This window comes from Phoenix dactylifera, chromosome 11, assembly GCF_051530095.1.
Source record: "Phoenix dactylifera cultivar Ajwa chromosome 11, Ajwa_hap1_PhDact_Kaust_v1.1, whole genome shotgun sequence".
Taxonomy (NCBI): Eukaryota; Viridiplantae; Streptophyta; class Magnoliopsida; order Arecales; family Arecaceae; genus Phoenix; species Phoenix dactylifera.
The window spans coordinates 9,319,591-9,391,679 of NC_143200.1; the positions used below are offsets into that span (position 1 = coordinate 9,319,591).

Here is a 72,089-nt window from a genome sequence, read left to right on the forward strand (position 1 = left end):
TGCCTACCAGGTCAAGCATGTGTTTAGAGAAGCTAATAGAGCTGCTGATCGAATGGCCTCATATGTGGCTAACCACTTAAAGGAGCTCTGTGAGTTGGAGAGAGGGAGTTACTTAGAGCATTTCGAGATTTGCTGTATTTTGATTTCTTTGGATATATTTATACTAAAAGTATATGAATCATCCGTTGTAGCCAAAAGGAAAAAAAAATGAGGTAAAAACACGGGATCTCCCCCCACAAGAATTTACTTGACATATAGACGAGTTCCTTACATATAGCTAGCGAGCAGCTATGGAGCTCACCTTCATATAGTTTCCATTTCCGTCGCTTCTAGCTAGTATAGAACAAAAAAGAGATCGAGTCCTCCACTCAGAGAAGCATAAGCCAAGTATTTCGTCTTGTGTTTACTCCCCATGCCACATAGCCGATTCCTTGTGTCACTTGTTTTCTCTGCCCCGGAATGGTTAATAAAGCTGCCCGGCCATCTAATGGATTAGAGAACTTAATACCTGTTTTTGAGGTTTTATCCTCATATAATTAATATTTTACGTTTAATCCCTGAGCAAAGCTAGATCCGTACTTTATACATAATTAATACCTTTTTTGTTATTTTAATGCTCAACAATGATAATATTATTTTATATCAAAAAATAATATTCTATTTATTTTTAATTATAATAAATATTAAATAATAAATATCTAAAGTAACATATTATAAATGAATGAGTGGATGTCAAAGATATTGCTGTTACGTTCTTTGCGCAACAACCATACTACATTATTTTATGTAAGAATATTTATAATATTTTTAATTATAATAAATATTGAATTAATAAATATTAAGTTAATAACTATACAAAAATAATAGATTCATAATTATATCTGTTTCGAGGCGCAGTTATTCGTCGTCTGAATATAAACTTTGCAATTAATGGCAGTAAAACTTAGAACTGTGCAAACGATCACGTGTCCACACGTGTCGTCAATTAACAAGCTAGACTTGTGAGCTGCTGAAGTCTACATATGGAGCTGCTTGCACCATCATGGTCCCAAGCTGCAGCCTCTACCTTTCTCCCCCCAACCATCCATACTCCCTATTTTTCACGTAAACAAACAAGCAGAAATGTCCACCAGCGTAGGCTTCTTGAGCACCATCGCCCCCTCCGCATGTCCCCTCCACGACCGCCGCTCCGGCGCTGCCCCGTGCCGCCGCGTCATCCGGCCCCGTGTTTCCTGCCACAGCAACGGCAACGCCCCGCAGCCGCCACCGTCATCGCTGCTGATGGACCGGCGCGACGTGCTTTTCGCATTAGGCGGGCTGACCGGCGGCGCCGCAGCAGCAGGCAAGTTGGCTCTGGCGGCGCCGGTCATGCCCCCAGATCTCACCAAGTGTCACGACGCCAATTCCGCGGGGCTGGGCGACCACCTCAAATGCTGCCCTCCTTATACCAGCGCCGAAATCACCGACTACACCTTCCCGGATACGCCGCTCCGGGTGCGGCGTGCCGCCCAGGAGGTGATTAAAGACAGCGAGTACATGGAGAAGTACACGACGGCCGTGAGGCTAATGAAGGGGAAGCCGCCCGACCATCCCTGGAACTTCTACCAGCAGGCTCTAATCCACTGCGCATACTGCAACGAGGCCTACGACCAGGTGGGCTTCCTTAACCCTAGCGTCCCCATCCAGGTCCACTTCAGCTGGTTATTCCTCCCCTGGCACCGCTACTACCTCCACTTCTACGAGCGCATCCTTGGCAAGCTCATCGACGACGACACCTTCACTCTCCCCTTCTGGAACTTCGACTCCGACGACGGCATGACGATGCCGGAGATCTTCACCGCCGACACGTCGTCACCTCTCTACAACGAAAATCGGGACACCTCCCACTATTCGCCGGCCATCCTCGACTACAAGTACAGCTACGGCAACACGGCGGGCAGCGGGGAGACGGGGGACGCTCTGGTGCTGTCCAACCTGTGCACCATGAAGAAGACGTTCAAGCAGTCACTGCCGCTGGCGGATCTCTTCATGGGGGACCCGCTGCGGGCCGGGCAGGAGGCCGACGGTTCCAACGGGCCCGGGCAGCTGGAGAGCATCCACAACGCCGTCCACATGTGGGTGGGCACGCCAGAATCTCCCCACATTGACATGGGCGACTTCTCCACTGCCGGCAAGGACTGCATTTTCTTCAGCCTCCACGCCAACGTCGACCGCCTCTGGCACATCTACCGAAACCTCCGTGGCAACAAGCTTGAGTTCAACGACCCGGACTGGCTCGACTCCACCTTCATCTTCTACGATGAGAACGAGCAGGTTGTCCGAGTCAAGGTAATTACTTAATTAACGACTTATACCACCATCTTTTCGTTTCAATTTGATATATTCTATAAAAAAAAATGTTTCTAGAAATCAGTTGCATAGATCGTGGAACCATTTTGCTAATCCTTTTATTTTTAACTCCTGCAAAGATAATGAACTTTTCTTCTTCCATTGCTGTATCCATTATAACGACGAATTATTAACCTAAAAAGATAATGCAGGGTAATTTACTACCGATGGTTAAAGTTTGATGCTGCCTTTGTTCGTAGTTCTTTACTTGTCAGATAAGTGCGCACATCTAGATTTCAGATCAAAGAATTGATTGACATGAATATCTTTTTTTGCAAAAAAAAAAAAAAACGTGGGAATCCAGGTGAGGGACTGCCTGAAGCCGAACAAGCTTAGGTACACGTACGAAGAAGTGCCGATACCATGGATGAACAAACTCAACTGCGTGAAGACCACGGAGACCAAGGAGAAGACGAAGGCGGAGCTGTCTCTGGTGAGGGTGGGACCGTTCGGGTCGGAGCCAAGGGAGCTGTCCAAGACGGCGCTGCGAGTGATGGTGTCGAGGCCGAAGAAGAGCCGCAAGAAGGCAGAGAAGGAGGATAAGGTGGAGGTGCTGCAGATCAAGGACATTGCGGTCGACACCGATGGGCCGGCACGATTCGACGTGTACATCGCGGCGCCCTACGGCGACCTGGCCGGGCCCGACTACGGGGACTTTGCAGGGACGTTTGTGAGGCTGCCGCACAAGGGGAAGGGCAAGAAGAGGAAGGGCGCCCTCAAGCTGGGGATTACCTCCCTGCTGGAAGACCTCGACGCCGAGGACGCCGAGAAGCTGGTGGTCACGCTGGTCCCTCGAATCGGTGAGTTCACGATTGGGGGCGTTGCGATCAAGCTGCTGCAGACCGACAACCCCAGACTTGTCTAAATCATGAAATAATCTGTCGACCGATATCGCTGGATTTCTGTTCCTTCCCTTGCACCGCGTGGCATTTGATCTAGGAGTGGTTTGTCTTTTGTCTCAACAGTTCGCATTTGTTTGGCCCTCTGGTGCCGTAGCTAGTTGGTCACGAGCTGTCGTCGTCCTTGTATGAATAATCCATACATTCAATGTATGCGTTGCTTGAGCTTCGTGTCTTGTCTTTGCTTTGCTTCTCTCCAGCGTATGTAGTAAGCTACTTTATGGCTACAAGAATTCAGGAAATGGATGCCGTTATGGGAACTAGGACTGTTCCTGGTTCTTGATGATGCGATACTGATCTCTGGAAGATTGAAAACCCATAATTGATAGGGTTTTGGATTTTTTTTTTCTTTTAAAGAAAAAAATCATCTCAGCCGAGAAATCGGCCGACATGTCTGTACAACGAATCCACTAACGTAAAATAAATAAAACTCCCACGGACAAACCCACGCCATGTTTTTAAATTTTAAAAAACATACAGACAGCTGCCATGTCTGGTATCTATTAGCATCTGCCATGGTAAATAGCACATGACAGATAGCTGCATACTTATAAAGTATGACCCTAAAAATATAGAAGACTTTAAAAAAGTTACATATAGTATCAAAATAGATAAAATAAAATACTAAGCGTTCATAGAATAACAATTATCATAATTTAAGGCTCAATATTATTTCTCAAATAAGTTCTATATGGATTTTATGGACATTTATTACCAAAGAAAAGATATTGCTTCTAGCCCTAGTCCTCTTGATCACGGCCCAAGATCCCATCAACACTAAATGTTGGCATTGGAAAAAGAAAGGCAAAAAAAATAAAAGTGAACTAAAAAATTCAGTAATTAAGTCACCTCTATTTCTAGTTCAAATAAGCATAATATAAACGGAGTATCAATTTCATAATATAGGAGTTTCAATTATAATTAAAAATATATCGAAAAGGATTGACATATAGTTTTCGCTTTTTAGGAAGATGCGGAAAGCGGTTGATGAATATACGATCAAAGTAATCTAAATAGAAATTGAATAACACGCTGGCGAGAAGGCCTAACATATTTTAAAAAATATATGTAATGCATTCGATCAAAGATAAGATTCCAAATCAATGTATTTAACCACTTGCATTGTCTCATAGCCTTTACGACTATAGCCACGATCGACCTATGGCAGGCTTGGAAAGAGACTAGCTTCTGACTACAACATACAGCAAATTGACATGGGCCAGTGATCGCCCCACAAGAGGCTTGGTTCGAGACTAACTCTGAAATCACACGAAAAACATACTTGCAGCTGCATATGCCAGTGATCGTCCCATTAGTCACTACAGGAAATATGGGTTTTAACGACGCTTGTAAAAAGCGTCGGCCAATTACGATGCTTATTAGCGTCGTCGTAGAGTTGGGATAAGACGACGCTTATGCGCGTCGTTGAAAACCAAATCTCATCAAAACCCGTGGCCGCCCCCCTTCTCCCTCTATCCTCGATCGATCAAGGCCAAATAGAGCTAGCCGACCCTTGTCCCCTCCTCCTCCCTCGTCTCCGGCGCCGACCCTTGTCCCGTCCTTCACCCTCCTCTCCGGCGCCGAGCGACCTCCTCTCCTCCTCCCTTCTTTTCCTCCCCCCAAAAACTTGGGTCCGAGTCTTGGCCATGGCCGGCGACCGAAGAGCTTTTCCAGTTCGTTGTCTCTTCTTCTTCTGGATCTCGTCTCTACTCTCGATCTCGCTCGCTTACAGGCCGGGAGACATCGTGCCAATAAGCAAGGCGGGCCAGTACCACGGGGTAAAAACTCGAACTGAAACCCTCGTTTTATCTGGATCCGTTCTTGATCCACTTCGCTTCCGAAACCCCGACGGAGAGGGAGAGAAGCGGCGGGCAGCGAAGCCAAAAGAAAAAAAGACAAGAGAGGAGCCGTAAAAGGAAGCTCGTCTTCTCTCCTTCCTTCCTTGGATTTTCCTTACCCCTCTCTTTTTGTGACAGGAGAGCAAGGATTAGGGTTTGGGGCTTTTCTGGAGAAGTGCGGAGATGGGGAATATATTTGTGAAGAAACCCAAAATCACGGACGTGGATCGCGCCATCCTCTCCCTCAAGACCCAACGCCGCAAGCTCACTCGACACCAGCAACAGGTCCCCTTGTACCCTTCTTTCTCCTGCTTTCCTTCAATCTATCTGGATATTCACATGTTTCTGCATGATTGAAAAACAATAAGATGTCTTTTTCTGAATACTCGATTTCTTATTTGTTCGTCGATGTTCCAATAATGGCTGCAAGAAGAAGGGGAGAGGGCCTTTAATTTATCTCGGTTTTCTCGATAATTGTGTCTCCTAGGACGTATCCTCTGCTAAATCGGGAGGTAAGATCTTTGGTTTTGTTCTAGGGTTTTCCGCCCTCATGATTTGTTCTTTATTTGTTTGTTTTTCTTTTGATTTTGTGTACAGGTGTTGATTTCGATACCAAAACCTACTGGTTTCACTAGTGCCGATCCTTACAAGATGTAAGTCTAATTGAATTTTCGTGTTTTTCTTAATTTGTCTAACATGTCATTTGAATATGCTTCTATTTAATCAATTTACGGTATCTGTGCAAGAATTGATGGCTGTATAATTTTTTTTTATATGATTTGTTGAACTTAACGTAGCGCATATTAAGCATGAAAGAGATAACAGCTTCTGAGTAGGATTGAATTGGAAACTAGCATGTGAATGTGTTATCAGTATTGGAGACCAGCATCACTGTTATTGTTGTGATAATGATACTCTGGCAACTTGAGATGTTTTACAAGGATCTAGGTTGGCATGGCATACTTTAGGTTGTCATTTGTGCTCACTTAGCGGTCTGGCTTCTTGGTCAGGTAGAATCTGCTTGTAATTAGCACAGGTTACCCTCTCAAATTATGTCAAGATTCACTAGGATTCAGCGAATAAAGAATTAATTTGCAACAGGAAGAGCTACTCCTGTTTGGTTTGTGGGAAAGGTAAGAAACATAGGGCTTTTTATATTCTCTCTCATGTTGGTGGGCTATTAGGTACAGGAGGGGGGTCAGATCTTCAGTGGATAAGGATGTAGGGATATTCACATTCATTAAAATTCTAGTTGTTCAGCTTAAAGCAAGTTATCAACTTGATGCTAGGATACCAGGGTAGGTGGAAACTCCTGGATGCCCCATGAACACCTTATGGATGTATCATGTTTAAATGTAATTGTTTGTGATTAGGTAGGTCAGATTTGAATAATTGGCAACTTTTGTTTCCCTGCTATACATATCAATGCAAACACCAAGAGTATAATGTTTATAAACACATTGGGCTACCACATTGCTTAGGTAGGGAAAAACACTTAACAGTCTTCTAGTTTAAGAAGGGCCAAATGAATATGGGCAACAAACGAATATGTTCTCAAGAAATATATCAAATTTGAATTACCACATGAATTTCTAGACAATATTTTATTTATTAAAACTAGACATGAATTTCAGTTGTCTAATTACCGAGTCTCCTATCTTGGTTTCCCAGCTCCTCTGCAGCCTGTAGAAGATAATTTCTTACATCTACCCTGAAACTATGTTGAAGCATCTACGAAGAGCCAATTCAGATCATTGTCCATTGTCAATTTTCGCAGATTCGTAAGACAAAAAGGTCAAACACCATTTCATTTTGAGAAGATTTGGACGGAACATGAAGCTTCATGGATGTAGGATTTGATGCACGGAGGGGAAATAGTTCTGGTTCTCCAGCTGTTAGGATCACCTAGAAGTTGCAAGCTACGAAACTAGCACTGAGACGCCAAAACAGGAATGAGGTAAAAAAAAATTTTTTGATAAGGTAGCTGTTTAGATAAAACAGTGAACGACCTGAAGCTTAAAGAAGGTGTTTCTTCATTCCAAATTGACTGGATATCAGAGTCTGTTAGAGCAACAATACTTGTGAATTACTCTTAAAGAAAAACTGTTCCAAATTGACTAGTGAATTACTAGTCACATATAGTTAGCAGATGATTACTTTTTTAATATCCAAAGCCAGAGTGCAGGATGCTAAAGCCTTCAAAGCCATCCAGTCTTATTGCATGTAATCTGGTTAGCGAGTGATTCGGCCAAGTCTACTGTTACTTTCAATCTTCAAGCTTCTCTACAAACAAAGGCAGCAAGCTCAAGTCAGTGCAGTTCTTGGCGTTCGTTGCAGTGGCGGCCCAGGCAAGCATCTTGGTATTCCTCTGCAGGGAGTTCATCTAAAATGGCATTGTAATTCCCATCCCTGATACTTTGTAGATTGTTTTTTATGGAGTTTGATATGTAAAAGTACATTGTAATTCATAACTTTTTATGTAAATTTAATCAGATATGACAATATAAATATTTCGAATGATCTGAATGTTTGTGTCAATATCAATGTAATTTGAATGTTTGGTTCATATTGTATAATGCGTGTTTTATGATATATATAAATTTATAAAGTTTGATATTTTTATTTTTTTAAAATAATTACATTTTCCGACGTTTTAAAGCGTCGGTAAAAATCGTCGACCTGGGCGTTACCCGCGTGCCACGACGGTTTTTTCCGACGCTTTATAGCGTCGGCAAATCACCATTTTTGCCGACGCTTTCATATAGCGTCGGCAAAAAGTTTTTCCACTCCGGCGATAAGTTTTTCCACTCCGGTATCGCCGACGCTTCTGCAACGCTTTGATTAGCATTGCCGGATCTTTAGCCGACGCCTATAAGTGTCGCTACAGGCCCTAAAAAGCGTCGGAAAAGGTAAGTTCTCCTGTAGTGAGTGTAGCCTGGAAGGAGACTAGATCTTGACCCGTGGGATCATAGTTAGGCTAGAGAGAAAATCATCGCAATAAAAGAAAATCAACAATGTCCTGATGCAACAATGATACAAATTTTTAATGCAATAAATCATTTCATGCTTAATCATATATTTTTAGAATTGAATATTTATATATGTAGAGCGTACACAACATGTAGAATATAACATATAATATACAGATGAAGGAATAATATTTATGATCAAATCTCAATACATATTGTTGCCCAGAGGTGCAGCCCAAGAGGGAGAGGTGAATTGGGTCTTTTTAAAAATAGTTAAAGTTAAAACGTAAAGAGAGTATGAGTTACTTTTATCTTAAAGATTCAGCAGCGGAAATAAGAATGCATAAATATGACAGTGAATAAGGTTATGAAAACTGTCAGGAATATGCAGAGGAAAAGAAGAGAAGAAGCACAATCACAAACATCAAGATTTATAGTAGTTCGGTGCACTCTCAACACCTACATCCACTCTTCAAGCCTAGCTTGAGATTTCACTATAACCCAGCAGATTACAACCTGATTGTTTTCTGGGCTCACAATCAAAACCCAGTTGGTTTTTTCAGGCAACCAACCGAAAACCTTTTGTTTTCCGGGATCACAAACAACCCAGTTGGTTTTCAGACAAACCAACAAAAAATTTTACACTGTTTGTTTTTCCGGGATCACAAACAACCCAGTTAGTTTTTAGATAAACCAACCAAAAACTTTTCCCTTGCTGAATATTTCCTATTCAGCAACTTCCAATCTATGCTTGAAAGAGCCTTTACATGTTTCAGATTAATGAAACTGTTACAGCAGCAATTAATCCAACTAAAAGAATGCTGTAACTAGAAAACTTAAAGCTTCAGAACATGTAAAGAATAAATCAATGAAAGTTAAAGCTGAAGCCGATGAAGAAGTTGGCTGTGGAAGGATGTTCCAATGTCCAAACAATAGCTCTTCAGAATGCAGTGAGAAACTTCGACTGATTTCCTCACAGGAGAAAGTTTTGGATTCGGTGCTGGTGAGGATGATGAACTGTTAAGCTTTTCTTCTCTTTTTCTCAGTGAAAACCTTTTGTTTTCTTTAGAATCTTTTTCCTTTTTCCTGTTCTTTCCATTCTGAGGTTCCCTCATATTTATGGACAAATTCTTCGGCGGGATTTGAATTCCTTTCTTCCCGTTCTGATGAGAATCTTTTTCTGTTACAGAAGAAGACAAAAATCATTCATAGCTTCCCGTTGTGGTCCCAGCAGTACAAGGGTCGACACATGTAACTCAGGGGTCGACTCATGTTCACCTTCCATCTCGGCCTTCTCATCGACGAGCTATCATCCATCTGAGAGGCAAAAGAGGTGCAAGGTGCGCATCCTGCTCGGGTAGCACTCATAGTGCAGCGAGTGTTAGTTGCTTGGGATCCCTTAGTAAGGTCATCCACTTTCTGAGTATCGGTTGGGGCCATCTCAACCTCTACCCACAAGAAGAAATTATCTTTAAAGTTGTGAATTAATAAAACTAATTTAAGTACTAAGGTTTTATTTTGCCCCCAAAAAAATATTATTCTAACATGTCACTTCATATCCTAACATTCTACCTACTTTCATTACCTAATTTACATCCTAAGGATTTAAAGCCTAGGCTTTGAGCGGCACATGACAGACAGCCGCACACCTACAAGGTGTAACCCATAGGATATGCAGGACCTAAGAAAAAGTTATATATAGTATCAATGCAGGTAAACTAAAATACTAAGCTTTCATAGAATAATAATTATTCATAATTCAAGATCCAACATTATTTTTTAAACAAGTTTTATGTGGATTTCATAGATAGTTATTATGAAAGAAAAGATGTTGCTTCTAGTCCTAGTCTTCTCACTCACGGTCTAAGATCCTATCCACACCACATGTTGTCATCTAAAAAAAGGCAAAAAAAAAAAGAAAGCTAACAAGCTCAAGAAGTCACCTCAATCTCTAGCTCAATCAAGCATAACATAAAGAGAATATCAATTTCAAAATATAATAGTTTCGATTATAATTAAAAATATGCTGAAGAATTAAACTGTAAATTTAAAAAATATATATATATAATACAAACGGTCATTGTATAGGATTTTTAGTTAAATTTATTGCAATTGTGTTGTCACATCTTATGAAAATTTTATTAAGTTTTATGCTATAATCTTCAAGTTGTTGCTTAATCTACAAAATTTGGGCACAACAACTTTCGGCTATTATATATTTGGCTTTAATCCTAGACAAAGCCACTGAATTTTATTTCTTATTGAACCAAGTGATTAAGTTAACTCTAAAAAATTGGCTAGTTTTACTAGTACTTTTTCTATCAATTCTATAACTAGCAAAATCTACATCTGAATATCTAATTAAACTAATTAAAGATTATTTTGAGTACCATAAGTCTAAGTTTTGTGTTCCATTTAGATATTTTAAAATTCTTTTAATAGCTATTAAGTTTGATTCTTTAGGATTAGCTTGATATGGAACATACATACAAACACTACATATTACATCTAGTCTATTAGCAGTAAGATATAATAGGGAATCTATCATGCCTCTGTAAAGTTTTAAATCTATATTCTTACCATGCTCATCTTTGTCTAATTTACATAAAGGACTTATAGGGGTACCAATGTGCTTGGCTTTTTTTATGCCAAATTTCTTCTAGATCTTTCTTGTATACTTGCTTTGGCTGATGAAGTTCCCTTCTTTAGTTTGTTTGATTTGGAGTCTGAGAAAAAATGTGAGTTCACCCATCATGCTCATCTCGAATTCTCTCTGCATGAGTTTAGCAAAATTTTGACATAAAGTTTCATTAGAGGCCCCAAAAATAATGTCATCGACATATATTTAAATAATTAAAACTTTAGCATCTTTTTCTTTCATGAAAAGAGTTTTATCTATACTTTTTTCTTTAAAATTTATTTTCTATCAAAAATTTGCTCAATCTTTCATAACAAGCTCTAGGAGCTTGCTTTACACTATATAAAGCTTTAATTGGTCTGAAAACATAATTTAAAAATTTATGATCTTCAAAATCAGTGGTTGTTCTACATAAACTTCTTCTGCTTTACACCACTTTTAGCATCTATTTGAAATATTTTAAAGTTCATATAGAAAGCAAAAGAAAGTAAAAATCTAATAGCTTCTACTCTACCAATAGGAAACAATTGTTTCATCAAAATTAATACTTTTTTCTCGATTGTAGCCTTGAGCGACTAATCTTGCTTTATATCTAATAATATTTCTATTTGCATCCAATTTATTTCTGTAAACCCATTTTGTTCCGATTACCGGATAATCTTTGGGTCTACTTATAAGTATCCAAACATTATTTTTTTCAAATTGATTTAATTCTTCCTGTATAGTATTTATTGTTGGAAATTGTATCCTAAATGTCAATCGTCAGCATATTGATGATTGAATTTTGTAAATGAATTGACAAATTAATAAAGTATTATTTGGCATTATTCATCATTTCATCTTCAAATGAACTCTTATATGATGAAGTCCTTAGGACTTATATTATGATAAAGGAGGATTTATCTTTGAGTCCTTAAACTTGTTCGCGACCAAATGATATGTTGTTACTAGGACGACAACATTATCGAGATTAGGTCGTTGTGTGACATATACGTTGGTTTTTCTCTTAACCAAGGAGTGTGGAGACACTGGTATGCCATACAGGTGAAGTGTAGGAGTACATTCACTGAACGTGACCAATTCCGGAATGCTCTACTGTCGAGAGATGTTTCGAGTGGATATGGGTATAAGTTTGGCCCTCTGACCTGAGACCGCAACCTGTGACTAGCAAGCAACTCACTGTACTTTGGTACCAGACTACCTGAATTTCTAATTCAGTGACGGAAGGTCACTGGGTGCAGTCAAGCACTTGCATAGTCAGTTGTGAGTTAAGATGGAATTGACCCCTCCTGGAAATAGAAGATAATGTCTTGTGATTTAGCAAAACCTTGGCCAGGGTAATCCCAGTGAGGAGTCACGGGATATCTAAAGTTAATCACATAATGGATGTACTAACTATAGGGTTGACAGTGAGCTCTAAGTCATCCTGGCATTAGGAGTCAAAGGGATTGAATTATACAGTAACCATAGTCCAGGGTTCCAGAATATTTGCTTCGCATATATTCGGCCTATCCAAACGTCGGGTACCATTGCTAGATGGTCACATCGATTAGTATAGGAAGACGTTCCTATACTACCGGCTTAGGTTCGAACCTATGAGGTCACATGCATAGAAGTTTCTAGGTTGATCAAATGGCTGATTGATGATTAAGAATCATTCAGGGGTAATTTGGTCAATTCGATTGACAAATTATCCTAAGCAAAAGTTGCATTAAAATAATTATTAAATTATTGGAGGACTAATTAGCAATTAGATTGCTAATGAACTCAATTTGATTGAGTAAATTGGGCTTAGGTTGAGCCAAATTGAATAGGATTCAATTTGGGCTGCATCAGGGTTTGACCTAATTGGATTGGGTTCAACCCAAGTAGATTGAGCTTGACCCAATTGATGGGACTTGACCCAATTGGATTGGGCTTGATCCAAATCAATTAGAAGACCTTATTTGATGAGGATTATGAGTCCAAATAATCAGAATTGGATAAGGAGAAGAATCCCTAAATTTTAGGAACCCATCCTTATCTTCTTGGAGAAGAATGACACCTTAATTTATTCCCAATATTTTCTATGCCTATCCTCTTTATTTTTGGCCAAAAATTGGCGTGAGAAGAGAGGAGGCGTGGGGCTATAATTCCTATAAAAATGGCGCCTTAAATCTTTCTAGAAAGATTTAGATGAATTTCCTAATTTGTAGGGATTGCATGGTGCATGAAATAGGGTGGTCTGCGGCTGAACTTTGGACGCATGAATTCCTATCTTTTAGGGATCCAAAATGCACGAAATTTGGATATGTTTATCTCCTCTTAGCTGTCAAACCACCAGAATTTTTTGGGAATTTTATCAGCCAAATTAGTTGGCTAAATTAGGTGTGAGGCATGGGGTGGTCTTTTGGCTATAAAAGACCCCCATGCCTTGGGTTCAAGATATACCATATTTAGAGGTTTCAAAAAATTCTGAAAAATTTTTTTGAGGGCCTCCATCCCTTCTTCTCCTTCTTCCTCACGTCCATCCTCCATATCCTTGAAGAACAATCAAAGGTTGAGTGTTTAGAAGGAGACAGCTTCAGCCATTGCAACGTTCCTACGCGAGCTAGCACTCCCGCGGAAGACGATCTACCTAGGGCTTCGCGTGTACTTCTCGTAGAGGCCATTCGTGTGCGTGGCTACGAAGTCAAAGATCAGATCCATAAGTTTCTTCCATCATAAAAGGTATTAATTCTATATTAATCTTTTTATTCTGGAGTCAGGGTCTAGGTCTGATTCCCCGAGGTTTTACCCTCCTTTAGAGCTCCTCACGGAGTTATCTCCAGAATCCATTTGATGGATATTCGGAGATTAATCGGAATAGAGTGTTTAACTTTCAGATCTGATAGTTAATCATGCATGAATGTTTTAGCATAATTGTTTAAACGATTCCGGCATAATCCTATGTGTTCTTAAGGTGCTGATTTCTAGATTTGATCTTGTAAGCATGCATGAATTAAATTGTTTGATTCGGTTTTTCCGCTGCATTTTAAAACTTAAAAAGAACTACGTATGGCTTGATCCCCCTTATGAAGGGGTACGTAGGCAACCCGATCAGGTTCAGCCATGGTTTTAAAAAAAAAAAAAAAAATCAACATGCTTAACACCGAAGAACCTAGGATTCACTTTCATTTATCCTATTAAGATCTTGTTTAGCTTCTTCTATAGTTTTAGTTTCAATTTGAGATACAAAGGCTAAGTAATTGCATGCATCTCTAATAAAGAATCTTCTTATCCTATATGAAGGATCATCAATGATAAGTTTCTTTGGGTGGTTATGAACATGCATCCATTCTCTAGGTAAATTATGTCTACCTTGAGGTTGTTGTTGTTGCTGATTTTGCTCTTCTTGATTATTTTTCACGAAACACTATTTTTCTGTGAATACCTTTGACTAGTGATTCAGCTGATATGATTAGCAAAAATCACATTTATTTAAATTAAAATTAATTAAAACTATAAAATTGTCTTTTGACCTCTAAAGTGGGTAACAGGTTAATAGGTTTCGCTGAAAACTAATATCTTTATCTCCTTTGAGAAATTTTTCGATCTCTCTTGATTCCTCTCTTTTCCTTCTTCGTTCGGAATCAAAACCATCCCCTCAACTCCATTCTCCATCATAGGCAGCTCTTCTCCCTCTTTTCCATTCGTCGGAGTTCTCTCCATTCGAATCTGAGTCCCTCTCACTTCTATTAAAATTCTCTCTTCATTATATCCTTTTCTACATGAAGATGGTCAGGTCTTGCCTTTAGCTTTATGGATTATTTAAAGAAAAGCGTTGTAAGAGTTTTGTAATATTTATCTTTTTTTAATGTATGAGATTTGCAATATTTATCTTTTAGAGGTGAAAAATTTTTTGTATGTAGGTTGGTGGCTGATTTAAAATTGTTATGACAAGATGGGCCCAAGATACTAGATCTTTTCTTTTTTCGGAAAAACAAAGCTCTAAAAAAAGTTATTTAAGGTACACAACATAAAGAGTGGCCTTTTATCACATGTCCGCAATAGTGAGTCTGAAGGATTCTGAAGTCCTTCAATGATTTTCCTTGAGGATGATTGATATTGTTCATCCACCTATGAGGATAGCAATAGAAAGAAAACTTAAATCATTGCAATCTATTGTGTACTTTTAAGAGATTTTAATCTCTTTCTATGTTCTAATATGTGCTCTAGTTTTTGATGAAATAAGATATAATAGTTATTATAAATGAAGAATAATAAAGTAGCATAATCCCATGATTCGTGAAAGCTTCTATAACTCTTTTTGTTATCTATATATGTATATCCATATAAATATTTTTTTTACCCTGTATATATATTATTAATTGATTTGATTGTGGTTCACTGCATTTATATAGTTTCAATATAAGTCCTTCTGTTTCGTCTGTGATTGTGAATTGAATGAAACGCAAAACAGAGATAAACTCAAGGATAGTACCTAGAAGAAAAAGGTAGAGAACGAATCTATCCTTGATAACCTTCTTCCAAGAGCCTTCATGGATTTCTTTATATTATCGGAACCACCGAACACACCCTCAACCTTACATCAAACCTACACAAAACTTAATTGCGTGGAGTAGAGTTAGGAGAGGCCTCTCTATATCTATAGGAGGGTTTAGTTAGAGAGATGCAGAAATAGTGCTTCAAGATTCCTCACGTATCCAAAGCTTTTTGTTCTTCTTGGTATCTGTTATTTTGATGCTGAACCAGGACTTTACATCCCACTGTCGCATAAATAGGATTTTTTCCTAGTGGGGGACTACCACAAAATGAAAAATATGACAAGCGAAATCAAAATATAGAAGAAAGCCTTAGATTGTGGAGGCATATATCTACAAACATGTAAAACAAGTGTTTTATTAGAATATATCTATAAATATTGATTTTGAAAATTTATTCATTATGTACACAAAAACGCCCTTTATTTTTTAAAGCATGAAAATGCATGTACAGCCACACCTTCACAAAAGATGAATAGTTTTCAACTTAAATAATTATTCAAAATACACTTTTTGGTTCCCAACACTATCCCCACCAATCCGAACAGCCACACTCAACCAACCCCTGATGCCCCACGGTTTTTGACGTGCTCGAACCCAATCCAAAAGACTTCATATATCACATGATATTTTTATTACCTGAGACCCGCCTGGACCCTATCAATTAATAAACCACCCAAAACCTCAATAGGTCTAGCGGGTTTAAAACCCAGACCCGACGGGAACAGCCCCCATACCGGTAGGTAAAAAATTTTCCAGATTATATTAGACAATTTATTACATAACAAATTACTGAAAGCACATCGCAGCATGATGACTTCCAACCTCTGGGAAATGCACCTCCCCAGGCTTCCTTTGTCCCGTAACACGCCAACCCCCGGACACGTCAAATGCACGAGACAAATGCCAAATGAGCAGTTCCAAAGGAGAGAAATTTAGGTCTATTTACCTAAATTATTTACCAAATGCAAACGACTCGATTATTTGAGACGATTTGAACTCCACATACATCGTTCTTCCACACTCATTTACATAAAATTAAATGCTTACCAAAATAACCTAAGAAACTTGAAATGACACATTATTAAGCACGGCTCGCTTCTCCAGGAAATGAATATTATTCAGTACGATCCCCTGATCCATCCAAAGAGTAGACAATTTATTCCCAGAAACTACACATGGTTCAACTGGAGAAAACAGACCCCAACTGAGCACCCACAAAGAAGAGAGCAACAAACCTAGAGCAGCAGAACTGGGGGATGCCCAAACAGGCCACCTGCAGCACATTCTCACCCCCTTGCCCACAAGAACTGAAGTACAACTCTTCATAGAAACGCATCCTTCTCGAGCAACTTCAGCACCTCCTCCTGCTTGTTCAGCTTGGCAACATCAATGGGTGTCTTCCCGTCCAAATTTTGAAGGGTGCTGCACCGGAAGAACTTGATGGTAAACCATAATGATCAGGGACATGGCAGTAAGTACAAGTCTGTTTTACTTACACAGCTGCGCCATGGTCCAATAGAAGAGCCACACACTCCTTCCGCCCATAACCAGCAGCATAATGAAGTGCAGTATTTTTATTTTTGTCCAATGCATCCACCGTAGCTCCTGCCTCAAGCAACACTTGAGCACATTTGACCTGAAACGTGAAAACCATATTTACAGGCTTAAGATTGTCTAAACCAACAAAAGGGACATGACAATCTTTTTAAACAAACAAACAAACAAAAAAAATCGTCCAGCAGATGTGGTTCTGCATTCTAACTTTTCGCTCTTTTAGGACTGGCCAATCCTCCGCAATAGTTAGAAAAAAAAGTTGTTTATCTTTTTGTTTGGCAGAAGTTGGCTTCCCTCTCAGCCTGTTTTTCCATTATTGATATAAGCTGCTTTCTTCTCCTTTTTTTTTCATAGATTGTGTGGGTTTCCCTATCCTTACTCTTAATAGAAACAAGAAGAAAAAAATGTGCATTGGATGCAAACTACTATGGCCCTGGTAAATTGCCTTTAAAAGAATCAAATATGGGCACCAGTAGTTATATAATTTAAGATTTTAGAACTAGCAAGGTGAAAAAGAGATTAGAACTCAGAGCATTACATTGCTTTCTGATGACAGCATCATTTAGGGGCTGAGCAATGAATTCAATCACATGGATCTTTTCACCCAAGAGAAACCTTTCAGAGTACTTACCAAAAAACAACAGCCTCAGCTAGCTTGCATCACACAAATAAGCTGAGGAACAAAGACAAAATTATGAAGCCAAGTACAAAACAATCTAAAATCCGATATTGCAATTCTTTCTTGCTGGATGAAAATTTAGCTCGTTCTACAGGACTTGGAGGAAAAATCCCCCACCTACTCCAGTACCATTATCCTTTACTAATTCGGTATCAAATTTTGACTGCTTATATAATCCAGGATAAAGTCTTCCTTATACCTCCAACGGATCACTTAGATTGAAAATGTCCATGAGCTCAACTGGCATTGGAAATGGAGACCCATCATTTATTATTGTTTACAACCTCCTGAACTCGTTTTTATAATCCTCTTCCTATGCAAAATTGAACACCAAAACCCAAAGCATGGGAAAAACAAATGTCCTCCATCCATGAGGGCAGAGAAAATAATAAAAATTAAAAGCTTCAACCAACTGTCAACATGACTGATCTTCAAAAGTGATGAATATCCTCTATTTTACAATTCCTTGGTTCCTAGTTCATTTATTCTGAGTTGTACACTCCTCAGAGCTCCATCAGTGATGGCAGTCTTTCAACCTTGAACACCATTACACTGTTTTGTTTTTCCATTACTAGATTGTGGGATGTGCAAAGCACATGTTTTTTTTAAAAAGAATAAACAACAAACATTAAAGGAGGGGTTTGAACCCTTGACCTTGTGGTTAACATAAACCCTATGCTACCACTGCATCTGAGATGCAGTGCTGGAAATATGCAGGTGGGGGAACAAAAGAATATTCAAATAGGTACTGAAAATTGGATGTGCATGAAGTAGAGCCTCATGAACAGAGATACTGGAGAAGTTTCCTTTTAATATTAGAAGTCATTAATATCATCCTGCTAACCCTTCCTTCTATATCCTTTCTAAATAATCCAATCGTTCACATAGATGCTTGTATGCCCCACTTGTAATCAAAAAAGCATATCTAGTTGAATGAACTAGGGGATAGCCATAGCTGGATAAGCTCTAAATCATCCCCAAAACAAGAAATGATATCCTAACATTTGATGCATCATTACTTATGTCGGGTACAAATCAGCCTCTCCAACCTATTTGAATATTGACATCAATACATGGTGAATAAATAGGATCATAGATGCATAAACATAGTTCAAATTTATTGATCAAAGCAAAAAATCAATATAAACAAATTTCATCTGTCACTCATACTAACCAACGGACAGATCTCATAGAAACTAACAGTGTATTATCATTTATATGACAGATTAAATCACAAAAAAGAAGCCTCGTCCTGTGCTCTCATGCTAACACACGCACCCACCCACCCACATATACACCCACAAGCATACTCTAAGCAAGGGACAGATCTCGTAGAAATACACAGTGCATTATCATTTAGTTGCTAGATTTTTTTTTTTTTTGATACAAAGTTGCTAGATTATTAAGTCATATAAAAAGCCTTGTCTCATGCACTCGCACAAGCACACATGCACTTCCACCCACACGTGCCTGCATGGACACACATACGCATGCACATTAACGGATGGACTGGTCTCTGAGGAATCCATAAAGCATATTACCATTTATATGCCAGATTATTATTAAGTAATAGAACTTTGACCTTATGCATGCAGCTGATGCATCAAATATATATATATCCATATGGATACCAAGGGCATATGTAAATTATCAATAAAATTCCTCTCTTTACCTAAATGCCAAATATCTTGTAATGTTTCTGTAATATAGTGGTCACAAGCAGCAATAAAGGAGTCTTCAAGAATTGGTTTTAGTGTTCCAGGAATTCTTTCCTCTAATGTTCTTCATTAGGAAGAATTAGAAGAATCCAAAGTTTAAGTGCAAGCCTATTAAATGTGCCTGAAAATGATAACTCGGCAAGGATAATGAATCTAGGTTATATGAGAACTCAAACATGCTCGAGCATGAAACATAAAAAACAAAATGCACTGTACACCAAAATTTAGGAGCATTAATAACAAAGAGAATTTACTCCATGAACAAATACAAGAACTTAATCTAGGAAGAGTTTTGCTACAGGGCCCAACCAGATATCATACTGGTTCCCAAACTGCTGTGGCGAGAGGGTATTGAAACTCATAGCGGTTAGGTGTAATTGACAGAAGGTTGGGCTATTCGTAAAGCACCCGTGGATTGGCAAGCCGTCTGGTAACTGGTTTGGACCTCATAGCTTTTCCCTTCTAGGAAGTACTAGTCTGATAAATAAGGTAAAATATCAAAAATATACATCATACCTCACCGTAACCACAAGCAAAATGCAGAGCCCTTCTTCCCTCGGAATCTTCTTCATCCTTGTCCCCGCCATCTTCCAAGGCTTTCTTCAAGCACTATAAAGAAAAGAAAAATATATATTCAAGACTCATGCATTAAACTAAAGCATATTTTAGTTCAATGAAGAGAAATGAGCCAGAAAAGTTCTCTGTACATTACAAGCCAACATCCAATGGAAGCTTGGAATAAGAAATGAAAATACAGAAAAATAGCAGAATATATGGATAAAAAGTAAGATCATATTATACATGTAAAATATGCATAAATATATCACCACACAGGCATAAACATTCATTTTTTACAAACAAAACCCAAGAAGATAGCACTCAAAATAAAAAAGAAGCATTTACCTACACATATAATTCATCATAAAGATTAATTCGTATATGATAGGCATGCCTCCCTGAGAGAGAGAGAGAGAGAGAGAAGGATTCATCATGACATATAACACCTAGACCCAAGGACAACACTAAGTGGTTCATTGCTTTTTCAATTATGAAGAGTAGTTTGAATAAACAATTGTTAGTGAAGCATTTTGTCCTGGACATTGCTTGATGCAATGGCAATTACCAATCTCGATGGAGATCATGCATTTTGGCACCAAAGAACTAGAGATACATTGACATCCAAATACATAGGAATAAGAGAGGTATAGCAAAATCTGAAATACAATTGAGTGGACTGTCTCTATTTCTCTCTTCCATCCATAAGTGCATGGGATAGAAACCCATTGATAGGATTTGAGCCTAAAAACAGGAGAGGCTATCAAATTTTGAGTCTTCACTGTTGGTCATTATACACAATATTTAAAATGCTATATTCTATGGGGATGGATTTATTGTTTCTCAAAGCATAAATGACATGACTACATTATCATGTCAAAATTCATGACAGAATTAAATGAACAACTTACACAGTTTGTCACATCTTAGGCCAAAACATCTTATTTTTCAATTCTTTCAAACAAAGGTCTGGAAGATCATGACTAACAATTTTCTTATTAATGAAAACTTTTTAAGTAATTTATCCACAATAAAGATACAACCTTGGTTTTGTATGTTAGACAATGTATAATATGACCGGAAAAAAACTCAATTCTTATTCTGGATAAGGTGTTCTGCATTTTAGCACTAAAGCATTGCAATATATAGAAGTAAAACAAGGAAAAAGAGGTAAGAGAACTAAGAATTCAAAATAAATCAAGTTGATAGTATCTACTATTTTTCCAACATTCAAGCACTGGCTTTACAATGTTTAATACATGTAGTTAGTTTAAACCAAACACATCTGTCCCAAAATTTAAATGTATCCTTATGTGTAACAGCTTGATGCATCATTATTTCACAAGCTTTTGACCAGTGTCTTCTAAATTTACCAAGACCATACAAAATAAAAGGAAATTCCAAATTTTCATTACTAATTTCAAATACCTCAACATCACCAATACTGGCCATGTGATGAACAGCAGATTCATCTTCATAACCACCTTCTTCCTCTGCTTCTTCAGGTCCAGAAAGCTCGGTAGAAGTTGCAGTCTCTCCTGAAGATCCAATTCCCATTGCTTGACCAAGCTTTTGTAGAACTTCAGGATCATTCCAATACCTATGACAAATAAATACTAATGAAAATGGTGGACATATTTCCAACACAATTTGCGGTGGTTTTTTAGCATAGGATACTTCATCATTGTAGCTGGACCTCCAGTCTCTATCTCATCAAGAATTGGCTTCAATGATGGGTCATCCTTAATGCGTGCCATCCGTTCTTCAATTTGTTCTTTATGAGATGGATTAGTCAAATTTTCAAACATGGAGGTCATAGAAGGATCCTGTTAAATGTTAATATACAGAAACAAGTTATCAGTTGACTAATAGCATGCTTCAAACAACCAAATTTGGAATTACTATGCATACCACATATACAATATAGTATAATATCATTTTACCTGCATTAAAGCACTTCCAAGCTGCTCAGCCATTGTCATAAACTGAGGATTTTGCATGATCTGTTGCATGTTTGAAATATATTGTTGGGGATCGAACTGGGGAGGACCCTCTTGCCCTGCACCATGGACACTTTTCTGAAGTTGTTCAGCCATCTGATTGAAAACAGGATCCCTTGCAATTTGTTCCGCCATTTCTTTTATAGTTGGATCCTGCATTCATCATAAAATGTGAAGAATTACCCATGACATTACAAGACTAAGCATGTTGATGTGGAGGATTTGAAGTCATCGTTTCAGAAACCAATAAAACTATAAGAACAAAATTGTAGTAGCAAGAGATTGCCAAAATAATGCACATAAATATCATTCACATTCCTCTCACAAGTTGCCACAAGATATCGTCAATCACCAACTCACTGAGAGTTATTAACTAGACATAATATGCGTTACTTATAATTTATTCATTTATAAGTTATATGTGTCAAATTGATTAGTAGCCATAGAGTCAAGATAAAGATCACAGCACAAGGAAGATTATAAATGGCAATAACGAAAGAGCTGATTGTATGACAATTAAATGAATGATTGAGAACAGAGAATGAGTAAATGATAAGTTGAAATGTATTACTAGTGATCCATTTAAACCAACAACAAAGTATGCATATGGCTCTTGAGTAAGGCTACAATGGTGAAAATATCAAGATGATTAGCAACATTAGTCGGATCCTATAAAATTTTAAACATGTTGAAAATTTTTAATTTCCAGATACAATATACTAGAACATGTCCAACCAAGTTTAGGTAGATTTCGAGGCCAGGTTACAAATGAAAGTTCAGGGTTCCAACACCACCCAAATTACTTTTGATAGTTTTCATCAATCCTTGTCTTTTGACAGCCACTATTGGGTTCATTTGAACTCAACAACTATCCCCATTGTTTAACTAGTCACTATCGGGCTGAGAAAAGCATAAAGGGAAAACAGCCTAGGCATAAAACTTAAGCCATAAAGAGTAATGGGCAAAGAAAACTACCCACCTTTCCCTCTCAAAAAATGTCACCTAAACCCAAGGTTGAATAAATGTCTTCACCAATTGTTTTTTATATCCTCTATTTCTCCAATTGTTTTCGCTTCCACTTCATTTATTTTTTTATCTTTCCTACTTATCCTCCTTTTCCACTTCTTCTCTCTCCCTCCCTTCTGTCTTTATCTGCTTCTTACTCTCCAATACCTGTCCTCATTTTCGCAAGGTTCAACAACCGAGTTTGGGTTTGGACTTTGGTCAAACATGCCAAGATTTGGAGTTCCAAACTGAGTTTGAAATTTTTGATCTATAGAACATAGGGAAAAAATAAAGCAATCCAAGAAACTGAGTATTATAAATATTTCAGGGTCTCAGACTAAAGGGCTGAAGTTGTTGAAGCCTTTAAAATATTTTAAAAACCAATGAAATTGCTAAGGGATTTGTGCATCACATCAATTTAAAGTATGAAATATTTTGTTATTGTTTGATAAATTTAATCATCCAGTATACAATTACATAAATACCTGTAAGAGTGAAACGCACACAACTGCAAGCTTGATGTCAAATTATACTCTTTGAAAATTAGACTACAATTAGTTATAGCTCCTTTAGCTTTTCATAATGTTTGAGATTAGTTCTCTTAAATTCAAGCTCAGATCTTATAAATGCTCATGAGAAAGGGGAAGGCTAGATCTCCTCAGTGTATACCTCACCTTATTCTTCTAACAGCATCTATCATAAACCCCAAAAAGTCTCTTGAACAAGAAAAAAGGATAACCTTCTCGTAGATTCAGCTAATCAGGATTTGAAGTTTTTGCTCAGAACTCCAAAAACAAAATCTTAGGGCTTCACTCAGAATCAATAAGAAAATTAAAGTCCATTTCATATCTTTGGATGAGTCTTAAACTGTGGAGCCAAATTATTGTAAAAATTATATATGCCACCCTTAATCAATCTTCATTTTCTTTGAATCTTGGAAAAATTTTATCTAGAACAAACTTTGATTTTGTGGGTTTTAAAAACAATTTACAAGATATTACGTGCAAGGAGATTTAGAAGAAAACAAAGTTTCTAACATAGATTTCGCTATTCTAAAGCCCAAATATTGATATTCATTTACGTTTTCTATCAAAGAATAAAATGATATATTATATCGTTTTATTTGACATTACATTTTATACTAATATTTTTGAGTCTCCTCACACTAATAAAATGAAATATCTAAGTGCCCAAATCAAAGACGGCAGAACCAATACTGGGAACCGTACCAGTTGCCCGGCGGGACGAGTCAATATGGGCCCGTATTGTGCCGTGTTGAGCCCATACCGACACATTTTCTACGGCGGGGAAAAGGGAGAACGAGAGAGGAAAAGAGAGCAAGGGAGGGAGGGAGTGGGAGAGGAGGGAAGACAGAGGTCAGCCAGCGACGGCCGGCGGAAGCCGAAGAGCCTCCACACGAAGGCGGAGGCCGGAGAGACGTGGAGGAGAGGCTCCCCCTCCGGGCCCCTATTTCGAACATTTCGTTCGAAACAAGGGCCCAAATGGCGCCCCTTTTATTTTTGATTTTTTTAAGTTGAAGTCAGCAAACCCATTGCCAACTTAATTTTTTTTAACTTAAAAAAAGCAAAAATAAAAGGAGCCCGAAGGAGGAGCCCCGCCTCCACGTCTCCCCGGCCTCCACCTCCTCCAAGCGGAGGCTCGACCTCCGTCGGCAGGCCCCGGCCGGCCTCTGCCTCCCTTCCCCACTCTCTCTCTTTTCCTCCTTCCCCTCCGGTAAGGCATCTCGGTTTTAATGGCAGAACCGTCCCGGTCCGCCACCAGTATGGCCCAGGATGCCCCGAACCGAGCGGTTCGGGACGGTTCCGCAGACCTTGGCCCAAAAATACATTAAAAGACATCAAATTTATTTTCACAACTTTGTTTTTTCGTTCTTTGAATTTTACTTGATATTTTTATTCTCAGAGTTTTCAACCAAATCTACCAAAAATCAAAAGAAAACCGCCAAAACTACTGGGAAAAAGACTAAGTTTTCCAACATTGTTTTCAATGTTCTCAAGAGTTGCAACAAGTCTATATTTAATCCTAAAGTAAATTGACTCTTTAAGGCTAAAGATGTCATTAATGAATTAAAAGTAGGACTTTTATGCAACTAACGATCCAGATTTTTGGAGGGATAAAAAAATTCATTTTATATCTCATACTTACATTTCTTAGTAAAACCAATTACATGAGCAAATCATAGCCTTCACATTCCCTCTTTCGTATTCTCAATAGTTTTTGATTAATTACAAATATATATATATATAGATAGATATACTGAAGTAGTATTTTCTGCGGCTTAGGAAGATATATATCTATAAATTTCTTTAGGTATTCTCAAGAATATAGCTGATAAGGCTACAATTGTCTTAAAAATTACTAAAAGGAGTAATTGACAAAGAAATTATTGTGAGCCACAATCCTTAAGAATATAAAAGATGGCCCACAGTCAACAGATTCACTCAGATAACTTAACAAAATCAAGAAACAAACCAAAAACCTACAGGCAAAATATGGGAAAAAATAAATTATCCATGATTAGTTTCTATTGAGAATTGAATGAAACCCAAACTAGGGGTCCATTACAAATAAGAGTGGCAATTTATGACCCAACCTGTTAACCCAACCCGCGAACAAACCACTTTAAGAAGGTTTGGGTGTGACATAAATGGGTTTGATCCATTTAACCCGTTTTGACCCAATTAATAATGAAGTCGGGTTATGAACCGACCCGTTTAACCTATTTAAAACCTATTTAACCTATTTGAAACTTACTTAACCTGTTTCTAACATGTCTAACCCGACATGCTTAACCTATCTAACCTGTTTAAAGCCATTTAACCCATCAAAAATCCATTTAACCTATTTAACCTATTTAATAAATGGGTTATATGGGTTGGGTCGACTTACCTATTTAATAAAAAAGTCGGATACAGATTTGAAATTTTGACCTATTCAATAAACAAGTTGGGTTTGGATTGATGAATTCTTGACCCGACCTGCATCCAACCGGACCCATATCTGACCCGATCGGACCCGATTGCCACCCCAAATTACAGATTGGTCCTCATCAAAACTAGTCTATTTTGATTGAAAAGGATTAATTCCGTCCAACTTATAAAACCTTCTCTTTCCCTTCTTCCTCTATCCATGGACAATACCCTCGTAAGAGAGTTGCCAGCTGGCCACCCCCTTTTTATCTCTTATGGGCTCCAGCCACTTTCTCACCCTAATAATCGACAAACCATTTTCCATCCATATTATTTTTTTTATTACTAATTCCTTGGTAAACATGTAGACATTCTAAACCATCTTGCCACCAAGAATGATCATCTATCAAATAACAATTACCATTATGCTTCAATAAGTGCAAAAAATACAGTTTATTATAGAACACTTTCATCACTATACACTACTTGACATATCTCTAAGTGGTCTAATGTGAACTAGTCCAACCAAAAGCTTGTTTTGTAAAGATAATTACATTAAGCAGATCAGTCATTGTAGACAGGTCAAAAGGATTTGTGGGGAGCCCAGCTGTTCCTGTTGAAGCAGTCCTGTGACGTCCTGGTTGCTGCGAGGCAGATGATGCTTCAGTTTTGGAGCTTTTGTTTTCACCTGAACTAGATTTGTCATCTGGAAGAAGTAGAACAGTGGAAAGTTAAAATCAACGACTGGACATTCTAGTTCATCATACAAAATTGACCTGACTATAACAACCAACAAATTTTATCAGTGTCCAAACTATAGGAGTTATCCATTGGAAAGATAGTGATCCCTCTTTCTTTCCCTTTTTCTTTTGCAATTTTTCATTTGGAGAAGTGTTTTGTGTCACATAAAATTTGAAGACAAAGTTACACAATAGAATGCAAGTGGCAAAGGAGAGCACAGACAATGAAGCCAGAAAGCAAAGCTCCAAAGGAAGGAAAAAATCCCATCAAACACATGGGCGTACAACAAGAAAATACTATTTTAGAATTTAAAAATTACACAAAAGGTATAATTTTAGATTATTCAATAATCACAATGTTTAGGAAAATCTACCAGAGAGTGCAATAATATCAGATTTCCATTTTTTTCTTTAAAAAAAAAAGAGCTTTGCAGAAATTAGGTTGCATCAAACAACCACCAATGAGTCACAACTCCCACTACCCACAAGCAGTGCCAAAGGCTTAGTCCATAAGTTATGGTAAGACACATAAGAAAAAGGAGAGGTCTTTAATGATTGTGGCACACCAAGTCAAGCCAAAAAATAAAGTACATAGACCTGCAAACTTAGTGGGCATAATTTAGATACCCAACTCCTATCTGACTCTGCATTGCCCAAATTATGAACAGCAGCAATGGTGCAATAATCCATCACTCCTCGCCTCATCTTCCAATGGCACTCCTATTTTCTAAAAACAAGAGGTATAATTAGGTTGTGCTCAGCTTCATAGTAAATTGTCATTATATATAACCAAAGAGTCTGAAAATCTATGGGGTCAATGTTTCAGCGCCCAAGTTTCAGATTTGAGTAAAACCCATTCTGCAGATAAAATGTATAGAGCATGTACCTAGTGTGGAGCTTGCTTTGCATGACAACTAGGATCCACATTAAAACTCCAAAACATTTCTGCCAAAATATTTCTATCTTAAACCTACACATTCCAAAAAAAAGGTGAGCAAAGAAAGTTCAAGACTTGATAATCACATCCAGACTTGGCCCATCAAAGTTTGAAATTTCAGTTAACGTTATAAACCATAAATTCTTCCTTCAAAACCGACTTCCAAAAAACCTACCTCTCTCTCAATCAAATAAGTTCTCTATAACTTGAGTCGGATTAAAGGTCAAATTATATATTCATTTGTTCCAGTGAAACAGCTGATTTTGCCCATTTGCATCCCTGCTTCCTATACTCTCCAATATATTCAGAATAATTTATGCAAACCACTGTTTTAAAGAAACCCCCCAAAACAACCTGCTTATGCAGCGTTACCGAGGCACCTATATTAAAATTTTGCATCATGTTTGGCTGCCAAAGATGAGATTGATTTATAAATTATTACTGGCTTTGCCACTGAGGACCGGCCTATCCCAGGTGCCAAGCGAGAGAGATGCTAGAGTGCTCGGTGAGGAGCTACTCGAGTCATGCAAGGTTGCGATTCAAAGTGGAAGGTTGCAGCCAGGATCCTGATCTGTGATCAAGCTCCGACCTGAAACAGCAAAGACGAAGAAGTTCTCTTACCAGAGTGTATCTGGCGGGCGACCCTCCGATGCCTAAATCAAGATGATACCCAAGGAACAGAGAACATTCTTAGTGGTCTGTCAAGGTATGCGAGCACTTACCTGGAAGGTCCTCCTGAGAGTAGATTGTATAGGCGAAGGTGAGAGCCTGTCGCCTAAAAATTTGGGCACGAGGGTCGGCCGGGATTGGCAAGCCTCCGCACGTTCCAAAAATCAAGTGCTGGAGTTTCGCATGCAGATTGTATTTTGCCTGTTTAGCTGGTGTGATTTCAGAAGTCTCTCGAAATTACGGCCGAGGTGTCACCAGCTGTAGAGGTTTTTTGAAATTTGAAGTCAACCGCACGCTTTTAGGTTTGCCACATGACGGGCTTTAGTTATCAATTCATGGCAGGGTATGGTTGGCCGGCCCTTCGTGTGAGCTATGGCCGGTTTCGAAACACAACTTGCCCCCCACTTCCATAGCCGAGCCAAGCCCGCTGGCTCGGGTTGCGAAGTAGTTCGTCAGTAGGGTTGACAACGCAGATTGCTCGCAATGCCAGGTGATCATCGGGACCGCTTTTCCTTAGTCATTCTTTCAATATCAGTGCGGAGATTTTCTAAATTTTATATTTATGAGAGGTGTGGTCATTCTTGTCGTTTCCGAAGCGTCGTAATTATGGAAGGGATTTCTGCAAGCTGAATAGACATTTGAGGTCCGACGACTATCTGGGAGGTTGCCTGAGGGCGAACAAATGGACGACACCTAGCCAAAGTTGCTAAGGCGTCGTATCGGTATGGGTCGCCTAAGTCTTCTATAAATAGAGTGGGGGGTTGCCACAACCCTTATACCTCATCCCTTCCAAATCCAAAACTTAAAGAAAAAGAGAAGTGTAGGGTTTGTGCGGCCACTCCTTTTGTGCCTCCTGTACCAAGATCTCTCTTCTTTGTTCTCTGCCCGGGCTTTTATCTAGTTCTCAGTGGGTAGTTCTACACTTTCAATTTGTTTTGAGTCTTCTCCCTTCCTCTCGCCTCCTTTTATCCTTCTTTTGCTTGTTGCTCATGGATTCATTCGCCAGAAGCTGGTCTTCCAATGCCAAAGGGGTAGGTCAGGGTCTGTCCGACTGGCCTCTGGTCTGTCCGACCGGCCTCTGTGGCCTCGAAGAAACCCAACCCGAGGAGGCCTAGGTTCGGATACCGAAAAGAGCATCTTGGGAAAATCCAACCTTGATCGAATTCAAACTATGTTTTCTATTCCTCAAAATTTTACTCTTGAGCCGCCTGGTCCCTTGGATGGGATGACTTCGTCCGGAGAGAATTAGATCGCCTTATACAAGGAATCTCTAAAGGCAGGGCTGAGGCTCCCAATCCCATTGGTTATTGCCAAGTTGTTGGCTCAATATCAACTCGTTCCGGCTCAGCTCGTCCCCAATGCTTAGAGGATAATAGTTTCTTTTGCTTCACTCGACTCCTAAGAATCGTCCCTACTGTGAGGATGTTCCGAGCTTTCTTTCCAAGTAAAAGCTCACCCTCAAAATAAAGGGTGGTGATATCTTTCCTATAGAAAGGGTTGCAATGTCCTTCCTTCAGGTCCTTCATCAATTCACAGTTGGAAGGGCCAACTTTTCTTTGTAACCTCTGCAACTTCCTGGGGCTTCCTAACACAATGGAGGATACTCGAAAAGCGGGTGTTAAGCCTTTTCCCTTTCTTTTCAGATGAAAAGCAGGAGTCGTTTAACACTCTTCACCAATTGAGGACCCCAACTTTGACCGAGCTGCTCCAGGAGTCGGCTTTGGTAAATGCCGGCTTGAGCCCTGCTTCCACAATCGATATACTTCCTTGCCTTACTGTCTTTTATCGATGTCATCATGTCGCTTTACTGATTGACTTAGTTGCCTCACTTTGTCTTTTATTGATGTTGTTCCATTGATTGACTTGATCTTTCTTCGTGCTTGCAACAATGAAGCTTGAGGTGAATGAGCTTTTCAGTTCTTTGAGGAAGAGGTCTGAAGAGGTCAGTCCCTCCTCGAGCAAGAGGAGGGCGACGGCAGGCTCATTTGCCGTCAAGGCTGGACCCTCTGTCACATCGAGTTCTCTCGCTAGAGCCAAGAGGCCCACTAGAGGAGGATCGCCAGGGGTGGAGGTGATCGATGTCCCTTCCGTCTCTATGCAGTCTCCGGCCACGAGGGCTGACCAGGGAGCTCTCCCCACCGATATCTCTGAGTCCACTCTGGTGGTCACCCTTGCTACTGCTCTGATTTTTGCAACATCTCCGAAAGCTTTCCCTACTTCATTGACTGCGACGGATGCAAACCCCCCTTTGGTGGCCCATCCTAAAGGGCCTCTTGTTTTTGTACCTACCCCAAATGCTGCTGCTCCTCACTTGCCCTGGCCACGAGGGCACTCAAGCGTATATGTCTTGATTACAGCCTGCCCCGCGGAGAGCGAAGCTAAGGTCTTCTGCCCAAATTGGTCCATGAGAACCTCCAATTCAGAACTTCGTCGGGGCGATCCCCGCATCATGTGGGATACGATCCAGGGGTTCATGCTCCTTGAGGACGAAGACGAGTTGCGCAAAAGGCCGCTGGAGAAAGTGCTCACCTCATCATGCCAAACTGCCACCAAGGTAATGAGGTTGACCCTATCCTCCCTTCTCTCTTTCTTTTTAGGAATGATTGTTTTTCTCTTCATATACACAAGGGATGTACGCCAGTTGGGTGCTCATCGAGGTCATCCACTCCTACCAACGAAGATCGGAGGTCGCCAACCAGCGGAACAGGCCAGCGCCAAGGAGCATGCAATGGCGGAGAAGAGAGAGGTGGAGATAGGGGCTTGCCTCCTCAGAGCTAGGGCTGAATCCACCGAGGCCGCGCTGGGCGCAAGGGCGGCATGGCTCCAAGGGATGCAGCAGGCCGTCAATGAGGAAGGAGCCCACGTCAAGAGGAAGGCCAAGGGGATCGCTCACCTAAAAAATGCGATCACTGTAGAGAAGAAAAGGTGTCAATCGACTCCTGCTCTTCATCCAATAAGAAAGGAAAAAGGTTAATGCCCGCTTCCCGAATATCCTCCACCGTGTTGAGAAGCCCCAGAAAGTCGCAAAGGTCATTAAAAAAAATTGGCCCTTCCAACCATGAAAGAACAAAAGATCCGAAGGAAGGATATTGTAACTCTTCCTATAGAAAAGGTACCACCACCCTTGATTTCGAGGGTAAGCCTTCACTTGAAAAAAAAGCTCAGAACATCCCCACAGTAGGGACAATTCCTTGAAAGCGAACGAAGTAAGAAAAACTGACTATCATCCTCCAGACATTGGGCATGAGCTGAGCCAGGATGAGTTGATATTGAGCTAACTCGGCAATAACCAATGGGATCGGAAGCCTCAGCCCCACCTTCAGAGATTCCTCATACAAAGCGATCTGATTCTCCCCAATCGAAGTCACCCGATCCAAAGGACCAGGCAGCTCAATAGTAAAATTTTAAGAAATAGAAAATAGTTCAAATCCAATCAAGGTCGGATTCCCCCAAAATGCTCATTTCAGTATCTGGACCTGAGGCCTCCTTGGTATGAGTTCCTCCTAAGGCCACAGAGGTCCGATCGGGCAAATCCTAACTCATCACTTTGGCATTGGAAGACCAACCTCCAACGGATGAAAACATGAACAACAAGCAAAAGAAGGATAAAAGAAAGTGAGAGAAAAGTAGAAGACTCAAAACAAATCAAAAGTGCAGAACCTGAAAACCATAGAAAAGCCTGGGTAGAGAATGAAGAAGAGAGATTTCGGTACGGAAGCACAAAAGGAACAGCCGCACAAACCCTATGCTTGCCCTTTTTCTCTCTAAGTTTTGGAGCAAAAAAAAAAGGTAGAAGGGTTGTAGCAGTCGCCCGTTCTATTTATAGAAGACTTCGGTGACCCATACCGATACGGCACCTCACCAACTTCGGATGTCGTCCATATGTTCACCCTCGAGCGACCTTCCAGATAATCATCGAACTTCAAATGCCTATTCAACCTGCAGACATCCCTTCTATAATTACGACGCTTTCGAAATGACAAGAACGGCCACACCTCTCATAAATATAAAATATGAGAAATCTTTATGCTGATATTGAAAGAACGGCTACGAAAAAATGGCCCTGATCATCACCTGGTGTTGCAAGCAATCTGCGTTGGTCGGCCCTACTAACGAAACTTCTTCCTCAGCCCGAGCCAACAGGCTTGGCTCGACAATGGAAGGGGGGCAAGTGATGTGCTTCAAAACCGACCACAGCTCACACAAAGGGCCAACCAACCATAGCCTGACACGAGCCCGCCATGTGGCAAACCTAAAAACATGCGGCTAATTTCGAATTTCAAAAAACCCCTACAGCTGACGCCACCTCGGCCATAATTTCGTGTGGCTTCTGAAATTACGCCAGCTAAATGGGCACGACACAATCCGCGTGCAAAATGCTAGCGCCTAATTTCCGAAACATGCGGAGGCCTGCCAACCTCGGCCAACCCACATACCCGAAATCTTAGGCGATAAGCACTCACCTTCGTCTATACAATCCACTCTCAAGGGACCTTCCAAGTAAGTGCTCGTGTGCCCTGACAAACCACTGAGAACCTCCTCTGTTCTCTGTGTATCGTCCTGACTCAAGCATCGGAGGATCCTTGCTAGACAAACTGTAGCAAGAGAATTTCTTCGCCTTTGCTGCTTCAGGTCGGAGCTCAATTGCAGACCATGACTCTGACTGCAACCTTCGACTCTGAATCGCAACCCTGTACGACTCGAGCAGCTCGTTGTTGAGCACTCCAGCATCTCTCCTCTCGGCACATAGGACAAACCGGTCCCCAACGGCAACAACTGGATATTGCCAAATTGATACTTACCGGTTAATTAATACATCTTATTTGATGCATCATGTTTTATTTGTTGAATTATAGCCACTTCTTTAGGATTTCTCAATGAATTTTATGTTTTTTATAATTTATCATCTCTGAATTTTTCAAAAATTTTCATTATTTTTTTTTGTTTTCATAATTTATTATTTTTGGGCCACCTTGACCCAACCTGCCAGATGGCCTCTTTGAAGCCTGTGTGAAATATCCCTTATACTCCCTAAACTAGGTAAAGAAACATATCATGCTATAAATAAAGAAAATGGCTCCACAGCATGTAGCTTTTGTCCAATGCATCAGATAATACCGGAATTCCTTAGTTAAAAACCCCGTGGGCTCAACCACATAATCTATCTTGACTATTAACATTCTATTTATCATCTTCCAGTCAGACTCAACAGTAACTTCCCCTTTGTATTATCTCTCAGGCATCTCACAGACATTAGATTAAGCTATCCGTATAATCCATATTTCTCTTTCTAACCATAACATCCAATTTCATCTTGATCTCATGTTCTACACTGCAAGAAAACGATAATATTTCCATGGCCCGCCAAGTGGATGTCTCCAAAATCGTGAACCGTAAGCAAAGAACATAAATTGGGGAACAAATGACACAGAGAAACAAAAGAAAATAAGAAATTCGTCAAATCCCATAAAAAAAGAGAAAAATAATAGAGGAAACAGATGAGATTTTGCAGCACAAAACCTTGATTTCCCGAAGACATGATCTTTATTTGCAACAAAAGTTGATTGGATTCGTGGGAAGGGAGGGAAGAGGCCACAGAGAGATGTTCCCCTCCAGAGCTCCTCAACCCAAGCCGCGAAATTTTCTTCTGGGGGGTGGGGGTGGGGGTGGGGGTGGGGGGTGTACTTCGGCCGATGCGGCGGAACTGGGCCTCCTCTTTAGGGTGGGTTGCGAATATTTGCCTCGCGTCCGCGGTGCCTTGCGTGCCGCAGGGGACGTAGGTACGCGAGCGGATGGATAATAAGATAAGAGGCGTGAGGGCCAGATCGATGGAGAGCCGAAAGCCCTCGCATGCCCAGCTGCCATTTGGTTCAGGTTTCCAACGAACCTGACCAAATTGAAGTGATATTGGCCTCCAAATAGAAATAAAAGTAAACCAATAATATCTATCCAAATTTATTTTTATATATAAAACTATTTAAATATAAATAGAAATTTAAGTATTTGATTAATATCCATACCGTCAAAGAAAAATATATATAGATATAGATAGATAAGTATTCTATCTGTATCCGAAAATCTAATTTCATTTATAACTTTATTTAATTTTATATAGCATTTAAAATTTTTAAGAAAAATAAATGGCTATATTAATATGCTATTAATTTGATTTATCATCTATGTAGTAATAACTTTAATTTATGGTCATAAAATTTAATTATCCACTTTATATCCGTATTTATATCCATAATTCCAATATCCGATTTGTATCCGTATTCGTATAAAATGAATATGGATATAAATTTTTGCATCCGACTAACATCTGTATTTGTATTTGTTGTGGGGGGGAGGGGCCTTGAATTTAGTCCCACATCGGCTAGTAGCGGAAAGGTTCCGTGCCTTAAATGGGGGGTGGAAATCCTTTCCTCTCGAGGGCCCTTTTGTGGGACAAAACCGTGAGGAGGGCTCCGGGTACGTTCGACCCCCAAAGCGGACAATACCTCGGGAGGAACGCGGTCCTCTTTCTCTGCTAGCTTAATGTGGGCTAAGCTGTTGTGTGAGGCTCCGGCAGAATGCCGTCCCCGCAACAGATAGCGCTATAAGAAGGGCCCGAGTCGCGGCCATGAAGCTGAGAAGTAAGGGAGCTTCAAATGTCTCCCGACGTCCTCCAACTAGTGCTGGACATTCTGTCCAGAACTCGCCACCTCCGGCCAATTCGACCCCGCAAGTTCGGCCGGAGCAGTTTGATGCCCTAGTGCAACAGGTACAGGCTTTGGCCACCGCTGTCCAAAACTTGCAACCCGAGGGCGTCCCAGCAGCACCGCTTCCTCAGGCCCTGGTCCAACCGGTGCCCCCTCCAAGTGGACCGGCCCCCCAAGGCTGCGATCTCCACGCCTCTTCAAGGGCCAACGGTGAAGAGCGGTGCCGCTACCAGGGTTCCCCCCGGCCATTCTCCTGGAGGGAGCCCCTAGCGAGGGGTCCAGGCGACTGGCCACAACCGTCAAAGGTTGAATCAGTCCCAGAACAACCCGCACCCGAACAGACCACCGTGGCAATCCCTCGGAATGATGAACTCGCCAAAAAAGTCGAGAAGCTAGAGCTCCAGATTGAAGCGCTCAATGGGAAGAGGGGGAGAGGTGAGGGCGACTACGAGTTTACCACGAAGTCCCCTTTCTCTCACCAGATCGAGGAGGAGCCGGTCCCGCCGAGGTTCAAGATGCCACAGGTGGAGCCCTACAATGGCAAGACCGACCCCCTCGACCATCTGGAAAGTTACCGGGCCTTGATGGCACTCCAAGGATCCTCGAAGGCCATGCTCTGCAAGGCTTTTCCAGCAACGCTTCGAGGAGCAGCTCGGCTTTGGTTCACCGGGCTGAAACCCAGCACAGTCTCCTCTTTTGAGCAGCTCGACAGGCAGTTCGCTGCAAACTTTGCGGCCAGCCGACCCCAACGGCGGACTTCGGACTCCCTCCTCGATATAAAGCAAGGGGAGGGGGGTCGCTGAGGGAATACTTGGATCGTTTCACTGCCGCAACTTGGGAGGTCCGTGAGCTTGACCAGTTAATAGCCATGTCGACACTCAAGACTGGAGCCCGGTCTTACAGGTTTCTCTTCTCCATCGAGAAGAATTTTCCAGCCGACTTCACCGAGATGCTAGTCCGGGCGCGGAAATAAGCGAAGGCTGAAGAAGCTCTTGCTTCTAGACGAGGTGGGGCCGAGCAGGCCTCCAAAAAGCAAAAGAGGCATCGCGAGGAGCGCGGCCGCCCCAAAAGCCCGTCTCCACGCCGAGCAAAAAACTCGCCTCGCCCGAAGAGTCCGCCTCGGCTGCGGGGACCGCCCCGACTTCGGTCCCCGCCGCGTCCGAGATCCCCACCGCGTCCCCGCATATCCAATGGGAGGTACGAGAACTACACTCCCCTTAACACTCCTCGAACTGAGATCCTCATGGAGATCCAGAGTCAGGATTATTTTCGGCCTCCGCCACCAATGCGGGACCCCGGGGCCTGGCGCAATCCCAAGAAGTACTGCCGCTTCCACCGGGATCACGGCCATGATACGGAAGACTACTTCCAGCTCCGAAACGAGATCGAGGCGCTCATCCGCCGAGGAGTGCTTAACCGGTTCGTGCAGAACCGGCGTGAAGAGAAGAGGCCAGTAGAGGGCGCCGCACAACATGGAGAACCGAACGCCAACAAGCCCATCGTTGGCACTATCAACACCATAGAAAGAGGAGCCCCAGCTGGGGAACCAGCTAAAGAAGGGCTTCCACCAAAGCGCCCCCGCAATTCTGAAGTCATCTCCTTTTCAAACGAGGACCTGAAGGGAGTCAAAACTCCCCATGATGACGTTATGGTCATCTCTATGGTCGTAAATAGGTTTGATGTAAAACGTGTCCTAGTTGATAATGAAAGCTCGGCGAATGTTTTGTATTTTGAGGCATACTCTAGAATAGGGATGGCAGAAAAGCAGCTACGGAGAATGAACGCTCCGTTGGTCGGATTTACTGGAGACTCGGTTCCAGTAGAGGGCGAGATCGACCTCCTAGTCACAGTCGGACTCGCCCCCACGGAAAGTACCGTAAAGATGAATTTTCTCGTGGTGCGTTTGCCCTCGGCCTATAACGCCATCCTCGGACGACCAGGGCTTAACGCCCTTTGCGCCGTAGTCTCAACCCGCCACCTACTTGTGCATTTTCCCACCAGCCAAGGAGTCGGCGAAGCCCGTGGGGACCAGGCAGTAGCAAGACGGTGCTACATGGCGACCCACGCAGCCAATCAACCGGCCGAAGTGTCGACCTCAACAGCAGACGATCAGCCCACGGCAGAAACTCTAGAGACACGGGTCGGTCCTCAAAAGCAGCGGGTCGAGCCTGGTGAGCTACTCATTCAAATTCCCTTGCAAGAAAATTTTTTCGAGCTAACCGTGCAGGTCGGCTCCGGCCTCGATGATCGCGAGAGAGATCGCCTCGTCAGCTTCCTGCGAAACAATGCGGATGTCTTTGCCTGGTTGCCCGCTGATATGCCAGGAATAGATCCGGAGGTTGCGGCCCACCGTCTCCAAACGAAACCAACCTGCAAGCCAGTGCGGCAAAAGAAGTGGAGTGCTGCTCCGGAACGACAACGAGCGGCGGCTGAGGAAGTCGACAAACTCCTCAAAGCCGGCTTCATCCGGGAGATACCCTACCCGGAGTGGCTTGCCATGATGATCTCCGGTTCACTCAACCATCAAAGCGTATGACCTCTTCCGACCCCCGGTTCACTCAACAATTAAAGCGTATAGCTTCTGTCGTCTACGGACATTGAACCCCTTACGGCAAACCTACTTGACAACTGATGATAACATGATTCAACGATGACTCGAGAACTTCGACCTAATCTCCAACAGTAACAGCGCTGACTCATACGATCGGGCATTAATTTCCACTCCATACCAGATTGTACGACAGGCAGTTTGCCCCATCACATCACAGGTAACCCAGCCCCCTCTATAAAAGGGGACTCCTCCATTTTAAGGGGGGAAGAAAAGCAAAAAACCCAGACTCTCTACTATTATCTCCAATCTCACACTTGCCCTCTCTGACTTAAGCATCGGAGGGCCGGCGCCGGAAATTCCGCCCACCGGCTTCTTGCAGGTCTCCCGGAGGACGCCACGCGTCGACGGACTGCCGCCGATCACCGCCGATTCTCACCGGAGCTCCCCCTTTCTGGCCTAGCGGTCGCCCCCGGGTCCAATTTTCAGCAACAGTATTCATCAAACAAAACAAATATGGATATGGATATACTAGTATCCGATATGATTTCAGCCCTATTCCAAATTATTCAAGCACAAAATAGAGTAAGCGAATGAGGAGTTCGGTCGAATCTTTATGTGAAAGCTTATTCAAATATTCAATCGTAGGAAGTAAATAAGAAAAAAAAGGTTTCCCTCGTGCGTACATCCATCTTTACTATGAAATAAAAAAAAAGATTGATTCTAAGCAAATTAGAACTTCCCTAAAGGAAACTTACGAGCAAGGCCTTTTTGTCGCTTGAAAGAGTTGAGTGATAGTTCAAGAGGGCTAGGTTAAACTAGTTTTCAATCACCATGGATGTAACTTTAAGACAAGCTTTTTTTTCTCTCAATATTTGGAAGCTTTCCATGAAGCAAGTGGAGGAGTTAAATGTTTACTTCTCAGATTAATCCTCAAGTCTCAAGAAGTAGTGATAGACTTGTATTTCTTTTTTTTGCCTTATCCACTCACTTTTCTTGATCCCCTCACTTCCTCTTGTCTTCTTTGGGTGTTTCCATGCATTTATATCTTCAACATCTGGTTGGAAGATGTTTATAGCTGTTAGAGAGGCTAAAATATCTGTTAGGGGTGAATATGCCTGTTCTGGTTTTTCTAAAAAACTAGTCAATACTATTGTCAGGCATAGATGGGTTGACTCGAATTCCTCAAGAGTCGACTCATGATCTTCGGGGTCAACTTGTGAAAGAGCTATTTTTAACTACTTTCTGTTTTCTTTTTGTAGCCATTCAGGGATCGACTCGTCCACTGCAGAAACTCTCAAAATTTTTTTACAAAACTTCTCTATGCTTCTCTAACCTCTCAAACTCATTGAGCTCCTGATACAATAAATTAATCACTCCAAAAACACAAGATCATTAGTGTCATACTCAAATCTTTTGTCCTCACCAAAATCAATCAATTGGGTCAGCAATCTCTTCCTTTTTTATGATGACCAAACTTTAAGTATATGCAAAATAAAGCATATTATGTTTCTAGAATTTATTTATAATTAATTTATCTATGTAAAATATGAAGTAAATAAATAAATGCCTTAAGAACATACTTCATGAATGCTTCATAAAATATTTAGATTAATCCAAGCTAATATATATTCAATTAAGCATATACTCAACCTACTCTCTCCTCCTTTTTGATCGCATCAAAAAGCTGCATTCTAAAATTTATCAACTATCAAAAAACTTCTAGTTTATTCCATTCAATATTTAGGAGAAACGAAGAGCTTCAAGAGAAAAAAATGACTCAAAACTTTTGACATTCAAAATTAATATATTACACCACTTGGGGTTCAAGACTTTCGAAAATTTTAGACTTAGCAATAGTTAACTTTCTTCTCTCCTTTTTTTCATTAAATTAGACCTATTTAAGATCATTTTAGTGGTGCTAAAACATATCAAAAATTAGAGTTGCAATTTGGTTTATGATTGAAGCACATTAGAGTATCAGAATAAATTTTAGATTTAAATTTTAGATAAGGCTTATTGGAGACAATTAGGATCACTTTTTATTTTTTTATATATATTTAGCATTCTGTCTCCCCTTTTTTGTATAAGTCTTTAATTTATGCTATCAAGTTCCATATGATCTCTCCCCCTTAATTAATTATTCCATTCAAAGTTTCAGAATTTGAGAATAGTTTTTAAATAAGACTTTCAGATGAAATTTTTTGAGACAAATGTTCTCTATTCATTACAATTAAACTTGATTTAGCTTTTCTTATTTTCAAATTATAGGAAACTTAGGTCATTAAGATTAAGGGTATCATGATAAGAGCATATTTGCTTTAAAAATATTAGAAACTTTATAGAAATAGAATTGAAACCAAATATGGGGCTAATATTAATGAGTTTCAACAAGTATCAATGCATAATAACATGTATTAAGACATTAAGTACAAATATCATGAATTAAAGCATGTTAGGCATCATAAAGAAGTATATCAAAATCAATCCATTCTACTAATTTACAAATTCAGATTCATTCATTCATTTTTTAGAATTCATTTTGTTCAATCTTAGGATTTTGTTTCTTTCATATATGCATGATTTAATTTCCATCATTTACAATAATTTCAAGTTCAAATCAGAATACTCTAGTATTGATTTAGGTTTGATCAAATCAAGTTTTAGATTTGGGTATCCAAATTCTTTTAGATCCTTCTTGACTGGTAATTATTGATCCTTTAGGAACCCATTTTTCTTTTTTCCAACAGTATTGTTTCTAAGTGAACATGAATAGGCCAAATATCCTTTTGTTCAATAATAATTATATTTTATGAATGAGTGATTAGAATTAGTTACTTTTATATCTAATTTCGTTTCTTTATGTGTGAATTTTGAAAGCTCAGTATTTAAATCTTCTGCTTTTAATTTCAGATCATTATTTTCCATAGTTAATTGGTCCTTTTCTTTTGAAAAAAGTTCTTTTTCTTTATATAGTTTGGAGTTTATTTTTTTAAGTTCTTTTTTTTCTTTCCTAATTGTTTTAATTCAAAAAGAAGATCTTCAAATGCATCTTATAATAATCTGACATAAAATCAAAATAGAATTTTGGTTTTACCTCATTTTCTCATGCCATAAAGCATAAGTTGTTTACCTTTTGTTCTTCTTCTTATTTGAAGCTGAATTCTTCTCTGTCGCTCCAAGTTCTCTTCTTTTTTTTTCTTGCTTGGCTCTTTCTTAGCCAAAGCTTTCTTTCCTCTTATCTTTTTCTTCTTTTCTTTAGTCAGCTCCCCTCAGCTGAAGCTTTACTTCTTTTTTCTAGTTTCTTCTTATTCAGAAAGTTTTTCAATTTTTTGGTGACTAAGGATAGGGTCCTCATCTTCAGCACTAGATTCCTCAATTATTGTGCCAACTTCCTGATTGGAGGACTTGAATGCTAACATTCTCTTTCCTTCATTACTATCCTCTTCTTGGTTCATCATGCTCAGCTCATAGGTCATGAGGGCACCCAAGAGCTCGACCAAGGATAGCTCATTTAGATTTTTTACCTCTTGAATAGCTGTCACCTTTGCTTTCTAAGATCTAAGCAAAGATCTAAGAATCTTCTTCATAAGATCGGCATTAGTATATGATTTTCTTAATAATTTCAAATCATTAATAATATTTAAAAATTTTGAAAATATTTCAGAAATAGACTCATATGATTCTATTATAAATATTTCATAGTTTTGTGTTAGCATATTAATTTTTTAAAAAAAAATCTTTCACATTATTGGTTCCTTTATAAATTATTTCTAATTTATCCCAAATTTTCTTAGCAGAAAAATATGTACAAATTCCATTAAATTCGTTTTCATTAAGTGCACAATAAAGTATATTCATTACTTTAGCTTTTAGTTGAGCTAATCTCTTTTCATTATTAGCCCATTTACTTTTGCATTTCGAAATCTAAATTTCATTTGTAGTTTTAGTGGGTGTGTGTGGCATATGTACTATTATATTCTATAAATTATAACTTTGTGCTCGAATAAAAATTTTTATTCGAATCTTCCAATAGGTGTGATCAAACTCACTGAAAATAGGAGGCCTCACAAAAGACTATCCTTCAGCAAAGGGTATTCCAAGGGTTACCATATGAATCTTAAGCTCTAGACAATTAGGTTTACAAAAGATAAAAAGTACTTGCTCTAATACCACTTGTTGCCCAAGATGACAAACTAAGAGAGGGGTGAATTGGATTTTTCAAAACTTTTTACAAACTTAAACAATTCTTAATGAAAGCTAGTTTGTAGTTTAAGTATGCACAGCGAAATGATTGATACATAGATGTAGAAGATAAGAACAAGCACAAACACTTCAAATACCAAAATTTTATAGTAGTTTAGAGCCAAAGTCAACTCCTACATCCACTCTCCAAGACTTTCCTCTTGAAAATTTTACTATAATCTATAAATAAGATTACAACTCAGTTATTTTTCGGGCTCATAACCAAAACCAGTTGATTTTTTCTAGCAATCAACCAAAACCAAGCTGTATTATTGTTACAACTAAACCAACCTCGAGTTCCAACCCTTAGGAACTCCTTAATGATTTTTAAGCTTAGCAAAACTTAGTCGATTTTTTAGGACAATCGATCGCAACTTAGCTGTTTCATGGGTTCAACCAGACCTTACAAGCTAGCTGATTTTTTATAATGTCTGGTCCACCAAAAATCCCACAATAAAAAATACATACAATATAACCTCCACATAGGATGAATTGATGTCGTTGAAGCTCAAGTTTGATTGCTTTGAAATTTGAAATTTTGGTGAGTAGAGTTTAGCATTTCTTCTTTCTCCTTTTTGCTTGCTCTTGATGTTGCCACAGAACTTGAAGATTGGAAGTTGAAATTTTTTCTCAATATTTGGAGGCTTTCTTTGAAGTGGGTGAAGGAGTTAAATGGTCGCTTCTCAGATTGATTCTCAAGTTGAAGCTCAAGAAGTGGTGATAGACTTGCATTTCTTTTTTTTTACCTTATCCACTCACTGTTCTTGATCCTCTCTCTTCTTCTTGTCTTCTTTGGGTGTTCCCATGCATTTATATCTTCAACAACTGGTTGGAAGACATTTCTATCTATTAGAGAAGCTAAAATAGTCATTGAGGGTGAATATGGTCATTCTGGTTTTATAAAAAAACTAGCCGTTACTATTATCAGGCGCAGATGGCTCGACTCGAATTCTTCAAGGGTCAACTCGTAATCTTCAGAGATCGACTCTTGAAAGAGCTACTTTTTACTCCTTTTGTTTTCTGCAGCCATTCAAGGGTTGACTCATTTATGTTAGGGTTGACTCGTCCACTACAAAAACTTTCAAAAATTCTTTAAAAAACTTCTCCATGCTTCTCTAACCTCTCAAACTCATTGAGCCCCCTATACAACAAATTAATCACTCCAAAAATACATTCTACATTTCTTCATGAAGTAAATAATTTATTTATGTAATTAGTTTATTTATCTAAAATATGAAGTAAATAAATATATGTCTTAAGAACATTCTTCATGAATGCTTCATAAAATATTCAATTTTAATCCAAGCTAATATATATTCAATTAAGCATATACTCAACTTACTCTCTTCCCCTTTTTGATAGCATCCTATCAAAAATCTGCATTCTAAAATTTATCAAATATCAAAAGAAATATAGCAACTTCAAGTTTGTTCCAATCAATATTTAGGGGAAATGAAGAGCTTAAAGAGAAAAAAATAATTCAAAGCTCTTGACATTCAAAATTAATATATTAGACCACTTGGGGTTCAAGTGTTTCAAAAATTTCAGATTTAGCAATAGTTAACTTTCTCTCTCTTCTTTTTTATTAAATTAGACCTATTTAAGATTAATTTTAATGGTGCTAAAAAATATCAAATATTAGAGTTTCAATTTGGTTTATGATTGAAGCACATGATGTAACAACCAAATAGCAAGCTTCAAGAAGTATCAGAATAAATTTCAAATGAGGCTTATTAGAGAGAATTAAGATCACTTTTCATTTCTTTATATGTGTAGTATTCTTTCTATCCCTTTTTGTAGATGTCTTTAATTTATGCTATCAAGTTCCATATGATCTCTCCCCCTTAATTAATTATTCCATTTAAAGTTTCAGAATTTGATAGTTTTTCAATGAAACTTTTAGATTAAATAATTTGAGACAAGTGTTCTCTATTCATTACAATTAAACTTGATTTAGCTTTCCTTATTTTCAAATTATAGGCAACTTAGGTCATTAAGATTAAGAGTATCATGATAACAGCATGTGTTTCAAAAATATCAGAAACTTTAAAGAAATAGAATTGAAACCAATGGGGCTAATATTAATAAGTTTCAACAAGTATCAGTGCATGGGATAACAGATCGGTGGCATCTGAAAAGCTCGCACGATCTATAGGGTCATCAGTGGTCCTTGAGAGACTCGCTTGATATTTCATTCATGGTCAGCGATCCTCGGCAAACTTGCTAGGCCCATGGAGATAATAGACCGGTGGTATTTTGGAAGCTTACTTAATTTATGATGCTCGAGTGTGGCACCCTCATTGATTGTTATGAGACTTGCCCAACTTTTCATCTGCGGGCGGTGATCATTTGCTAACTTACTAGCTCCAATATAAACTCATTAATAATTACAAAAATATTTTATGGTCATCAAAATTAGTCCTTTAGGGTCAACATGAATTATCAAAAATTCAAATGTTTCATTAATTTCAAGAATTTCTGAAAACAAAGAGTATCTAGAAGTTGTGAGGGGATGTTAATTTGTGAAGGCATTCAAGGCCAAAGTGGGATAAGAGATCTATCATGCCAAATCATAAAAGAGGGAAAACATGAAGCCGTTGCAAATCAAAACCGGGAGAAAGCTAAGCAAGGAGACAAGTTGTTACCCTCTAGCTAAATATAGCTATTTATTTCCAAAACAATTTTATATAAGAAGCTGATAATATAAAGAAAACTTGATCAACATATTAGCAACTTTTTCATTTGATAAAATCTAATTGATATGTATTCCCTTCTCTTCTACATTTTGTTAAAAATAAAATGTCTTAGTTCATTTTGCTCCTTTCTCATATGAAAATCAGACCAAAGCGATCGTCATCATGTTTTTATTTACAGAAAGACTGAAGTATTGTAGAATATGATGAAGTTGAGTGCTAATTTTTTATAATCACCTCCATCATTGGATCCTATTCAAGAACACCATGGACAAGCAACTAAATACACCTAATGTAAGAGTAGATTATTGCACATGATGGGACAAGCAACTAAATACAAAATAATGACATAATTTAAGAAGAATAACATATAAGAAGCCCAAAGGTTAGTTTCTCCACCCCCTGGAATCCCTTGATGGACTCTTTGGCTTAAGTAAGTGATCTCTTACACCTAATTGCATTTCTAGACTTAGATCGAACCATTATATTTAGGTCAAACCTTAGTCTTATGTAAAATCCACATTACTTTAACACCATTTCCACTTCCACCTAATTGTGCATTGTTACACAAACTTTTTTAAGTTTAAGGCCTAGACAAATCTCAACCAAATTTTACTTATTTTGAACCAGATTTGAGTGTTGGTCCGCCAAAATCAAAGGCGGATCCATATTTGGTCCATAAGCTTTTCTATTCATCCATAAAACACCGACAAAATTTCAGCTAGAAACTGGTTCTCTAGGCCCTTCAATTTGCATTACAATTGGAGCTAGTTAAGTAACTCACCATGTTTGACGTCCTAAATGCATCCAATTTTGAGAAAACAAACATGACTTACTAATCCAACAGGAATATGTAGACTAAATTAAAATTTAGATTTGGATCAATTTGTGCTTGTTTAGGTCTAATTTTATCTGTTCATTGGCTTGATGTAAGGGAAGCAAACTCCTTTAATCACATGTTGTCACTTGGCATCTGATAACCACATCTTAGAAAACCTACACGTTCCCTAGATCTAACCCCTGATTAACATGCCCCTCAGCCTATTATCCTCTAAGAGAGAACTTTAGTGGACTTTCAGTTCTTTCATTCATTCTAGCCTTATCTTGGGAAATTAGGAGTAGGAGAAAAAGTGAAACTCAGGAAAAATGGAGAAATGGAGTTCACACCCTCTCTCTCTCTCTGTGTGTGTTGGACAAACAACACACACACACAACTATCACCAATTTAACCATTAAAGCAACTTAGAGATCTAAATCTAGCCCATTAGTTTGTTGATTACCCCACACCACTCTTCCAAGATTTAACTTAGAGAGATCCAAATCTCTCTCCCCGCTTTTCCAAACTTTCTTTTATATTTTGCTTTAATTCTGGTTAAATGGGATAGCTCTACTAAAACTTGATTCATACTTTGCTCCGAAAGATGCAATTTACTTTTATTCATATTTCCTTTCATTGTAATTCAGATTTCTTCCGATTTATTACATCTTTGTTTCAAATTCGATATAGACCTATAGAGAAGAGTTAGGGTATAGGGTACAACACCCTTAACCCTCTTCACTGAGGCGCCCAGGGAAAAACCCAAACCCTATACCTACACACATCAAGGCAAGTGAAATCTCATCAACCGAACCCACCTCAATAATCACAAATAAAACATGCAGTCACTAGCAGTAGTCTATAGACCCTCACCTAGAGGTGAACAAGGGCCCGTTCTCAGGGTGATAACCCTTTCTCTGCTAGAAACTATCTTAACCTCATTGGACACAACTATTAGATTTTCCTCTAATGTTTTATCATGCTTAGAGACTCCTGGGAGCCTATCTAGATACGCCCCTTGTTTCTGAAGCAAGATAGCCATGGCGCAACATACATTTGGCAACTGTTGTTCACTACCTCACGTCCGGTAAAAGTCTAAAGACAGGAAAGAAGTATTCAGATTACAACCGATGTGCTCCTAAGGATATTTGCATCGTCGTCAGCATAAAAACACATTCAGAAACTGCTAATCTGTTTGCAGTTGATTTTTCTAGGCCTGATTCAAGTTCACCTAGACCTGCTTGCACAAAGCATAGATATATTTCTTCATGTACCAGGAAAGCACGATACACCTGCTAGCAAGATGCAGAGACTGAAAAAAGCATGTCTCTAGATGTAATATTTGAACCCTTGTATTAGCTCAGCTGAAGCCTACAACTTCAAAGGTATCTTCAATGATTTAGTAATTTATATCTTGCCCCTTCAGTAGCATAGATTGTATTATCTACAATCATACTGAAGTATCAAAACTCCCGCATTGGAAATGAATACACCCCAGACCCTAAGCAATGCGATCATCTCTTGATCAACATGCTTTTTCAGAAATTTAAAGTGCTCAAGGCCACAGCATCGCTTGATGAAATAAACATAATGAGGCTAAACCCTAGATAATGACTTTTTGTGGTGAAAACAGCCCATGCTACAAAATCTCTTAGACTATCTTGTGTAGTCCAATGTTAAGGTCAGATGATATGGAGGTGAGAAGTGGTAGTGATTGGTGCCATACAGCTTTGAATACTCGCTTCTGGTGAGCTTGCACAGATTGAGAAGGGGTACGCCCATCATATCTGATGTCAAAGATATGGATCACAGGGTCAGCTGAACCAGATGATAAGAACAGACCATCGGGAGACCATGCCTGATTAATCAATGCAGACTGGGATTCACTGGTTTCTTGTTTCCACCCAAAAGCATGAATCTCAGTCTGCCTTAGCCGCACATCAAATAGCCGAAGCTGCCTACCAGGTGCTCTGCCAAAAAAAAAAAAAGGATGCCAAAATAAGTTAAAAAATCAACAGGGGCTGTAAAAGGGGCATGAAGCAACATGACAGATGATTCATATAAATAGGGAACACATTAGTAGAAGATATGAACAAGTAACACAACCACATTTTCTGAAAAAGAAAAAAGTAAAAGGAACATCCTCAAAAGTGCCTATTTAATAGAAGTCCTTTTTAAGATGGCTACTTTCAAGAACTACAAGCTCCATGAACTTTCCAATACCTTAACTCTCTTTGCCTGGACTTCAACAAACAGAAGTAGCATGGTCAAAGGAACTGAAATGTTCATATGTATGTATTTAAAAATAATTTTTTTAAAAAAAGAAGCAAAGCATCATAATCATCACAATTTAGCCCAACAATTTGGAGTTCGTTTTTGAATCCTTTCCAACTCACAACTCATTCCTGTTTAAAATTGCATTTCCTACTACTTTTTCATAGATCTATCCATGTGGTACAAGGTATTCTCTTTCTACACAAACCCAAGCCCCTCTCCTCACCTTGGCCACCTTAGATCTTCTACCCTGTCTTCACCTTCTCTTCAATTGGTGCAACTCTTATGCTTCATCAAATGAACTCATTCTTCTCGCTTCAATTTTTACTAAAGATATAATTACCGTGCATCATAATTGTTCTGGTGGACTATAAATTTTTGCTAATACATGCAGCAACATGGATATATAAGTGTCAAATAAAATATACACAACCTGCATGCTTAGATAATCTTCATATGGTTTTCCTTTCATTCTATCCATTCATCTTTCTTTATGTCTTTCCCCACCACATGTTCTGAAATTTTATAAAGTTTCTGAGTCATCTAAACGAATATTACAATGTAAGTTATCCAAAACATGCATGTTGATAGCTAATAAACATGCACAATGTATTGTATTATGTAGTTATCAGACTAATTAGTATAACTACAGCCACATAAGCTTAAAAGAACATTTTTTAGTTTTTTTTTTTTTTTTTTTTTTTGGGTGGGGGGGGGGGGGGGGGGGGTCCTGATTTTAAAATACGCTATATACGATATAAGATGACAACAACCTTAACCTAACAATAGTATTACTACTCAGACCAAAATTGTGTGCCAAGGTTATCAGTAGATATCTTGATAATGAATTGCTCAAATCTTACTCTCTTTTTTTTTTTTGGTACATAAAAGGAGGGGGGGAGGGGAATTAACCCCACCCGCGTAGCATCCCCCACTGGGCCTCCCTTCCACCAAGAAATGTTCGACGCAGGTAGAATTCAAATATTACTTTTTACCAAAAGACATTTGAACCAAGCATTGGAAAACCAACATAAGTTGGTCAAGGGGAGGGAATGAAAATTTGAAATGTCCTAAACACGAGACAATCAACTTGCGATTTAAATGAGAGCAGCCTAAGCCACGATATATTTATTCATATCATCCTATATTGTATCTGTGTGCCATAACATATGGCAATACACCATGCATAGCACACACCCTGGCATTGTGCATACATGTAGCATTCTCATCTCTGCCATTCTTCTCTTCTGCTTGGAATCATCATTGCACAACATTCTAAAAACATTGTAGGGCCTTCTAGTCTTACAGAATTTTACCTTTAGTCAGGTTTGGAGGCCCATAACAATAATAGAATATCAAAGCATCTCTTCACTTCATCGACCAGGCTCTTGGAAGGATTTCCAAAATAAACTTGGCTTTTTATCAGCTCTTAAATTAATGTTTGCCAAAGTTTCTGCTCTGCAGAGTAACTTAAGCCTATAACCAACCCTTTAGCTACATGGTATCTCTAGATATGTTTACCAGCTGCTTGCATTACACCTAGTAAATAATAATTTTTAACAAGCATTAGAATATCAACATTAAAGACGTCCCATGTTGCAAGAAAATCTTTAGTAAATAAGCTCTTTAGATTTTTTTTGCATGAAATATTCATATTTTGATGTCTTCTTACCATTTCATCAAAATCAATATTGAGAAAAAACAAAAGAAAATGAAATTCTTAACAGTGATCCAGACCAGCAATTGAAGTGTAGAATATTAATAAAATAAACAGTTTTTCCCTTTATGGGCAGTTATGCTGTTCTAGTGCGACCGTTGTTGCTAATGAATAAACAAGATACATGTAGTCTTTATGAAAGTTTGATAGAATGGTTTCAAGGTTGTCACAGTGCAGGTGATATCTCAATTTGGTCATCTCAAAGTCCACACTAAGTTAAAATAACTCCAACATAGGTGATCCTTGTTAAGATGGAAAAATAATGATGCAGGATTTTTTGTTTTCTTTTTTTTAAGGAGATACTTCAAGGTTGGAGTCAGAAAGTTCGCATGAGATAAGAGGTTAAATATGCAATTCCTATGGGCTAACTAAATCAGCATGCACGCACATACATTGTGAGGACCCATGCAGGTGTGTGTTTAGTCCTACATCGGTTATTCGCTAGGTAACTCTTGGGTTCTTATACAGGACCATTCCAGCTAGTCATTTTGGGTGAGGTCCTGGGTTGTGATAAATAGTATTAGAGCGAACCTGGCCCATGACCTATGTGGACTAAGAGGCACTGCAGCACGGGTATATTTGAGTTGACCACGAGTTGATCGTGGTGTTTGTAATTGAATTTGAATGGATTTAGACCCTCAACTTGACAAGAATGCCATAACTTAAACAGGAGGAGTATATGAAGACTTGTGCAGGCATGTATTTAGTTCCACACTGGTTATTCGCTAGGTAAATTTTAGATACTTATACAGGACCAAGGAACTAAAATAATACCTTCCGGCTAGTCATTTTGGATGAAATCCTGAATTGTAACACACACAAACTCAGCAATTTTAAAATTTCTTTTTCTTAAAAACTCAAATTAACAGTATTAATATATGTAAAGGGCTAAGTCAGGATATAGTGAATATCAACAATTACCATAAAATTCTTTTAAAATTTTTAGCAAAAGAATTATTGCAAGAAGAGTTTTAACACAGCATAAGAATCTAGAAAATATCTCATAGTCCAATAGTCATGCTAGACATTCATTCACTTACCCCGTTTGCACCAGGTACAGATTGAAGTCTGATGGATTTGGTAGAATGCTCATGCATTTACTTTCTATCTGATTCTTAAACTCAGATCTCCCTGCCAACACATCATATGCAATGATCCTTTTGTCTGCACCAGCAGACAATATAATCTTCTTGTGCTGTAGCCCCGCTACTCCCATAACAGCTGAAGAGTGAAGGTTCCCATGGATGGTCTTGGGCTTCCATGAATCATCATTCTCATGCCACAGAATGACAGCATGGTCACTCCCACCAGTTGCAAAAAATAAATCAGCCCAGGGCATGAAAAGTATACTGTTTATAATGCCCTTGGTATGAGGCTTTGCTTCTAAAAAAGTGACCCTTTTCTGTTCAAACACAAAAAAAGGGGTATTTATAAGTAAAGACATAAATTTATGCATCTTCATACATTAACATGTACCAAAAGAAAAACATGTTCCAATTAACAGGCTAGTTAGAAAATTTATTGCCTTCCAAAAGTTGGGTGAGATGGAGGACATAATTGGAGAAAACTACAAGTAGTCACCAGTCTTCTTATCAACCTAGAACATCATAACTGACATGCCATAATCTTGCTTTCAAAAAATGACATGAATCAAAAGATTGGAGACTTTACAAAAGGAGAATTTCTCTTATTGGATACCATTCAATCTGAAACCAACTAAAAACATAAGGCTTCATATCGTCATAAAGAGAAACTAATCGCATATCATCAGCCAGTAGTAAAGACAAAGGATATTCAAAATATGAATCCCTATATACCAGACATGTTACTTGACACAGCATTCTTACCAAGAAAAAATAGGAGCATATAAGAAAGATTCATGCTTCCAATACCACACTAACTGACTCAGATACAAGAACAACTAAAGAAACCAAATGTATCACTTGTTTTTCCAAATATAAGGGATTATATCCATTGTTTTAAAAAAATGGCCGCTATAGATGTTTCAGCCTGAAACTACTATGCTAAGCTTCAGCCATATGGTGCACGATATGTCGAGCAAAAACCCACTATAGCAGCCGCTATACTACAAGCAAAAACCCACTAAAAAGCAGCTACTAATGACTGTCTTCGTCAAGTTCAATGCAAGGTTCAAGTAAAGGAGTTTAGACAAGAAAAGAGATCACATGGTAGTGAAGGATTTTGAAGATAGCAAAGGTGTTGAATGGTCACTGAAGGATTCTTTTGCAAATAAGCCTTTCACAATGAAGGGTTGATTTGAAGCACGGTTGAGGAAGCCTAAAGAAACAAAAGAAATAAAAGAATTCAAGGTCATCCATCTTGTCCCTAACCATGGGGTTCAAGGTGTTCCGACTCGAGCTAGCTGGTTACTAGGATAAGACATGGGTTTGAGTTGGTATAGGCCTTGAACCAGGATGAACCAGAACCATGCAGAACTACCTGGTTCCACATGGTTTCAAGCAATTCAGTCTTTCATATAACCCTCCCAATAAAGATTCACCGTCTCGGTACCTAACTCTGTACCGATGCCACACTAGCATAGTATTGGTACGGTACAGTACATATTTTTTTTGGCATACCGAGTATCAGTATGCCATCTGTACCGGGTACCGATACCAAATAGATACGGTATGGTACGCCCCGTACTGTCCGGTTCGAGCCAATACGGCATACCATGCTCCCAACCCTCCTCACTTCCCAATCCTCCTCACCTCTCTCACACTAGGATTAGGGTTCTATCATCATCACCACCGCCAACAATGATGACCACGGACCATCGACATGCATGCCTCCCTTCCTCCACATCTCTCTCCCCCTCTCCCTCTCAATTCAAGAAAACCCTCTGCCATGGAATCCCTCGACACCTCCACTTCTCCATTGAGGCCCTGCCCGTGTGAGACCAGCTTTGCCTTAGATCCCTGACCCCTAGCTTCTTTCCTCTCTCTCTCTCTCCCTCCCCCTCCCTCACTTCCCTCTCCCCTCTATCTCTCCCCCTAGTTCCGAAATGCTTCAGGTCAGTATAATATGTACAGGTACTTCAACGAACTAGTAGACGGCCGGTAAGATCCCTGATACTAGTTCGGTGAACCTTGAAAGAATGAAAACATAAACATTGTTGAAATTTAGTATAAGTCATCAAAATCAGATGAGAAGGAGAAGGAAAGCCATATGTCAAGATGGATGACTTGGCTTCTCTAGTTCAGAAGCTCAAGTAGACATCCTCGAAGCAACAGATGATGATTGATCATTGGGATAGTCAACCATCATTTGACTTTTTTGCCTAGATTTTAGAGTATATTATCTATATATTGATGTTTTATTTGGTAGATTATGTCATATAATTGTGGGCATCTTTCTATGGTTGAGGTTATGCCATTGTGGACATCTTTATTTTATGGTTGATCTTATGTGATTGAGGCCATCTTTATCCTAATTAATGTTACTATATTTGGTGAATGATGATATTATGTCAATAGGTTGTTGACCATTGCATTATACAGATATTGACATGATGTTAGGATGTCAAGTTGATGATCTTTCATAGCGTTGCCCTTGATATTTTTTCTTTGTTTTTCATAGAAGTTGATACAAAATATTGATCTTTGATACTTAGAAAAAATATTGATATGTTTTAGTAACCAGCCTTGGATACATGGCATCCACTATAGCACCCGCTACCCGCTATCTATCATGAAAACCCCCAACCGCTACATGCTCGCCATCTTCTTTGAACACGAAAAATATATCTGAAGCATGGGTATGAATGAAAACAGAAACTTGTTGATAAGGGAATGACAGGAAGGAGACCACAACCTAAGATCAGGTGATAAGAAGCACCTAAGAATTACAATCATAACAAACTTAATACTTCCTTGCTCCAACCTGAGAGTGCAATTTAAAAACTAAACATACCAAAAATAAGATTGAAGATAAAGAAGGACTTTCCTAATCATAATGAAACTTTTAACAAACTAAAAATGTCAAACTATGGACCTCTAAACTTTTACTTTTAACAACCATCCTCATCATAAATTTGAAAACTATTTTAAAAGTATAAATGAGTTAAAATTTAAAGAACAAATATGTCAATCAATCTACCTAGGTTGGAGAAATATCATGTTCAACATGCTAATGCAACTTGTATTGGTGCTCCCAGCACAATTTTATGATGCCAAATTTCCCAGATATGATTACATGAAGGTGGAAATGGGTAGGATTTAGGTGCCCCAACTCAAATTATGTATCTTAGTCCTGAGCTTGACTCTACACTTGTCTAAATATAGACCCAAAATGGGTCAAGCTCACAATCGGGCATTTAGTTTTTATCAAGTACTTGTTGGGCTCTCTTGAGCTTGGAGCTTGGAGCAAGAAAGGAGGATTTTGACACACTGCCTACATTGGATGAAGTGTCCTCATCTCAACAAAAGTGATTGACAGGAGGAGGATGAAAGCCAAGGACAAAAAGGAGAGTCACTGTATGATTTTCATTGATGTCCTATACACTGTATTGATGTTTGCCAGAAACAATGCAAATTCTGCCACCAAGGTGGTAGCCTAGTGGTACTGGGCGGGGATTCTACTCATGGTCCCAAGTTCGAGTCGCTGCGGCGACGATTAAAATGTGGCTTCGGCCACTACTTGGACATGAGGTATAGAACCGCTCTTGGATCGCTAGTAGCCGGGGTGGTGCCAGGTGTGACGTACTCACACGTGGGACTCGAGCCAGAGCCCAGAGGGGTAGTTGAACTGAGCCCACGGGTGGGGAAGGCATGAGTAAAACCGGTCGGGGTGCCCAACACACGGCCATTTCTGCCCGCATCGAACATTCTCCTGGCGGGGCGGGGGCCCAGTGGGGGCTGCTACGCGGGGGTGGGCTTGTCCCTTCCTCCCCCCTACCTCTTTTCTTTAGCAAAAAAAAAAAAAAAAGAAGAAGAGAATTGCCCTAGGGACTAGGACACATGCAAAGATGGAGTAAAGATGAGTAAATGAAAGGAGAAAGATATCAATTAGTAAAAAAATATCATACACAGAAAAACATATGTAAAACTAGGATATCATGTTTTCAGGTATACATCAGCCTATAGTTGAAACCCGGCCCATTGTGGATCAGGATCTGCATCTAGGACTGAAACTGAAATTCTAGGCCAGATTGGGTGGTCTTAGGGGGCCATTTGCTCCCACTGCCACCCTTAGATTAGATTAATAAGCAATAGATGATATTGATTTTCATTAGGCCATTAGAATAGTCAAAGGGAAGGTTAAAACTTAAAACGAAATGGAAGGGGCCCAAAAATGAACAAGAAATGGGGCCCATTCATTGTTTTGAAATCATAGCAATGAAATTCAAAGTGGAGACAATGGAAGATGCTTTAGATAGAAAAATTACAATGTTAACGAAGAAGAAAGTGGTGTTTGGCCTACCAGATCTGGCCAAGCCCTGTATCTTTTTATTTGCAACAAGCAGGGAATCAGAATTTTTTGGCTTGGCCTTGTGATTTGGCTGACAAATGATTAGTCAAATTACCCATCTTGTCCTCCCGAAGACTCAATAACATCAATAACAACTTGATAAACATCATGACCAAAAAAAACAACATGATCAACAACATAACCATAGATAACAAAATTTTAGTCTTCAAACTCACAGGTCACAGCTGAATACAAGCTAGTCAAGAAATCCTAAATCTATAAAGCATAGAGCCAGATGTGAATCTGAATACAATAAATCTTGAAAAATCAGATTATAAGGATAGAACATGGATAAATATACATTTTTATATGTGTGTGAAAAAACATGCATAAAGCACAATGTTTTGTCACAGTAAATATTTCCATATTCCACATGATAACATCATTATCATAAACTTTAAAACTAACCATGCATCATATCCATCATAATAGGTTCATAATTATCGCAAAAGGAAAATAAAAAAAAGAAACTCCTCCTTTTTCACCCTCAAATGTATCGTTAAAGCATCCTAGCATAACTAAGAGGTATCTGCAAATCACACAGCTAAATCCTCTTCATTAGAAATTTTAACACAAGAAAATGCCATGTACCATGTCTATGCATGAAAATTTTAGCACATAAATATCTAGTTAGCAGAAGATATTGGTGCACTAAAATAATGGTTATCAGATACTGGAAGGAACTATTTGTGGGAGGTTGATGAACTTAAAAGGTGCTACTGGAGGTTTCTTTCACTTACATGGAAATAATACTGTGGGGATTGTGCTTAAAGTTTCTTCTTGAAAATTCATCATGGATAACCAAAATTTTGAGAAACAGTATTAACATTCGCCGAACCAATACTGGAGGGTGTACTGGCTGCGCTTCGACAGAGTACGGCTCCGAACCATATTGTTCCGGCCTTCCGAGGCATAGCAAAAATAAGGGGAGAGAGAGAGGAGGAAGAAAGGAGAGAGGAAGAGAGAAAGGGAGGGAGGAAGGGGTTGGGCCGAGGGTTAAACCCTAACCCTAACCCTACCCCTAGCATAGCGAGAGAGAGAGAGGGAGAGGGAGGAGAGGGTGACGTCGCATGGGGGTGCGAGCAGCGTTGATTTCGAGGAGAAGTCTCGAACATGGAGTGTGGGGGAAGGGGCAATCATGAGTTGGTTGGGGGAGGGGGGTGTAATCGAACCAAGCCTCTACTCTAAGTCGATAGGGCGAACCATCCTGGTTCCCATCGGCTCAGTTTGGTAAGCCCCGAACAGGCACTTTGAGACGATATGGCCAACCCTAACATATTCCACCTCCCTCAAACATTTGGCCTAAACTATAGAGTATTACTCTCAAAATTTGGTATAACAAAGGCATATAAGAAGAAAAACAAGATCAACCAATGTCTATCAACAAATTTCCAACATGGCAAAATGCTCAAGGAGACTCTCTTGCCAAATTATTTCCAATGGGAAAGAAAAATCAGCAAAGAACATACTTAAGCAAATCATATGCTGGTTATAGGAGTCAAATGCAATGAATATTGTGCCATTAACTTAGAAAATGACAATGTAACTAACCACAATGATGACATAGGTTTTGGTGGACTCCAAAGTGGTGAAACTAGTCGCAACTGGCAAGGTTGTACCAAAGGTGTTGCACCTATTGAAAGAATTAAGTGCCACTTCTTAGTGTTTTCAACGTTTCCCTTCTCATGTTACAAGAATCTAAACATATGACTCCATCTAAAATGCTTCTGCTCCACAAATCTTACATTTCTATTCATTACTAAATATGAAAAGCCTGCATGTAATAATTTTTAAAAGCTTTGATTAATAACTATGAATCATGACATGTTGCGCAATTGCTTATATGCTCCCATTTCAAATCAATTCTAGACTACTATTTTGGGTTCCAACTTCCAAACTTTTACTAGTGTAACCCATTTGTTCATTGACACATTAGGTTACATTGATTCTGCATGCATAACCCTACTGCTAATCCTTACCAAAAGAAGGTTAGGTTTAATGTCAATCATAGGAACAAATGCCTATTATGGCATCATTGGCTTACAATCTCCTGAGGTATAGCTGCATACAATTCTCTCTTTTTTTCCCCTTTAATTTGCTAATTTAGTAAATTTTTCCACTAAGAACGAAACACTGTTCAATGGCTTGCGAGCCTAGAAACTATCTAGATTGAGCATCTAAGTTTCATATTAAAGATAGCTGTTATCTGAACCAACTTGCATGGTAGCTGAGGTTGGGATGCAGACTTATGATAATCAATTGAATACTCTAGCAGTACTTCCCCTTATTTCCCTCTAAAAAATGCTATAGGAGTAGAGTCGGGGCTTATCTGCTTAAGTTTTAATCTCTTCACAAGGCTCTAGGAAAATGGGTTCAGTTTTTGGGATAATATAACAATAGCCTATTCTCCCAGCCACAGCCACAGGTCAAGCTCCTCTTTCAAATCATTTCATTAACATATGAACATAAGGTAAAAACTAATATCGCAGATTTGGATAGTGAACTTGATATTTGGATTGGGTCACTATTGATGCATATTGTTAGAAAGAAAGGGAAACACAAAGACTTGAATCATGATCTTATAAGCATTCTTTCACCAAAGCATGCTAAGATATGGCAAACATCCAAATAAGGTTTATACTCCATTAATAATAATTTTACAAGAAGATAGTTCAGTGATTGTTCTTTCATTTGCTCATTTATGGGAGCCTTCTCAAGCTCTTTGACAACTTCTCAAAACTGTGTTTTTATGTGTGGACACACATACAAGTTTATCTTTTGAAGAAATATGTAGAAGCTAGTCAAGTCTTACTAAGCCTATTATGAATTAAGTTACTTGATGACTCCAAAATTTCATCCCTGTCAATCACAATACTTAGTTGAGTAGATGCAATTTTTTCTAAACTTGCAACCTAAAATACAATTATAAATTATATCATTCGGAGGCTGTTAGTTTATACACTAGCGACAAGCATACTAGTAAAAGTTCACATGCAAATGCACGTAGTCTTAACTCTTAACTAATAATAAAATATAAAGACATCAAAGTTATATATTATGATCAAACTTTCTAAATTATAATTAATTATAAACACACAAGAGGGTGGACCTTCGCGCAAGGGTAAGGTTGCTCCATCATGATCTAGGTGTCACGTATTAGAAATAAGAAAAAATATCCTCTCCACAAGTGGGGGTAACGCTACATACATCTGACCCTCTCCAAACCCTGCAGTAGCGAGAGTATCATACACTAGGATGCCTCTTTCTTATAGCGAGTTCCAAAATATAATTGGAGGATGACTTTTGCGGATTTGAGGAAATGCAGGAAGAATAAATGAAAAATAAAGGTTTAGTAATTATTTTTGAGAAGGGAGGGGGGTCTCTAAGAAGAATAGAATTGACAGTCCTGCTTGAAACTACTACTAACCAGCTTGAAAGCCTTAAAAGCACCCAACTTAAAATATCAGATTCTATATACACATGAATTTTGCTAGAAAGTGAAAAGATATTTTGCTAGAATTGTAAGATAAAGAAATCCTTCCAATATGGTGCATGGTTCTTTACCTCTTTATAAACCCAAATCTATTTAAAGTAGTTTATCATGTTAAGAACTTGTATTTTTTATTGCATCAAGCTGACGAAAAATAATGCTTAAATTAAATAACAAATTCATTTTGTTAAACTGAATGGGACCATACAGTTCTGATGTTTGCCATGCCGTTTTCCAGAATGGTCCCTGATGGTTTTATGTGGAACCTGATTCTAAAAACCACAAAACCAGCAGCAACCATTCTTTTAAAGAGAGACATAGGCAGCAATAACCGTTCTTTTAAAGAGAGATATAGCCAGCAATGACTATTCTTTTGGAGTTAAGGGCTCTTCATAGAATTGGTTGAGTTGTAGAATTTGATGCCAGATCAGGGATGGAAGGAGGGAGGGGATATAGAGAGAGAGAAGTTTGCTTAATTCAAAAATATATTAGGCAAGGTAAGCTGTCTTGGTACCAAGCCCCATACCAGTGCCACTCTGTTACTATGTTGGTACGCTCGGTGCAGGGGCCAGTTCAATATACTATGTCGGTACGCCCCCCGAACCATATATAGGCACCGAACCAGTACACTCCGTACCATTCGGTTCGGTATGATATGGCATACTTAGTATTAGGCTTCAATCATGCAAAACCTTATCCAAGCCAAACAACTAAAAACCCTACATTCATGCATATATGGAGGTGGGCCTAAAGTTCCAAACTATGGCGTGGCATAATTTAAATAACAACCAAAATAATGCCAGAATATTATGGCAAACTTTAAATAACAACAAAAATAATATTAGTATGCCTACTAAGTACTAACTATTTGGGTTTTGGCTAGGAGAATAAGAAATAACAACCAAAATAATTTCAACGTGCCTACTACTACTATCAATAATAATAATAATAAGGAGAATAAGAAGAAGTATGGATCAGGCATGGGAGGGATTTAACAGAGCAGATCTATAATAATAATAGGATAAGGACTCTTAAGAAGAACGATGTGAGTTCTCTCAAAGGAACAGTGCAAGGGAATTCCAGTATATGTTCAGTCAGGACCGAGTGGATGGTTTTGATGGAGAAAGAACTAGGACATGTCTGGTATAGAAGTTAGAACTGGGGGCACACATCCATCCAGAGAGAGAGAAAGGAGCATATGGTTCCGGAAGATGGCAGGCATAAGAGTTGGATTAAGCCTTTGTGTGTGGCAAACAGCTTCTAAAAAACACGCATAAAAAAGGAACAGTTATGCTGGTCAAACTTGCTTACGCCTTGCATAGCTATTCCAAGACAAAGCTATCATTAGCTATTCCTGGCATAAAACCATCATACATTCCTGTTGCCTTTTCTCTATGGACAAAAGCACCCTGAACCAGATATTATTCCAGATACAGTAGCCAAACAAAAAGAAGAATGATGTCGTATAATTATTTCAATAGGCATAGATATACTTAATCCACTTTTTCTGACTCCCAAACCAAATAAAGCCAAAAAGGCTTAATCATATAGAGTGGAAAAGATAATTTTTGGACGTTATCATTATTCACAAAACCACATGCTCCAATTGATCTAAGTAGTTGAATTCTCATATAAATATATTGTGCCAAACTATTCACAATCTCCTTCTTCTATGAAGAAATACTTTTCATTTGTATTATTTTTACGTATTTTTACATATTCAATTTAGATTTAATTTTGGTTATCTATTTTAAAAAATTTGGCTACCTGAGTGAACAAGTTGACTTGCTTGAGTCAAATTATTAGAACTTGGCAAGTCAGATTTGAGTGGTGATGATAAGTAAATGCAATAAAGAATCATTGTAAAAGATAAGTATCATTACAGAGTGAACTTCTTAAAGGTGTTTCTTACTTGTGACGCATTGAGATTTAAAACTGATATTTGAGAATCACCACCATCAGCACTATATGCAGCAAATAAGCTATCTCCATCAGGGTGCCATGCTACATCTTCTGGCCACCTCCTTTGCTTTGGCGATACACAATCTGTAGTGCTCAGTAGCAAGGCGCTAGGTCTACAATCACAAAAGTATTGACACAGTGAAATATTGGAAAGGCCCTAGTTAATGTCTAAAGCAAGAGAGCACTATCGATAAGCAATTCAAGACGAAATTAGTGTATGCACAAGCTTAGTCTAATGAAAATACCAAGAAAATAGCTTCACAAGTAATCAATATTCTCCACAATTTGTTATCCACTAATAGTTATGAAAAATAAATCAAATGTTTGAAGGAATTCGGAAAGATATGTTATTATTGCAAGTACTTTTAAGGCAACAACATATATTTATCTGAAATACATATTAAACTGTGCATAATCAATAGCAGGAAAGAAGTAATTATGACAACAATAACAACAAATACCATCAAATATTAAGTATTATCATGAACAAAGAAAGTTGAGGATTAATTCAACATCTACGGAAAATTGAATAAATTATAACTTACCCAAATATCAGGCAGCATTTCACAGAATCATATATTCATGAATATATTGTGAATGACAGGATGTTTTCCAAAATTTTAAAAAACTTTAGGACTGTGGTGTGAACAGCTATATATACCATGTTAAGTTGTTAACTAACTAAAATTTACAGATATATTATCCCTGATTTCTCCAAACAGTTAAATTTATTTTTAAATATGCATAAAACCTGTTAGAAGATGTATTATGTATTCTCTTTCAAAATATAAAAGTCAGATCTCTTTTTTTATATTGTATCAATCAAATGAAGGGAATATAAATGTCAAAGCTATTTTTGTGAAATATGTTTCTTTTAGTGTATGAGAAGGCAATTTCTAGATGCTTTTGAGATTGCCACATAGAGCAAATTTAAATTTTTTTCACGTAATTATGAGTGCATTTGATGAAATTGATGAAATTGATGAAATTTTTTAAACACATTGATATTTACCTTATTAAAACCTTGAAACTTACTCTAATTATATGGTTCACCCTGGTACAGAAATCAGTTTTATACAGAACATAAACAGAGAAGGGGAAAAAAATAAAAGATCAGTGGTTATAAGTCAGTCCTTCCTACGCTTGAGGATGACTGAAGATCCTAGTTGCAAGAGCGTTATAGGAGAAGCCCCACTTGCTGTAAAAGCTTATTTCCAATTCCCTTTAGCTTCTGATACAGCATAGTTTTTAATGTTTTAGTCATGCACAATTGTTACATGAATCTAGGCCTGCCTCTCACTTGATTAATTTTATTCACTATTTCAGTTTTGTCCAATTTAATAGGTAGATAGAAACTTTATTTAATATTCTTACTTAAATACTTCCTAGGTAATCTTTTACGTCTGCAGCTTCCCAACCAACAGAAGCTCTGACTTTTGTGCAAATAGATAGCATGACACTGCCTACCTAAGAAACAGCTCAAGAACTTGTTAACATTCTAATACCACAATCCTGCAAGTGCTACAATGGAATTCAAATACTGCTACTCAATCAGATACCCAAAGAAAACATTTTGACAAGGATTAAGAATTCTACCCTTTAACCTGCACTTGCCATAAGTTTACAACTCCATCCAGTGCACTGCAAAATCAATAAAAGTAATCAACAAAGCATAAAAATAGTCAAAAATCACATGGTCCATAATGTCCTGATGCTGGAAGAAGACATCTGATGAGTTACAAAAGATGGAAACAACAAAGGACAAAATCATAAAATGAAAACCCAGACTGTGCATTAACCTTAAATAAGTTTATATTTAGCGTGAAAGAACTGCTATGGGATTATAACAAAACAGACATTCTGCTAACATTTTACTGCTCATAAAGAAAAAGAGTGTTGGCAGATGCAAACAAATAAAAGCTCGTCCAGAATTTATGCATAGGCTGCAGCAAGGTCGGAAAAACCGGTAATGGGCACCGTACCGGTTTTCCGGCGGGACGACTCGGTACGGGCGTGCCGGACCCATACCGAGAGAGGAACCGTGGAGGAGAGGAAAAGAGAAAGAGAGAGCGAGCGGAAGAGGGAGGCCGGCAGAGGCCACGGCAGGCAACGCCGCGGCCGTTCCCCTATTTCAAACGAAACAGGGGTCTGGCCGTGGCCTCGGCCGGCCCTCCGCGGCCTTCCGCCGGCGTCCACCCCACTCCTTCTCCCTTCCTCTCCCGCTCGTTCTCTCTTTCCTTCTGCTTCTCCGGCTCCAGCAACTATCTCATTTTTACAATCAGAACCGTACCAGTGAGCCACCGATATGGCTCAGAACGGGCGGAACCACCTGATTTGGAACAGTTCCGCCGACCTTGGGCTTCACTACAATTGAGCCATCAGTCATTCCACTCTAAACACATCAAAACAAATATTGCATAGGAAGGGGCATTCACTAACACATGATCAAAATTTGGGTGCCACCACCACACAATGCTTTTAGAGAGCAGTAAGGGACATAAAAGACAATCATACCACACAACTTCCATATACTGCAACTTGCCATTTTTCTTGAGCATTTTCCTTGACAATGCTTAAGGGTCATTACTTGATGCAATGGTAAAAAACTTGGGCTGACGAGCACAATGGCACAGGTTCGAGTCCTTGTGCAGCCACTTTGTGCAAGAAGAAAGAGGCCAAAGGTTAGGTCTGTCTCTAGTTTGGTCCCTCCAGGACCCCAGATTGCCAGGACCATAACTAGATAATGTGGTTTTTTTTACTTGATATGCTTTCCCTAAAATCTAAAACTTGTTTTTTGTTTGTACTCCTTTTGGTTTTTCTACTATAGGATCCTTGACTGAGGTTTAAGTTCTTTCAATTCGTACATCTTCACAAACTGCTGATTCTTTTGATGTTGCTCCTCAATAACTTTTAATATCTATTGTCGCTAACAAACCATGACATGCTATCAAAGTCTTTTAATATCTATTATCGCTAACAAACTATGACATGTTATCAAAGTCTATTGACCTTCTTGGTCCTTGTTGTATGTCCTACCATCCAGAACCTCTTTACAAGCGCTTTCATAATGATCATGATCTCTAAAGTTATTGTGTAGCTAACAGGTTTTGAGAATGCAAATTTGGTATGTCTGAGTAAAATCATGCACATTAATGCATTTTCTATTCGAGCCTTTTCTCCCTTCCTTGTGAAAAGTCCTTCATCCCTAACAGGTCACAAAGCAAGCTCATTTGGATAATGCAAAAATTCATAAATGATTGACACTTCTTCCACGAGAATTTTACGCCCTGCGTCACCTCTCGTGCTTGCTTGATTGGTGATAACAGTGCTCCCGCCTTAATTGAGGTTCATTAAAAGCTCTAAACCAATAATGGTATGATGGTGAGTTGTCAAATAATCACCTATTGCCGGTACCTTGTTGAGGACATGTTTCAAGTGCTGGTGGTCGCAGTCCTTGCGAAGCCAGTATCGGCACCCATCACAGTAAGCATGACACCTATCGCTCAAACTACTCTTTATTTAAAGGTCATTTGGGGACTTTGCCATCATAGGAACTCTACTTATGTGCTTTGCTACATTATTCCATTGCTTTCCTTTGGCTTTTTGCGATATTTAAATTCCAATTGGAACAATGATGTCCTAGACTACTGTTCTCTTATTGGCTGCTAACTCTTCCTCAGTGACCCCCATCTTCTAAAGAATAAATAGGACATCGTCTCTCACTCAACATATGAGTCGGAATATCACATTTTAGGTGACAGCATTGGCCAGGACAATTTTACAATTTTATTTAGCATCTTTTTTTGAAGATAGGGGCCTATACCACTCGCTACAATCCTCTTTTAACAGTTGTGCACTATTAGCAGACAAGCACATTGAGATTTAAATTTGTTGTCATAATTAAATCACCAGCAGACTCTCTCCTTTCCAAACCTAGTGTCTGAGCTATAGATTGCAGAAGGGCAATGTGGCTCCAAGCTTGTAAGTTTTGATATTTACACTTGAGCTTGAAGTGAAGAACTGAAGATACGAGAACATATCATTATTTGATTAAGTAAATGTGTAAGGTGTAGTGTTTTGGGGGCCCAAACTAGTAGGTTTATTATGAAATGTAGATGATGCCAGGCATGCATCAAATTAAATCGTAATTCAAAGTTCTAGCTTTTCACAAGAAAATTCTGTCACTTGACTGCCAAAAGTTGATATCTTCATACTAAATACTAAAAATAGGATGTACATTACATGAATAAGTAGAGACATATGACATTCTCTTTCCCTCTTCCTTTCTTTCTCTTTTTCTCCCCTTGTCTATCTTTTATTCTCCCCATACTTCTTTTCTTTCTTTTCCTCTCTACATTAAATTCCTGTAAAGGACCTTTCTTGCTACTATGGTTATATTCCCTTTAACAGACTTCAAATTTTAAAATTGAAGCCTCTTACTGCTATTCTTTAAGACACCAAGTTTTAACAGGGCTTATGCCCAAATCCGAAGGATGCCTTGCATCTCCATGCTAGTTTCCTATGTTAATCTGCAGAACAATTGCTTGTCCAACCAACAAAGCAGAATCGGCACCAAATGTAATTGCAAGCTCTTTAATAGATTGTGACATAGCCACCAAGAGAGATTTCGCTTACATGGTTTTTCATTAAGAATATCTTTCATTTTGTTAACTAAGATCCACAAGTAAAATAAGGGATTATGTTGACCAATTTGACTTGACAATGCCATGGGAAACCCTGCAGAATTGTCCTATTACATGAGGCTGATAGGAAAGAAACAACTTGGTGGCTAATCACAAGCATCCAACATTTTCAGTCTTTTCTGTAGTTTTTAATATAAAAAGAAGCACCTAATTTACTATCTAGATTCAATACACTGATGCACTTCAAATGCCCTTATGCTATTCTAATAATTGGTGAAAAAGATAAATAAACTAGAAATAAAACTAGCCTCACGTATTCTTTCAGGATTCAGCACATTCCGTGTCTCAAGCCAAACATATATTGGCAGTCCACAAGGTTCTAAAGCCTAAGCACGTCCCAAACTAAAAGGGAGCACCTAATTTACTGTCTAGATTCAATACACTCATGCACTACAAATGCCCTTCTGCGATTCTAACAATTCGTGAAAAAGATAAATAAACTAGCCTCATGTATTCTTTCAGCACATTCCATGTTTCCAGTCAATCATATGTTGGTAATTCACAAGGTTCTAAAGCCTCCACATGCCCAAACTCAAAACTAGCATTCTTACCCTACTCAACAACAAAAGTACATTGAATAACAACATATCTTAAGTAACAAATTTCAGTGTCTGACCAAACCTTTTTCTACAGCTTTACATCCAGAGACAAGCAAGTTAGCAATTATATAGCTTTTATGCCAGTCATTAGCAAGTAAATGGATTAAAAAAAAAAAGAGTACTTCAGACCCTTGTTTAATTCCTTTTTAATTCCAAGTTCTTTTTTCTTCTACTCGCTTTGTGATACAAGGTGTTTAGTATGAATGTTTATGACACCAACATCTAATGATGCATATCAGGACTTAGCTTACCAAGCATGTCACCAACTTTGTCTATTTCAGGATCATTGTATCACCATAGTAATGCATGTTGGCCTATAAATGTGAGCGTATAGGCTGATATAGGTCAATATGAACAGTACTTTAATCATGTAGAATGACCAACCTCTAAACATGCTAATATATTGTTTGAGCGGATTAAAATGACTCCAAATTTCAACAAAAAAAAATCCCATAAGAATCTTCATAGTCTATCATTCCTCCATCTAAAAATAAGTCATTGTCTCCATATCAAATATGCAGGGTTACCTGCACACTTGGCCTAGGTGATGGGTATTTAAGTGTCCTCAAGTGTCAGACACAGGAGCTCCAAAAATCTAGACATAGGGTCACGACATATATATACATACATGTATATATGTATAACCATTATCATCTAGTCTTTTCCAAAATATGGCCATATGTAAGCGTGTGCATCTGTGTATATATATATGTATATATGTACATATATGTATATGTATATATGTATATGTGTATATGTATATATGTATATACGTATATACGTATATATATTTATATTTAAATATATATAGAGTGCGGTTGTAATACACATAGGGTGTAAACAAAGAAACTTTACACCCACCACCAAATTCAATGTTGGTTGTCAAAAAAAAAAAGAAAATTGAAGCCACTGGATATGATCTAGAAGGCCTAAAACATCTACTTACAGAAAATCATATGTTCTCTAGACCCCTAGACTGTGAATCAAGTCACCCAAAACACTAAGTTCCATTGCAACTATATATTTATGGTGACTTGATGCATAGGCTAGTAGACTCCAAATCATATATTTTTTTGTATATGGATATTTTAGACGTTCTAGACCACATTCAATAGCTTGAATTTACATTTTTGGAAAACTAATATTGAATTTGGTGATGGGTGCATAAAAAATCTTTTCTTTACACCCTATTTGTATTATAATCGTATCCACATATACATCTATACACACACATGTTGATGTCTGCGCATGTGTGTTAATGTGAATGCATGTGTGTATGCATATGTACACACGTATGTGTTTGTGGGTTTTTATGCTTATTCAGAGAGAGAGAGAGAGAGAGAGAGAGAGAGAGAGAGAAACTTGAAATTTTGAGAAATGCTTGTAGTACACACACGTGTAGGTTGAAGCAATGTATATGAATTGTTGGCTTTATGCATGTCCATCAATTAAGGAAAGCATACTAACTGATCAAAAGTTACTGGTTGGGATGGATAACTCCATCTATCAATGCAACTCTCCTCTCCTTAAATCACTAGTTGCCCTTTCTTAGCTCTCCCAACCTCCCTTCATGCCTTAGCTGTCTCATCTATATTGTGCAGTGGATGTAAAACCTCAAGTTTCATACTTCCATGAAGGACCCATGTCATACATTCAAGAGCTCACAGTCAAGGATGAGCTAGAGGATGGAGGGTGCAATCATGAGAATATATGACAAAGAAAATGATGAAGATGGTGAAGGCTTTCCAACAGACACCCCCCGAACCCCCGGTGTTCTCAAACGGCGAAGCCTTACAGCTTCCGGTTTTGAATCCAATCCCTAATTGGCTGACCTAGCATGATATAAGATCGACGACAATCAGACATGGAAAGGAGAAGTGCTGCTCTAATGATCAGTTTGCGTTTTCCTAGCCTCTAGGAATCCGAAGGGATAAAGAGTTTACAAGATGGGGCTTCGACATCCACTAATTGCCTTTTTTTTCTCTAGTGATTGGTAATGGCTCAGATTTATTTTTCGCATAAATTGATAAGTGTTCTAAATGTTAATTATCTGGTTGCATTCATATGTCATGGTTTCATCATCAAGGATTTTAGATGTTTTAGATTGTTACAAGGATTGTGTGTTCTTTTTTCTCTTTTGAGCAGTACAATGGAGGATTGTGGGCTCCATCATGCTTGCTTCTAGAATGATGATGAGACTATGCTCTCTGTTCCCATGTGCCATTCTCTGTTATTCCATCCATTCATATACTCAAACCCATTGTGATGACCATAGCCAGTCAGCAACAAGTAATAAAGGGAAACAAGGAAGGTTAAGATGTGATGCCAAAGTTAACCATCCCTGCCAGTCTCTACTTACTGATTAATATATCTTTCCCTCTTGATCACCACTCATGGCACTCACAATATGGGTAGCTCATTGCAACATACACGCATGCGTATATCCAGAAGCCTCTCTAAAATAATATATAGATATTTCTAAATTCTGACACTAGGTACATATTAGATCGAATAGAAACACAATAACATTCCAATTGAAAAAGTGTTCATGTAAGAGAGAGAACTCTATATTGAAAATATAATGAACCTTGGCTTAAAGTGTGCAAATAATCTTGATAACTATATGCTAAAAATAAAAGGATATTTTGCTTGAAGTGTCCAGAAAAACTTAAGGACATTTTACTTAAATGTCCAACATTTAAAACTAAGATACCCCTGCATGACTCTCCGTGTGTTGGATACTTTTTGCTGATGTCTGCAGGACGTTTCAAAGTGGTGTCCAACTATGTCAAGTCATGTCATGTCCAAGTGTCCAGAAATGTCAACACTCCCGAACAACTTAAAAATGAAGTGTCTAGGTAATATAGCAAATATCAAGAGCATTCAGCAGACAAAGGATAGATGCAGGGTATCCAACTCACACATCTATAGGCATAATAATTATGCATCTTATTAGTTGCATCCTACACAGATTGAGTATGCCTTGTTTTACGACCTATGATCCAATAGTACATATGGTTTCTTAGAACAATACTAGTGGTACTATTAGACTGTAGGCATGAATCTTATATGAATTACATGAAGAAGGAACTATGTGAATTATAATGAGGTGTTGTCCTGTGCCAAAAAAGATCATGGAGCTCCTTAAATATTCATTGTGGCGCAAGATCTTTTTTCCTATTTCTTTCTGGATATGCTTTGCTTTGTACACATTACATTGTTGACCAATCGAAGATAACGCTCAGCCATGTAACTTCCATCATCCATATGGCATTGGCAGCCCTCATATCTAAAGATGCCTGATTAGTAATTGAGCACTGAGTTATAAGTTGATGCTAGCACAAGAGCTGATTAGAGAATTTTTTCAAATTATGATTGACTATATCTTGACCTTAATGTTTACCATGGTCTACAGTTTGTACCTTAGGATCCAATATCTTCCAGATTGATTTTTTCAGTTTCATCCAATGCCACAAATTACCAATTTTAATGGTTTTGTTTCAATATTAGAGTTGTAGAAAAAAGAGCACATTTGAGATATGCGCATCGCCACCAAAATGATCATTTTAATTGATTTAAAATGTCAGAACTTGATAGGACGAGTCAGAAAATGAAACTTAAGTGCTCAAAACACTATTAGTTAATATAAACTGATGAAAAAGAGCCAAGTACTTGGGGAAAAAAATCTTAACATAATTATGTTCATCATTAGTGTCAAGACAGGCATTATAGCATGGTCTGTAAAGGCTGGAGTTCCTGACTTTAGTACTGGAGGCATACGACTATATGAGGAAGTAGTCTCGTTTATACAGACTGCACATGATCAGATTGCAACAATTAAACATCTTCTTTCCTTTCTCTAAACTAAAATTGTTGTGATGTGATACAACTTCACAAGTAGAGATCATTGACTATACATGAAGCAGATATGTGTTTGCAATTTGGTCTTTAAAACTACTCTCACTTCATCTGTTTTATTGATGGCATCGTTCCACACAGGAAAACAAGTATTGCCATCAAGTAACAGCTAAAAACCATATCATCGTGCACATAAACACAGATATGCTCTTTTACCTCGTCACAAACAGTTGATCATTAACCGGACAGACCTCCAGACTTCGCAGCTTCCTTTTGTGCTGACTAGAGATAACACTGCCTGGTTGGAATCTGATTTGGTTCGGCAGTGAATATGTACGTACAACAGGAATTAAATCTTGATGTTCTTTCTGTGCTGTAAAAACCAAGACACCAATAAAAAGGATTTTGGTAAAGGTATCAAAGGGGAAACAAAACGAAAGAAAACAATTTGACTACCGATCTTCCTCTTGGCTCTTTTTTCTTGCACCGAACTTTTCTCCGAGACAGCTCTGCTACTCGACTCTTGCCTCGACTTATTCACGTTGCTCGATTGAGCACTAGAGGAGGTTCCTCTGTTGCTCATTCCATCCAATACTTTGGACTTCGCATTGTTCACTGCTTGGCTACGAAACTTTGTGCTTGCTGAAGGTATAACAAGCTGCGGGCGCGAACCAGGACTTGATGATCTGCTTTCAGTTCTCCCCGGTCTAGTTTCGTCGCTAGTAGCCGTTCTGGATGGAGCGCGCGCTCGAAGGCGAGCCAGCTTACCCTTCGAGTCGTTCAATTTCTTCTCCACCTCATCAAGCTGCATTTATAGAAATCAAGAATACAACACCAGTCGACGATTGATGTGACAAAGAGCGAACCAAGCCCACACAAGAGAAAGGGTGATCAAAGAAAGGACTGCAAACCTGAGATTTGAAATAGGCGACCTTCTGTTTGAGATGTTCGTACTCCTTTGAGCGGTGCTCGATGAGTGCGACAAGGGCTTCTTCCTGCTCCTGTAGGGCGTCGGGCTCGTTGTCTCCGCCGCCTCCAGCGCCTCCATATCCTCTTCCCCCTCCAGATTCGTCTCCGTTGACATCGCTGGGTTCTTCCAGCTTCGGTTTCTTCAGCAGATGCGGGTCCATCGTCGAGCACTCAGTGGTTCCGTTTCTGCTTCTGGGTGTCGCCCCCTTTTTTTCCTAACCCCTTTTACCACTCTGCCTAGCCTTCTCTCTGGTCTTTTCTTTGGCCAGGTGCGTCCACGGATATAAACAGGACTGCGGGATACATGCACTGGGTGGGCTTCAGAAGGGGCAGCGCACCGGCAACGAGGGAGAGGAAAGGAGACCGGAGAGAAAAATCATCAAAGAGGCGCTTCCGCTCCCCTCTATTTACGGGACGTGCACAATAACCAAAGTGGGCCGAACACGTGCAGAGCAAGTGACCTAAAAGTAGGGCTGCAAACGGTCGACCCTATCGGCCCCGACCCGGTTCATATTCAAGACTCTAGAACCAGATCCAACCTATTAGCCGATCATATTGGATTGGGTTGGGTCCATAAAAACCAACATACAAGGTCATTTCGGTTGGTTTGGGATCAATTATGACTCAGACCCAGCCAAAAATATTCAGGTTCCAGTCGGGATTGGACGAGCCGAATTTGTAGTTTGAGCCAAGCTTCTAACTATTCTTTAGTGCCCAAAACATAATTGTTGTGGGATGGGGTTCCGAACTTTAGTTCCATATCGGCTAATCAGCAGAAAGGTCTGTGCCTTATAATGAGGAGGCCTAAAACCTTTCCTCGCGAGGCGCCTTTTGAAGGGCAAAACCGTGAGGGTAGGGGCAATCTCTCCGCGGACCCCCGCGCCGTACGGTCCAGGGGCAGTACCTCCGCGGCCCCCCTGGCGTGCCATCGGCAATTCCAAAGCGGACAATACCTCGGGAGGGACGCAGTCGCTTTCCCTGCTCGGCCGGTATGCGGGTTGTTGCCGGAGTGAAACCCCGCAACAGATGGCGCTAGAAGGAGGGCCCCGGTCGCGCACAGACCTTCCCGCTGGGGGGGCTGTGTTGTGGGATAGGGTTCCAAACTTTAATCCCACATCGGCTAATCAGTGGAAAGGTCTGTGCCTTATAATGAGGAGGCCTAAAACCTTTCCTCACGAGGCGTCTTTTGAAGGGCAAAACCGTGAGGGTAGGGGCAGTACCTCCGCGGACCCCCGCGCCGTACGGTCCAGGGCAGTACCTCCGCGGCCTCCCTGGCGTGCCGTCGGCAATCCCAGAGCGAACAATACCTCGGGAGGGACGCAGTCGCTTTCCCTGCTCGGCCGGTGTGCGGGCTGTTGCCAGGGTGAAACCCCGCAACAGATGGCGCTAGAAGGAGGGCCCCAGCCGCGCATAGACCTTCCCGCTGAAGGGCTGTGTTGTGGGATGGGGTTCCAAACTTTAGTCCCACATCGGCTAATCAACGGAAAGGTCTGTGCCTTATAATGAGGAGGCCTAAAACCTTTCCTCGCGAGGCGCCTTTTGAAGGGCAAAACCGTGAGGGTAGGGGCAGTACCTCTGCGGACCCCTGCGCCGTACGGTCCAGGGGCAGTACCTCCGCGGCCCCCCTGGCGTGCCGTCGGCAATCCCAAAGCGGACAATACCTTGGGAGGGACGTAGTCGCTTTCCCTGCTCGGCCGGTGTGCGGGCTGTTGCCGGGGTGAAACCCCGCAACAATAATAATTAGTAACTGAATATGAAATCATTAAAAAAATTAAATAAAATTTGAAAGAGCCAGCTTAAAGTTGAATTTTCATTCAAAAAATTTAATTTTATTCCAGTAATCAATCATTCTTAAGTTTAGAAACTAAGATTTTTAGTATATATTAATATACTTAAGAATACTATAAATAAGAATCCACCAAAATGAATAATGAAAATGAATCTTTAGATATAATGATGCGAAAATAAATGAATGAAA

The 72,089-nt window shown here is 39.2% G+C and overlaps 3 protein-coding genes across 6 annotated transcripts; 1 reads left to right on the forward strand and 2 right to left on the reverse strand.

Annotated features, from left to right (window-relative positions):
* Positions 1-1,049: 1,049 nt before the first annotated feature.
* LOC103715357 (polyphenol oxidase, chloroplastic-like) lies at positions 1,050-3,573 on the forward strand. The gene is made up of 2 exons (XM_008802955.4): positions 1,050-2,328; positions 2,693-3,573. Exons 1-2 carry the CDS (start codon positions 1,123-1,125, stop codon positions 3,251-3,253), a joined length of 1,767 nt encoding a protein of 588 aa, XP_008801177.4. The 5' UTR covers positions 1,050-1,122; the 3' UTR covers positions 3,254-3,573.
* A 12,639-nt stretch (positions 3,574-16,212) lies between these two features.
* LOC103715358 (ankyrin repeat domain-containing protein 2A-like) lies at positions 16,213-33,817 on the reverse strand. 3 transcript variants are annotated; one of them, XR_005507552.2, is made up of 9 exons: positions 33,566-33,817; positions 26,254-26,405; positions 21,708-21,917; positions 21,442-21,590; positions 21,193-21,364; positions 19,726-19,818; positions 16,755-16,894; positions 16,494-16,680; positions 16,213-16,389 (listed from the first exon to the last, which is right to left on the reverse strand). XR_005507552.2 is itself a non-coding variant. In XM_008802956.5 (8 exons), exons 1-8 carry the CDS (start codon positions 33,582-33,584, stop codon positions 16,581-16,583), a joined length of 1,035 nt encoding a protein of 344 aa, XP_008801178.1. In that variant the 5' UTR covers positions 33,585-33,817; the 3' UTR covers positions 16,213-16,580. The 3 variants fall into 3 exon arrangements, 2 of the variants coding, with proteins under 2 accessions (XP_008801178.1, XP_088562889.1); XM_008802956.5 differs by having other exon boundaries at positions 16,213-16,680; XM_088706763.1 differs by lacking the exon at positions 26,254-26,405 and having other exon boundaries at positions 16,213-16,680; positions 33,566-33,703.
* Positions 33,818-46,379: 12,562 nt separating this feature from the next.
* On the reverse strand, positions 46,380-70,546 carry LOC103715359 (transducin family protein / WD-40 repeat family protein). Of its 2 annotated transcripts, XM_008802958.5 has the most exons (7): positions 70,054-70,546; positions 69,599-69,947; positions 69,359-69,515; positions 61,579-61,623; positions 59,933-60,095; positions 50,081-50,442; positions 46,380-47,019 (listed from the first exon to the last, which is right to left on the reverse strand). In XM_008802958.5, exons 1-7 carry the CDS (start codon positions 70,270-70,272, stop codon positions 46,701-46,703), a joined length of 1,614 nt encoding a protein of 537 aa, XP_008801180.3. In that variant the 5' UTR covers positions 70,273-70,546; the 3' UTR covers positions 46,380-46,700. The 2 variants fall into 2 exon arrangements, with proteins under 2 accessions (XP_008801180.3, XP_088562890.1); XM_088706764.1 differs by lacking the exon at positions 61,579-61,623 and having other exon boundaries at positions 70,054-70,492.
* Positions 70,547-72,089: the final 1,543 nt, after the last annotated feature.

Coding starts and splice junctions, on each gene's coding strand:
- LOC103715357 (XM_008802955.4), top strand. CDS start 1,123: ATGTCCACCAGCGTAGGCTTCTTGAGCACCATCGCCCCCTCCGCATGT. Junction 2,329..2,692: donor AGCAGGTTGTCCGAGTCAAG/GTAATTACTTAA, acceptor GTGGGAATCCAG/GTGAGGGACTGCCTGAAGCC.
- LOC103715358 (XM_008802956.5), bottom strand. Junction 21,918..26,253: donor CAATGACTGATCTGCTTAAT/GTAATTATCTTT, acceptor TGATGAATGCAG/GATCCAACTATAAAAGAAAT. Junction 16,895..19,725: donor TTGCTTGTGGTTACGGTGAG/GTATGATGTATA, acceptor TTCACGTTTCAG/GTCAAATGTGCTCAAGTGTT.
- LOC103715359 (XM_008802958.5), bottom strand. CDS start 70,272: ATGGACCCGCATCTGCTGAAGAAACCGAAGCTGGAAGAACCCAGCGAT. Junction 69,516..69,598: donor AAGAGCCAAGAGGAAGATCG/GTAGTCAAATTG, acceptor TGGTTTTTACAG/CACAGAAAGAACATCAAGAT. Junction 47,020..50,080: donor CTGTACCTGGTGCAAACGGG/GTAAGTGAATGA, acceptor TTTTTTTGGCAG/AGCACCTGGTAGGCAGCTTC.